Consider the following 72,089-nt stretch of genomic DNA (forward strand, 5'->3'; position numbering starts at 1 on the left):
ATTAAAGACAACGCATCCCAGCTACAACTGGGTTCTATTAACACAAATACGACTGTATATACGACGGACACTGCCCTCCAAAATAGTCTCTCTATTTTTGATGAAATAACATTAGAGGAATTATTACAGCGTGTAAGTGGGATAAAACAAACAACATGTTTACTTGACCCACTTCCTGGGAAACTTATCAAGGAACTGTTTGTATTATTAGGTCCATCAGTGTTAAATATTATAAACTTATCACTTTCCTCCGGCACTGTTCCCCTAGCATTCAAAAAAGCGGTTATTCATCCTCTACTCAAAAGACCTAACCTCGATCCTGACCTCATGGTAAACTACCGGCCGGTGTCACACCTTCCGTTTATCTCGAAAATTCTCGAAAAAATTGTTGCACAGCAGCTAAATGAACACTTAGTGACTAACAATCTCTGTGAACCTTTTCAATCCGGTTTCAGGGCAAATCACTCTACGGAGACAGCCCTCGCAAAAATGACTAATGATCTATTGCTAACGATGGATTCTGATGCGTCATCTATGTTGCTGCTTCTTCATCTTAGCGCCGCTTTCGATACCGTCGATCATAATATTTTATTAGAGCGTATCAAAACACGTATTGGTATGTCAGACTTAGCCTTGTCTTGGTTTAACTCTTTTCTTACTGACAGGATGCAGTGTGTCTCCCATAACAATGTGACCTCGGACTATGTCAAGGTAACGTGCGGAGTTCCCCAGGGTTCGGTTCTTGGCCCTGCACTCTTTAGTATTTACATGCTGCCGCTGGGTGACATCATACGCAAGTACGGTGTTAGCTTTCACTGTTATGCTGATGACACTCAACTCTACATGCCCCTAAAGCTGACCAACACGCCGGACTGTAGTCAGCTGGAGGCGTGTCTTAATGAAATTAAACAATGGATGTCCGCTAACTTTTTGCAACTCAACGCTAAGAAAACGGAAATGCTGATTATCGGTCCTGCTAGACACCAACATCTATTTAATAATACCACCTTAACATTTGACAACCAAACAATTACACAAGGAGACTCTGTAAAGAATCTGGGTATTATCTTCCACCCAACTCTCTCGTTTGAGTCACACATTAAGAGTGTTACTAAAACAACTCTCTCGTTTGAGTCACACATTAAGAGTGTTACTAAAACAACTCTCTCCTTTGAGTCACACATTAAGAGTGTTACTAAAACAACTCTCTCGTTTGAGTCACACATTAAGAGTGTTACTAAAACGGCCTTCTTTCATCTCCGTAATATCGCTAAAATTCGTTCCATCTTGTCCACTAGCGACGCTGAGATCATTATTCATGCGTTCGTTACGTCTCGTCTCGATTACTGTAACGTTTTATTTTCGGGCCTCCCTATGTCTAGCATTAAAAGATTACAGTTGGTACAAAATGCGGCTGCTAGACTTTTGACAAAAACAAGAAAGTTTGATCATATTACGCCTATACTGTATATACCTTTATATACATATATACATACATATATATACCTATACTGGCTCACCTGCACTGGCTTCCTGTGCACTTAAGATGCGACTTTAAGGTTTTACTACTTACGTATAAAATACTACACGTATAGCTCCAGCCTATCTCGCCGATTGTATTGTACCATATGTCCCGACAAGAAATCTGCGTTCAAAGAACTCCGGCTTATTAGTGATTCCCAGAGCCAAAAAAAAAGTCTGCGGGCTATAGAGCGTTTTCTATTGGGGCTCCAGTACTCTGGAATGCCCTCCCGGTAACAGTTAGAGATGCTACCTCAGTAGAAGCATTTAAGTCTCATCTTAAAACTCATTTGTATACTCTAGCCTTTAAATAGACCCCCCTTTTTTTAGACCAGTTGATCTGCCGTTTCTTTTCTTTTCTTTTCTACTCTGCTCCGGGGTGGACCGCTAGCCTGTCCATCAGATGGGGACATCTCTACGCTGCTGACCCGTCTCCGCTCGGGATGGTTCCTGCTGGCCCCACCATGGACTGGACTTTCGCTGATGTGTTGGACTTTCACAATATTATGTCAGACCCACTCCACACCGAGGATGTCGTTGTGGCTTGTACAGCCCTTTGAGACACTTGTGATTTAGGGCTATATAAATAAACATTGATTGATTGATTGATTGAATATAATCTAAATGGTCCTAGTGTGTGATTGTTGTCTGTGTTGGTCCTGTGATGAGGTGGTGACTTGTCCAGGGTGTACCCCACCTTCCTTGTCCAGGGTGTACACCGCCTTCCATCCGAATGCAGCTGAGGCTCCAGTGACCCCGAAAGGGACAAGCGGTAGAAAATGGATGGATGGACATATAGACATCACATGCGGCTCTTTAGCGCCACCCAAGTGGCACCATGGAACTTTTTCAAATATGTTTGAAAATGGAAAAATAGGGGAACAAAAATATTATTTTTTAGTTGTATTCTGGTTTGTGTAGAAGGACAAACATGACACAAACCTTCCTAATTAGTTAGTTGTGTATTCTGGTTTGTGTAGAAGGACAAACATGACACAAACCTTCCTAATTAGTTAGTTGTGTATTCTGGTTTGTGTAGAAGGACAAACATGACACAAACCTTCCTAATTAGTTAGTTGTGTATTCTGGTTTGTGTAGAAGGACAAACATGACACAAACCTTCCTAATTAGTTAGTTGTGTATTCTGGTTTGTGTAGAAGGACAAACATGACACAAACCTTCCTAATTAGTTAGTTGTGTATTCTGGTTTGTGTAGAAGGACAAACATGACATAAACCTTCCTAATTAGTTAGTTGTGTATTCTGGTTTGTGTAGAAGGACAAACATGACACAAACCTTCCTAATTAGTTAGTTGTGTATTCTGGTTTGTGTAGAAGGACAAACATGACACAAACCTTCCTAATTAGTTAGTTGTGTATTCTGGTTTGTGTAGAAGGACAAACATGACACAAACCTTCCTAATTAGTTAGTTGTGTATTCTGGTTTGTGTAGAAGGACAAACATGACACACACCTTCCTAATTAGTTAGTTGTATATTCTGGTTTGTGTAGAAGGACAAACATGACACAAACCTTCCTAATTAGTTAGTTGTGTATTCTGGTTTGTGTAGAAGGACAAACATGACACAAACCTTCCTAATTAGTTAGTTGTGTATTCTGGTTTGTGTAGAAGGACAAACATGACATAAACCTTCCTAATTAGTTAGTTGTGTATTCTGGTTTGTGTAGAAGGACAAACATGACATAAACCTTCCTAATTAGTTAGTTGTGTATTCTGGTTTGTGTAGAAGGACAAACATGACACAAACCTTCCTAATTAGTTAGTTGTGTATTCTGGTTTGTGTAGAAGGACAAACATGACACAAACCTTCCTAATTAGTTAGTTGTGTATTCTGGTTTGTGTAGAAGGACAAACATGACATAAACCTTCCTAATTAGTTAGTTGTGTATTCTGGTTTGTGTAGAAGGACAAACATGACATAAACCTTCCTAATTAGTTAGTTGTATTCTGGTTTGTGTAGAAGGACAAACATGACACACACCTTCCTAATTAGTTAGTTGTGTATTCTGGTTTGTGTAGAAGGACAAACATGACACAAACCTTCCTAATTAGTTAGTTGTGTATTCTGGTTTGTGTAGAAGGACAAACATGACATTAACCTTCCTAATTAGTTAGTTGTGTATTCTGGTTTGTGTAGAAGGACAAACATGACATAAACCTTCCTAATTAGTTAGTTGTGTATTCTGGTTTGTGTAGAAGGACAAACATGACACACACCTTCCTAATTAGTTAGTTGTGTATTCTGGTTTGTGTAGAAGGACAAACATGACACACACCTTCCTAATTAGTTAGTTGTATTCTGGTTTGTGTAGAAGGACAAACATGACACACACCTTCCTAAAATAGTTAGTTGTGTATTCTGGTTTGTGTAGAAGGACAAACATGACACAAACCTTCCTAATTAGTTAGTTGTGTATTCTGGTTTGTGTAGAAGGACAAACATGACACAAACCTTCCTAATTAGTTAGTTGTATTCTGGTTTGTGTAGAAGGACAAACATGACATAAACCTTCCTAATTAGTTAGTTGTGTATTCTGGTTTGTGTAGAAGGACAAACATGACATAAACCTTCCTAATTAGTTAGTTGTGTATTCTGGTTTGTGTAGAAGGACAAACATGACACAAACCTTCCTAATTAGTTAGTTGTGTATTCTGGTTTGTGTAGAAGGACAAACATGACATAAACCTTCCTAATTAGTTAGTTGTGTATTCTGGTTTGTGTAGAAGGACAAACATGACACAAACCTTCCTAATTAGTTAGTTGTGTATTCTGGTTTGTGTAGAAGGACAAACATGACACAAACCTTCCTAATTAGTTAGTTGTATTCTGGTTTGTGTAGAAGGACAAACATGACATAAACCTTCCTAATTAGTTAGTTGTGTATTCTGGTTTGTGTAGAAGGACAAACATGACATAAACCTTCCTAATTAGTTAGTTGTGTATTCTGGTTTGTGTAGAAGGACAAACATGACATAAACCTTCCTAATTAGTTAGTTGTGTATTCTGGTTTGTGTAGAAGGACAAACATGACACAAACCTTCCTAATTAGTTAGTTGTGTATCCTGGTTTGTGTAGAAGGACAAACATGACATAAACCTTCCTAATTAGTTAGTTGTGTATTCTGGTTTGTGTAGAAGGACAAACATGACACAAACCTTCCTAATTAGTTAGTTGTGTATTCTGGTTTGTGTAGAAGGACAAACATGACACAAACCTTCCTAATTAGTTAGTTGTATTCTGGTTTGTGTAGAAGGACAAACATGACATAAACCTTCCTAATTAGTTAGTTGTATTCTGGTTTGTGTAGAAGGACAAACATGACACAAACCTTCCTAATTAGTTAGTTGTATTCTGGTTTGTGTAGAAGGACAAACATGACATAAACCTTCCTAATTAGTTAGTTGTGTATTCTGGTTTGTGTAGAAGGACAAACATGACATAAACCTTCCTAATTAGTTAGTTGTGTATTCTGGTTTGTGTAGAAGGACAAACATGACACAAACCTTCCTAATTAGTTAGTTGTGTATTCTGGTTTGTGTAGAAGGACAAACATGACATAAACCTTCCTAATTAGTTAGTTGTGTATTCTGGTTTGTGTAGAAGGACAAACATGACACAAACCTTCCTAATTAGTTAGTTGTGTATTCTGGTTTGTGTAGAAGGACAAACATGACACAAACCTTCCTAATTAGTTAGTTGTATTCTGGTTTGTGTAGAAGGACAAACATGACATAAACCTTCCTAATTAGTTAGTTGTATTCTGGTTTGTGTAGAAGGACAAACATGACACACACCTTCCTAATTAGTTAGTTGTGTATTCTGGTTTGTGTAGAAGGACAAACATGACATAAACCTTCCTAATTAGTTAGTTGTGTATTCTGGTTTGTGTAGAAGGACAAACATGACACAAACCTTCCTAATTAGTTAGTTGTGTATTCAGGTTTGTGTAGAAGGACAAACATGACATAAAGCTTCCTAATTAGTTAGTTGTGTATTCTGGTTTGTGTAGAAGGACAAACATGACACACACCTTCCTAATTAGTTAGTTGTGTATTCTGGTTTGTGTAGAAGGACAAACATGACACAAACCTTCCTAATTAGTTAGTTGTGTATTCTGGTTTGTGTAGAAGGACAAACATGACACACACCTTCCTAATTAGTTAGTTGTGTATTCTGGTTTGTGTAGAAGGACAAACATGACACAAACCTTCCTAATTAGTTAGTTGTATTCTGGTTTGTGTAGAAGGACAAACATGACATAAACCTTCCTAATTAGTTAGTTGTGTATTCTGGTTTGTGTAGAAGGACAAACATGACATAAACCTTCCTAATTAGTTAGTTGTGTATTCTGGTTTGTGTAGAAGGACAAACATGACACAAACCTTCCTAATTAGTTAGTTGTGTATTCTGGTTTGTGTAGAAGGACAAACATGACATAAACCTTTCTAATTAGTTAGTTGTGTATTCTGGTTTGTGTAGAAGGACAAACATGACACAAACCTTCCTAATTAGTTAGTTGTATTCTGGTTTGTGTAGAAGGACAAACATGACATAAACCTTCCTAATTAGTTAGTTGTGTATTCTGGTTTGTGTAGAAGGACAAACATGACATAAACCTTCCTAATTAGTTAGTTGTGTATTCTGGTTTGTGTAGAAGGACAAACATGACACAAACCTTCCTAATTAGTTAGTTGTGTATTCTGGTTTGTGTAGAAGGACAAACATGACATAAACCTTCCTAATTAGTTAGTTGTGTATTCTGGTTTGTGTAGAAGGACAAACATGACACAAACCTTCCTAATTAGTTAGTTGTGTATTCTGGTTTGTGTAGAAGGACAAACATGACACAAACCTTCCTAATTAGTTAGTTGTATTCTGGTTTGTGTAGAAGGACAAACATGACATAAACCTTCCTAATTAGTTAGTTGTGTATTCTGGTTTGTGTAGAAGGACAAACATGACATAAACCTTCCTAATTAGTTAGTTGTGTATTCTGGTTTGTGTAGAAGGACAAACATGACATAAACCTTCCTAATTAGTTAGTTGTGTATTCTGGTTTGTGTAGAAGGACAAACATGACATAAACCTTCCTAATTAGTTAGTTGTGTATTCTGGTTTGTGTAGAAGGACAAACATGACACAAACCTTCCTAATTAGTTAGTTGTGTATCCTGGTTTGTGTAGAAGGACAAACATGACATAAACCTTCCTTATTAGTTAGTTGTGTATTCTGGTTTGTGTAGAAGGACAAACATGACACAAACCTTCCTAATTAGTTAGTTGTGTATTCTGGTTTGTGTAGAAGGACAAACATGACACAAACCTTCCTAATTAGTTAGTTGTATTCTGGTTTGTGTAGAAGGACAAACATGACATAAACCTTCCTAATTAGTTAGTTGTATTCTGGTTTGTGTAGAAGGACAAACATGACACAAACCTTCCTAATTAGTTAGTTGTATTCTGGTTTGTGTAGAAGGACAAACATGACATAAACCTTCCTAATTAGTTAGTTGTGTATTCTGGTTTGTGTAGAAGGACAAACATGACATAAACCTTCCTAATTAGTTAGTTGTGTATTCTGGTTTGTGTAGAAGGACAAACATGACACAAACCTTCCTAATTAGTTAGTTGTGTATTCTGGTTTGTGTAGAAGGACAAACATGACATAAACCTTCCTAATTAGTTAGTTGTGTATTCTGGTTTGTGTAGAAGGACAAACATGACACAAACCTTCCTAATTAGTTAGTTGTGTATTCTGGTTTGTGTAGAAGGACAAACATGACACAAACCTTCCTAATTAGTTAGTTGTATTCTGGTTTGTGTAGAAGGACAAACATGACATAAACCTTCCTAATTAGTTAGTTGTATTCTGGTTTGTGTAGAAGGACAAACATGACACACACCTTCCTAATTAGTTAGTTGTGTATTCTGGTTTGTGTAGAAGGACAAACATGACATAAACCTTCCTAATTAGTTAGTTGTGTATTCTGGTTTGTGTAGAAGGACAAACATGACACAAACCTTCCTAATTAGTTAGTTGTGTATTCAGGTTTGTGTAGAAGGACAAACATGACATAAAGCTTCCTAATTAGTTAGTTGTGTATTCTGGTTTGTGTAGAAGGACAAACATGACACACACCTTCCTAATTAGTTAGTTGTGTATTCTGGTTTGTGTAGAAGGACAAACATGACACAAACCTTCCTAATTAGTTAGTTGTGTATTCTGGTTTGTGTAGAAGGACAAACATGACACACACCTTCCTAATTAGTTAGTTGTGTATTCTGGTTTGTGTAGAAGGACAAACATGACACAAACCTTCCTAATTAGTTAGTTGTATTCTGGTTTGTGTAGAAGGACAAACATGACATAAACCTTCCTAATTAGTTAGTTGTGTATTCTGGTTTGTGTAGAAGGACAAACATGACATAAACCTTCCTAATTAGTTAGTTGTGTATTCTGGTTTGTGTAGAAGGACAAACATGACACAAACCTTCCTAATTAGTTAGTTGTGTATTCTGGTTTGTGTAGAAGGACAAACATGACATAAACCTTTCTAATTAGTTAGTTGTGTATTCTGGTTTGTGTAGAAGGACAAACATGACACAAACCTTCCTAATTAGTTAGTTGTGTATTCTGGTTTGTGTAGAAGGACAAACATGACACAAACCTTCCTAATTAGTTAGTTGTATTCTGGTTTGTGTAGAAGGACAAACATGACATAAACCTTCCTAATTAGTTAGTTGTATTCTGGTTTGTGTAGAAGGACAAACATGACACACACCTTCCTAATTAGTTAGTTGTGTATTCTGGTTTGTGTAGAAGGACAAACATGACATAAACCTTCCTAATTAGTTAGTTGTGTATTCTGGTTTGTGTAGAAGGACAAACATGACACAAACCTTCCTAATTAGTTAGTTGTGTATTCTGGTTTGTGTAGAAGGACAAACATGACACACACCTTCCTAATTAGTTAGTTGTGTATTCTGGTTTGTGTAGAAGGACAAACATGACATAAACCTTCCTAATTAGTTAGTTGTGTATTCTGGTTTGTGTAGAAGGACAAACATGACACACACCTTCCTAATTAGTTAGTTGTGTATTCTGGTTTGTGTAGAAGGACAAACATGACACAAACCTTCCTAATTAGTTAGTTGTATTCTGGTTTGTGTAGAAGGACAAACATGACACAAACCTTCCTAATTAGTTAGTTGTATATTCTGGTTTGTGTAGAAGGACAAACATGACACAAACCTTCCTAATTAGTTAGTTGTATTCTGGTTTGTGTAGAAGGACAAACATGACATAAACCTTCCTAATTAGTTAGTTGTGTATTCTGGTTTGTGTAGAAGGACAAACATGACACAAACCTTCCTAATTAGTTAGTTGTATATTCTGGTTTGTGTAGAAGGACAAACATGACACACACCTTCCTAATTAGTTAGTTGTGTATTCTGGTTTGTGTAGAAGGACAAACATGACACAAACCTTCCTAATTAGTTAGTTGTGTATTCTGGTTTGTGTAGAAGGACAAACATGACACAAACCTTCCTAATTAGTTAGTTGTGTATTCTGGTTTGTGTAGAAGGACAAACATGACATAAACCTTCCTAATTAGTTAGTTGTGTATTCTGGTTTGTGTAGAAGGACAAACATGACACAAACCTTCCTAATTAGTTAGTTGTGTATTCTGGTTTGTGTAGAAGGACAAACATGACATAAACCTTCCTAATTAGTTAGTTGTGTATTCTGGTTTGTGTAGAAGGACAAACATGACATAAACCTTCCTAATTAGTTAGTTGTGTATTCTGGTTTGTGTAGAAGGACAAACATGACACAAACCTTCCTAATTAGTTAGTTGTGTATTCTGGTTTGTGTAGAAGGACAAACATGACATAAACCTTCCTAATTAGTTAGTTGTGTATTCTGGTTTGTGTAGAAGGACAAACATGACACAAACCTTCCTAATTAGTTAGTTGTGTATTCTGGTTTGTGTAGAAGGACAAACATGACATAAACCTTCCTAATTAGTTAGTTGTGTATTCTGGTTTGTGTAGAAGGACAAACATGACATAAACCTTCCTAATTAGTTAGTTGTGTATTCTGGTTTGTGTAGAAGGACAAACATGACACAAACCTTCCTAATTAGTTAGTTGTGTATTCTGGTTTGTGTAGAAGGACAAACATGACACAAACCTTCCTAATTAGTTAGTTGTATTCTGGTTTGTGTAGAAGGACAAACATGACATAAACCTTCCTAATTAGTTAGTTGTATTCTGGTTTGTGTAGAAGGACAAACATGACACACACCTTCCTAATTAGTTAGTTGTGTATTCTGGTTTGTGTAGAAGGACAAACATGACATAAACCTTCCTAATTAGTTAGTTGTGTATTCTGGTTTGTGTAGAAGGACAAACATGACACAAACCTTCCTAATTAGTTAGTTGTGTATTCTGGTTTGTGTAGAAGGACAAACATGACATAAAGCTTCCTAATTAGTTAGTTGTGTATTCTGGTTTGTGTAGAAGGACAAACATGACACACACCTTCCTAATTAGTTAGTTGTGTATTCTGGTTTGTGTAGAAGGACAAACATGACACAAACCTTCCTAATTAGTTAGTTGTGTATTCTGGTTTGTGTAGAAGGACAAACATGACACACACCTTCCTAATTAGTTAGTTGTGTATTCTGGTTTGTGTAGAAGGACAAACATGACACAAACCTTCCTAATTAGTTAGTTGTATTCTGGTTTGTGTAGAAGGACAAACATGACATAAACCTTCCTAATTAGTTAGTTGTATTCTGGTTTGTGTAGAAGGACAAACATGACACAAACCTTCCTAATTAGTTAGTTGTATTCTGGTTTGTGTAGAAGGACAAACATGACATAAACCTTCCTAATTAGTTAGTTGTATTCTGGTTTGTGTAGAAGGACAAACATGACATAAACCTTCCTAATTAGTTAGTTGTGTATTCTGGTTTGTGTAGAAGGACAAACATGACATAAACCTTCCTAATTAGTTAGTTGTGTATTCTGGTTTGTGTAGAAGGACAAACATGACACAAACCTTCCTAATTAGTTAGTTGTGTATTCTGGTTTGTGTAGAAGGACAAACATGACACAAACCTTCCTAATTAGTTAGTTGTATTCTGGTTTGTGTAGAAGGACAAACATGACATAAACCTTCCTAATTAGTTAGTTGTATTCTGGTTTGTGTAGAAGGACAAACATGACACACACCTTCCTAATTAGTTAGTTGTGTATTCTGGTTTGTGTAGAAGGACAAACATGACATAAACCTTCCTAATTAGTTAGTTGTGTATTCTGGTTTGTGTAGAAGGACAAACATGACACAAACCTTCCTAATTAGTTAGTTGTGTATTCTGGTTTGTGTAGAAGGACAAACATGACATAAAGCTTCCTAATTAGTTAGTTGTGTATTCTGGTTTGTGTAGAAGGACAAACATGACACACACCTTCCTAATTAGTTAGTTGTGTATTCTGGTTTGTGTAGAAGGACAAACATGACACAAACCTTCCTAATTAGTTAGTTGTATTCTGGTTTGTGTAGAAGGACAAACATGACACAAACCTTCCTAATTAGTTAGTTGTGTATTCTGGTTTGTGTAGAAGGACAAACATGACACAAACCTTCCTAATTAGTTAGTTGTATTCTGGTTTGTGTAGAAGGACAAACATGACATAAACCTTCCTAATTAGTTAGTTGTGTATTCTGGTTTGTGTAGAAGGACAAACATGACATAAACCTTCCTAATTAGTTAGTTGTGTATTCTGGTTTGTGTAGAAGGACACACATGACACAAACCTTCCTAATTAGTTAGTTGTGTATTCTGGTTTGTGTAGAAGGACAAACATGACACAAACCTTCCTAATTAGTTAGTTGTATTCTGGTTTGTGTAGAAGGACAAACATGACATAAACCTTCCTAATTAGTTAGTTGTATTCTGGTTTGTGTAGAAGGACAAACATGACACACACCTTCCTAATTAGTTAGTTGTGTATTCTGGTTTGTGTAGAAGGACAAACATGACATAAACCTTCCTAATTAGTTAGTTGTGTATTCTGGTTTGTGTAGAAGGACAAACATGACACAAACCTTCCTAATTAGTTAGTTGTGTATTCTGGTTTGTGTAGAAGGACAAACATGACATAAAGCTTCCTAATTAGTTAGTTGTGTATTCTGGTTTGTGTAGAAGGACAAACATGACACACACCTTCCTAATTAGTTAGTTGTGTATTCTGGTTTGTGTAGAAGGACAAACATGACACAAACCTTCCTAATTAGTTAGTTGTATTCTGGTTTGTGTAGAAGGACAAACATGACACAAACCTTCCTAATTAGTTAGTTGTATATTCTGGTTTGTGTAGAAGGACAAACATGACACACACCTTCCTAATTAGTTAGTTGTGTATTCTGGTTTGTGTAGAAGGACAAACATGACACAAACCTTCCTAATTAGTTAGTTGTGTATTCTGGTTTGTGTAGAAGGACAAACATGACACAAACCTTCCTAATTAGTTAGTTGTATATTCTGGTTTGTGTAGAAGGACAAACATGACACACACCTTCCTAATTAGTTAGTTGTGTATTCTGGTTTGTGTAGAAGGACAAACATGACACAAACCTTCCTAATTAGTTAGTTGTATTCTGGTTTGTGTAGAAGGACAAACATGACATAAACCTTCCTAATTAGTTAGTTGTGTATTCTGGTTTGTGTAGAAGGACAAACATGACACAAACCTTCCTAATTAGTTAGTTGTGTATTCTGGTTTGTGTAGAAGGACAAACATGACACAAACCTTCCTAATTAGTTAGTTGTGTATTCTGGTTTGTGTAGAAGGACAAACATGACACAAACCTTCCTAATTAGTTAGTTGTGTATTCTGGTTTGTGTAGAAGGACAAACATGACACAAACCTTCCTAATTAGTTAGTTGTGTATTCTGGTTTGTGTAGAAGGACAAACATGACATAAACCTTCCTAATTAGTTAGTTGTGTATTCTGGTTTGTGTAGAAGGACAAACATGACACACACCTTCCTAATTAGTTAGTTGTGTATTCTGGTTTGTGTAGAAGGACAAACATGACACAAACCTTCCTAATTAGTTAGTTGTGTATTCTGGTTTGTGTAGAAGGACAAACATGACATAAACCTTCCTAATTAGTTAGTTGTGTATTCTGGTTTGTGTAGAAGGACAAACATGACACACACCTTCCTAATTAGTTAGTTGTGTATTCTGGTTTGTGTAGAAGGACAAACATGACACAAACCTTCCTAATTAGTTAGTTGTGTATTCTGGTTTGTGTAGAAGGACAAACATGACACAAACCTTCCTAACTGTTACAAATCCCACTTTTTATATTCAACATGCTTCACTGATTTGTATTTGGTGAGCACTGTTTTGTCCTACTAATTTAATCGGTCCTTAAACTCACCGTAGTTTCTTTACATGTATAACTTTCTCCGATGCTGCCACAGAAAGACGTGTTTTATGCCACTCCTTCTTTGTCTCATTTTGTCCACCAAACATTTTATGCTGTTGTGAATGCACAAAGGTGAGCTTTGTTGATGTTATTGACTTGTGTTGGAGTGCTAAACAGACATATTTGGCTGCAAGCTAATTGATGCTAACATGCTATTTAGGCTAGCAGTATGTACATGATGCATCATTATGCCTTTTGTAGCTATATTAGTCATTTAATTTCCTTTATTCATGTCCTCTGTGTATTTAATTTTATATGTGCATGTCTCGTGACACATTATCTGTATGTAATATTGGCTGCATCTACTACTACCACTACTACTACGACTACTCACACGTCACAGACTACGACTACTACTACGACTACTCACACGTCACAGACTACTACTACGACTACTCACACGTCACAGACTACTACTACGACTACTCACACGTCACAGACTACGACTACTACTAGGACTACTCACACGTCACAGACTACGACTACTACTACGACTACTCACACGTCACAGACTACCACTACTACTACGACTACTCACACGTCACAGACTACGACTACTACTACGACTACTCACACGTCACAGACTACGACTACTACTACGACTACTCACACGTCACAGACTACGACTACTACTACGACTACTCACACGTCACAGACTACGACTACTACTACGACTACTCACACGTCACAGACTACCACTACTACTACGACTACTCACACGTCACAGACTACGACTACTACTACGACTACTCACACGTCACAGACTACCACTACTACTACGACTACTCACACGTCACAGACTACCACTACTACTACGACTACTCACACGTCACAGACTACGACTACTACTACGACTACTCACACGTCACAGACTACCACTACTACTACGACTACTCACACGTCACAGACTACGACTACTACTACGACTACTCACACGTCACAGACTACGACTACTACTACGACTACTCACACGTCACATACTACGACTACTACTACGACTACTCACACGTCACAGACTACGACTACTACTACGACTACTACTACGACTACTCACACATCACAGACTACCACTACTACTACGACTACTCACACGTCACAGACTACGACTACTACTACGACTACTACTACGACTACTCACACGTCACAGACTACGACTACTACTACGACTACTCACACGTCACAGACTACCACTACTACTACGACTACTCACACGTCACAGACTACGACTACTACTACGACTACTCACACGTCACAGACTACGACTACTACTACGACTACTCACACGTCACATACTACGACTACTACTACGACTACTCACACGTCACAGACTACGACTACTACTACGACTACTCACACGTCACAGACTACGACTACTACTACGACTACTACTACGACTACTCACACGTCACAGACTATGACTACTACTACGACTACTCACACGTCACAGACTACCACTACTACTACGACTACTCACACGTCACAGACTACGACTACTACTACGACTACTCACACGTCACATACTACGACTATTACTACGACTACTCACACGTCACAGACTACGACTACTACTACGACTACTACTACGACTACTCACACGTCACCGACTACGACTACTACTACGACTACTCACACATCACAGACTACCACTACTACTACGACTACTCACACGTCACAGACTACGACTACTACTACGACTACTCACACATCACAGACTACGACTACTACTACGACTACTCACACGTCACAGACTACGACTACTACTACGACTACTCACACGTCACATACTACGACTACTACTACGACTACTCACACGTCACAGACTACGACTACTACTACGACTACTCACACGTCACAGACTACGACTACTACTACGACTACTACTACGACTACTCACACGTCACAGACTACGACTACTACTACGACTACTCACACGTCACAGACTACCACTACTACTACGACTACTCACACGTCACAGACTACGACTACTACTACGACTACTCACACGTCACATACTACGACTATTACTACGACTACTCACACGTCACAGACTACGACTACTACTACGACTACTACTACGACTACTCACACGTCACAGACTACGACTACTACTACGACTACTCACACGTCACAGACTACCACTACTACTACGACTACTCACACGTCACAGACTACGACTACTACTACGACTACTCACACATCACAGACTACGACTACTACTACGACTACTCACACGTCACATACTACGACTACTACTACGACTACTCACACGTCACAGACTACGACTACTACTACGACTACTACTACGACTACTCACACGTCACAGACTACGACTACTACTACTCACACGTCACAGACTACGACTACTACTACGACTACTCACACGTCACAGATTACGACTACTACTACGCCTACTCACACGTCACAGACTACGACTACTACTACGACTACTCACACGTCACAGACTACGACTACTACTAGAACTACTCCCACGTCACAGATTACGACTACTACTACGACTACTCACACGTCACAGATTACGACTACTACTACGACTACTCACACGTCACAGACTACGACTACTACTACGACTACTCACACGTCACATACTACGACTACTACTACGACTACTCACACGTCACAGACTACGACTACTACTACGACTACTACTACGACTACTCACACGTCACAGACTACGACTACTACTACTCACACGTCACAGACTACGACTACTACTACGACTACTCACACGTCACAGATTACGACTACTACTACCCCTACTCACACGTCACAGACTACGACTACTACTACGACTACTCACACGTCACAGACTACGACTACTACTAGAACTACTCCCACGTCACAGATTACGACTACTACTACGACTACTCACACGTCACAGATTACGACTACTACTACGACTACTCACACGTCACAGACTATGACTACTACTACGACTACTCACACGTCACAGACTACGACTACTACTATAACTACTCCCACGTCACAGATTACGACTACTACTACGACTACTCACACGTCACAGACTACGACTACTACTAGAACTACTCCCACGTCACAGACTACGACTACTACTAGGACTACTCACACGTCACAGATTACGACTACTACTAGGACTACTCCCACGTCACAGACTACGACTACTACTACGACTACTCACACGTCACAGATTACGACTACTACTAGGACTATTCACACGTCACAGACTACGACTACTACTACTCACACGTCACAGACTACGACTACTACTACGACTACTCACACGTCACAGATTACGACTACTACTACGACTACTCACACGTCACAGACTACGACTACTACTACGACTACTCACACGTCACAGACTACAACTACTACTACGACTACTCACACGTCACAGATTACGACTACTACTAGGACTACTCCCACGTCACAGACTACGACTACTACTACGACTACTCACACGTCACAGACTACAACTACTACTAAGACTACTCCCACGTCACAAACTACGACTACTACTACGACTACTCACACGTCACAGGTTACGACTACTACTAGGACTACTCACACGTCACAGACTACGACTACTACTACGACTACTCACACCTCACAGACTATGACTACTACTAAGACTACTCCCACGTCACAGACTACGACTACTACTACGACTACTCACACGTCACAGACTACGACTACTACTACGACTACTCACACGTCACAGATTACCACTACTACTACGACTACTCACACGTCACAGACTACGACTACTACTACGACTACTCACACGTCACAGACTACCACTACTACTACGACTACTCAAACGTCACAGACTACCACTACTACTACGACTACTCACACGTCACAGACTACGACTACTACTACGACTACTCACACGTCACAGACTACCACTACTACTACGACTACTCACACGTCACAGACTACGACTACTACTACGACTACTCACACGTCACAGACTACGACTACTACTACGACTACTCACACGTCACATACTACGACTACTACTACGACTACTCACACGTCACAGACTACGACTACTACTACGACTACTACTACGACTACTCACACGTCACAGACTACCACTACTACTACGACTACTCACACGTCACAGACTACGACTACTACTACGACTACTACTACGACTACTCACACGTCACAGACTACGACTACTACTACGACTACTCACACGTCACAGACTACCACTACTACTACGACTACTCACACGTCACAGACTACGACTACTACTACGACTACTCACACGTCACAGACTACGACTACTACTACGACTACTCACACGTCACATACTACGACTACTACTACGACTACTCACACGTCACAGACTACGACTACTACTACGACTACTCACACGTCACAGACTACGACTACTACTACGACTACTACTACGACTACTCACACGTCACAGACTACGACTACTACTACGACTACTCACACGTCACAGACTACCACTACTACTACGACTACTCACACGTCACAGACTACGACTACTACTACGACTACTCACACGTCACATACTACGACTATTACTACGACTACTCACACGTCACAGACTACGACTACTACTACGACTACTACTACGACTACTCACACGTCACAGACTACGACTACTACTACGACTACTCACACGTCACAGACTACCACTACTACTACGACTACTCACACGTCAAAGACTACGACTACTACTACGACTACTCACACATCACAGACTACGACTACTACTACGACTACTCACACGTCACATACTACGACTACTACTACGACTACTCACACGTCACAGACTACGACTACTACTACGACTACTACTACGACTACTCACACGTCACAGACTACGACTACTACTACTCACACGTCACAGACTACGACTACTACTACGACTACTCACACGTCACAGATTACGACTACTACTACGCCTACTCACACGTCACAGACTACGACTACTACTACGACTACTCACACGTCACAGACTACGACTACTACTAGAACTACTCCCACGTCACAGATTACGACTACTACTACGACTACTCACACGTCACAGATTACGACTACTACTACGACTACTCACACGTCACAGACTACGACTACTACTACGACTACTCACACGTCACATACTACGACTACTACTACGACTACTCACACGTCACAGACTACGACTACTACTACGACTACTACTACGACTACTCACACGTCACAGACTACGACTACTACTACTCACACGTCACAGACTACGACTACTACTACGACTACTCACACGTCACAGATTACGACTACTACTACGACTACTCACACCTCACAGACTACGACTACTACTACGACTACTCACACGTCACAGACTACGACTACTACTAGAACTACTCCCACGTCACAGATTACGACTACTACTACGACTACTCACACGTCACAGATTACGACTACTACTACGACTACTCACACGTCACAGACTATGACTACTACTACGACTACTCACACGTCACAGACTACGACTACTACTAGAACTACTCCCACGTCACAGATTACGACTACTACTACGACTACTCACACGTCACAGACTACGACTACTACTAGAACTACTCCCACGTCACAGATTACGACTACTACTACGACTACTCACACGTCACAGACTACGACTACTACTAGAACTACTCCCACGTCACAGACTACGACTACTACTACGACTACTCACACGTCACAGATTACGACTACTACTAGGACTATTCACACGTCACAGACTACGACTACTACTACTCACACGTCACAGACTACGACTACTACTACGACTACTCACACGTCACAGACTACGACTACTACTACGACTACTCACACGTCACAGACTACGACTACTACTACGACTACTCACACGTCACAGACTATGACTACTACTACGACTACTCACACGTCACAGACTACGACTACTACTACGACTACTCACACGTCACAGACTACGACTACTACTAGGACTACTCCCACGTCACAGACTACGACTACTACGAGGACTACTCACACGTCACGGACTACGACTACTACTAGGACTACTCACACGTCACAGACTACGACTACTACTACGACTACTCACACGTCACAGACTACGACTACTACTAGGACTACTCCCACGTCACGGACTACGACTACTACTAGGACTACTCACACGTCACGGACTACGACTACTACTACGACTACTACTACGACTACTCACACGTCAAATACTACGACTACTACTACGACTACTACTAGGACTACTCACACGTCACAGACTACGACTACTACTAGGACTACTCACACGTCACAGACTACGACTACTACTACGACTACTCACACGTCACAGACTACGACTACTACTACGACTACTCACACGTCACATACTACGACTACTACTACGACTACTCACACGTCACAGACTACGACTACTACTACGACTACTCACACGTCACAGACTACGACTACTACTAGGACTACTCACACGTCACAGACTACGACTACTACTACGACTACTCACACGTCACAGACTACGACTACTACTACGACTACTCACACGTCACAGACTACGACTACTACTAGGACTACTCCCACGTCACGGACTACGACTACTACTAGGACTACTCACACGTCACGGACTACGACTACTACTACGACTACTACTACGACTACTCACACGTCAAAGACTACGACTACTACTACGACTACTACTAGGACTACTCACACGTCACAGACTACGACTACTACTAGGACTACTCACACGTCACAGACTACGACTACTACTACGACTACTCACACGTCACAGACTACGACTACTACTAGGACTACTCCCACGTCACGGACTACGACTACTACTAGGACTACTCACACGTCACGGACTACGACTACTAGTAGGACTACTCACACGTCACGGACTACGACTACTACTAGGACTACTCACACGTCACAGAGGAACACCCCGGCTATTGACCCGGGTTCTGAAGAAAGGTGAGTCTTGATGTGGTTCTAGACCCCCCCCCCCCCCCCCCTCCCCACCTGCTTAGCTCCTCTCACACTGCAGCCTGCAAGTGTCCTAGAAGGGGACTATTTATTATTTAGTCTTGAGAGCTGGATCTCAATGGAGCTGCGTCTTGGACAGCTGCTTGTCTACTGCAGCACACTACGCTCCATTAAGTCTTCACCGCGGCTCACCAAGAACATAGGAAACATGTCCGCTTCCCCGCCTGCATGGTTCTATTGTAGGGCCCGCCTGCATGGTTCTACTTTAGGGCCCGCCTGCATGGTTCTATTGTAGGGCCCGCCTGCATGGTTCTACTTTAGGGCCCGCCTGCATGGTTCTATTGTAGGGCCCGCCTGCATGGTTCTACTTTAGGGCCCGCCTGCATGGTTCTATTGTAGGGCCCGCCTGCATGGTTCTATTGTAGGGCCCGCCTGCATGGTTCTACTTTAGGGCCCGCCTGCATGGTTCTATTGTAGGGCCCGCCTGCATGGTTCTATTGTAGGGCCCGCCTGCATGGTTCTATTGTAGGGCCCGCCTGCATGGTTCTATTGTAGGGCCCGCCTGCATGGTTCTATTGTAGGGCCCACCTGCATGGTTCTATTGTAGGGCCCGCCTGCATGGTTCTATTGTAGGGCCCGCCTGCAGTGGCCAAATTTAGCGTCTGATAGTGACGGACGTGTTTACGTCTCACTTGTGTCAGACCATTGGAGACAAACACTTCTCAGCCCCCGGGACTGGATTCCAATTCAATCAGCTAATGGAAAGGAAGCTCTTCATCCTCCTCAGCATCTTCCTGGACCCCCCCCCCCCCCTCCCCCAACCCCCCGCACACACACACACACACACACACACACACACACACACACACACACACACACACACACACACACACACACACACACACACACACACACACACACACACACACACACACCTTCCACTGCAGCAGAATGTCTTCCACATGTTATAATGGTGGAGCCATTAGGGCTGAAGCATTGGTAGCCAGCTGGAGGATCTACTTCTTCTATTCAGGGACACTTCAACACAAAACCAGAGAGGAGAACATTGAGGCTGACAGACGATGGCCTCAAGTTATTGAAGACTTCTCTGACAACACAGCTTGTGTGTCTGACCATACCAAATACATATTCATGTCCTCCTCTTTGAATACACACCACAGGAACTTTGAATACACACCACAGGAACTTTAAATACACACCACAGGAACTTTAAATACACACCACAGGAACTTTAAATACACACCACAGGAACTTTGAATACACACCACAGGAACTTTAAATACACACCACAGGAACTTTAAATACACACCATAGGAACTTTGAATACACACCACAGGAACTTTAAATACACACCACAGGAACTTTGAATACACACCACAGGAACTTTAAATACACACCACAGGAACTTTAAATACACACCACAGGAACTTTGAATACACACCACAGGAACTTTGAATACACACCACAGGAACTTTAAATACACACCACAGGAACTTTGAATACACACCACAGGAACTTTGAATACACACCACAGGAACTTTAAATACACACCACAGGAACTTTAAATACACACCACAGGAACTTTGAATACACACCACAGGAACTTTAAATACACACCACAGGAACTTTGAATACACACCACAGGAACTTTAAATACACACCACAGGAACTTTGAATACACACCACAGGAACTTTGAATACACACCACAGGAACTTTAAATACACACCACAGGAACTTTGAATACACACCACAGGAACTTTGAATACACACCACAGGAACTTTGAATACACACCACAGGAACTTTGAATACACACCACAGGAACTTTAAATACACACCATAGGAAATTTGAATACACACCACAAGAACTTTAAATACACACCACAGGAACTTTAAATACACACCACAGGAACTTTGAATACACACCACAGGAACTTTGAATACACACCACAGGAACTTTGAATACACACCACGGGAACTTTAAATACACACCACAAGAACTTTAAATACACACCACAGGAACTTTAAATACACACCACAGGAACTGTGAATACACACCACAGGAACTTTGAATACACACCACAGGAACTTTGAATACACACCACAGGAACTTTGAATACACACCACAGGAACTTTGAATACACACCACAGGAACTTTAAATACACACCACAGGAACTTTGAATACACACCACAGGAACTTTAAATACACACCACAGGAACTTTGAATACACACCACAGGAACTTTAAATACACACCACAGGAACTTTGAATACACACCACAGGAACTTTGAATACACACCACAGGAACTTTGAATACACACCACAGGAACTTTGAATACACACCACAGGAACTTTAAATATACACAACAGGAACTTTAAATACACACCACAGGAACTTTAAATACACACCACAGGAACTTTAAATACACACCACAGGAACTTTGAATACACACCACAGGAACTTTGAATAAACACCACAGGAACTTTAAATATACACAACAGGAACTTTAAATACACACCACAGGAACTTTGAATACACACCACAGGAACTTTGAATACACACCACAGGAACTTTAAATACACACCACAGGAACTTTAAATACACACCATAGGAACTTTAAATACACACCACAGGAACTTTGAATACACACCACAGGAACTTTGAAAACACACCACAGGAACTTTAAATACACACCACAGGAACTTTAAATACACACCACAGGAACTTTGAATACACACCACAGGAACTTTGAATACACACCACAGGAACTTTAAATACACACCACAGGAACTTTAAATACACACCATAGGAACTTTAAATACACACCACAGGAACTTTAAATACACACCACAGGAACTTTGATTACACAAACTTGGCTTTTGTTCTTTTAATTCCTAACTTACTTGGAACAATAAGTTCATGTCTCTGAGGTCAACTCAACAAAAACTGTTTTCATCACCTCAGAAATATTTCTAAAGTGAGAAATCTGCTGTCAAAATTGGTTCTGAAAATGATTATTCACACGTTTATTTCATCTCATGTTGACTATTGCAATTCTCTTTTCACTCTTGCAACAAGTCAACACTAACAAGACTTCAGACGCTACAAAATGCAGCTGCCAGACTTTAGACCAGACCAGTCCACATGACCTCCATTTGATCCAGTCAGAGCTGCTTGAGTGCTTGTTTGCCGGCTAAGTGTTTAAACCGGCCGAGTCTGCAACCAACAAAAGGTATCGAACTATGGCACCATTTGATTTGATTTGATTTGATTTGAATTGATCCTTACAAAAACAGTAGTGTGTGAATCTTTGGGCACCGCACGATTCGATTTGATTCCGATTCTTGGGGTAACGATTTGAATCAGAGTCGATTCTTAATTAAAACCGATTGTCAATTGTAAGTTAATGCCAGTTGTAGAACTAAACTCCTGTGAAAGATAGACAAAGAGCTTTGATACATTTTTATGTTGCTCAAAAGAAAAGTGGTTATTAAGAAAAAGCTGCTTTGCAAGTTTCAATCATGTGATCTAAAATTATACAAACACCAACTTTTGACAAAGTGATAACTTTTAATTTTGCTTACCTTGCAAAAATGTAAATGTACTTACTTTGGAAGTAAAGCAGTCAAATCATTTCTTACAAAGTCGAACATTTCAGTACTCAACCGTCTTGTTACGTTTCCTTGGTTTGTGTTTGTTTCCTGTCGACGCTCTTATTTTGGTTCCACTTCCTGCATGTCTCCCTGGTTGTGGTTGCCAATCAGGCTGTTAATTGTGCCTGCCTCGCCCTCCAGTCAGGGCTCGATGATTGTTTCCTGTTTCCAGTGTCAATGTTCCCTGCATGTGCATTTCCCAGTTGCACTATTTCCTTCTTGACATTAGTCATGTTTACCTGCCATCTCTGCATCTTGGGGTTCAAGACCCACAGAACCTCACACCAGTAACCCCAAAAAACATTTAAGATTTGAGAATGTCTCAGATTTGAATTTTTATTTTTTACAAGAAAAGATATATAGAAGTGAGCAAAATGATTTTTAACAATAACCACGTCTTTATGACCTGAGTGGCTCTCGCGCATCACTTGTTTGTAAAACAGGTGACTAGGCCTCGGGAAGGTAACCGCTACTTTTAGGCTTCATCTGTGAAAAAGGTACAGGACTGAATGACATACTTGGAATCCAACGTTTGCATCGCCAACTTGAAAGGCTCCATTCTCCACAACTCTGTACAGGCCAACACCTTTTAAAATTCTCCATCCATCTTCTTCCACTTATCCGAGGTGAGGTCGCGGGGGCAGCAGCCTAAGCAGAGAAGCCCAGACTTCCCTCTCCCCAGCCACTTGGTCCAGCTCCTCCCAGGGAATCTGGAGGCGTTCCCGTGGCCTCTTACCGGTCGAACGTGCCCGAAACACCTCCTCGGGTGGCATCCTGACCAGATGCTCAATCCACCTCATCTGGCTCCTCTCATGTGGAGGAGCAGCAGCTTTACTTTGAGCTCCTCCTGGATGACGGATAGGATAGGACTTTATTGTCATTGCACAAGTACAACGGAACTGTTTTCAGCACAAACCCGTTCAAGATTAGACAAACAAACAGTGTACAGGGTTACAGAACAGGAACACTGATGGGTCGCCAAAGGCGCCCCGTAAAAGAAAATAAAAAGGTAAAACGCTGGGGAAGAAGATGAGTAAAAAAATACAATCTAGACTGGGCTCCTAAGGGGACCTAGTCTGGAGTGGGGAAAAAACCTCCATGCAATGCACACATAAACATGTTACATTTAATCACTACAACTCGCAACAGAGGGGCGGGGAGTTGGGGCCCTGGGAGGCGACTGCTGCTATAAAGCGCTGCCAGCCGACCATCACCCCAAGGGGAAACAAGCGGTGGTGAAGGCGTGGGGTGGGGGAGGGTGTGTGTGTGTGTGTGTATGTGCCCATTGTCTTGGGTGTGATGATGTAATGTTCATAGACTGAGGCCGATCTGCATGCAAGCAAAAGTTCGACTCCAGGTGTCGTTGAGGAGGGAGGGAGGTCAAAAAACGTCCATCATTGTGGTGTCCTCGGGGGTGTTTTCAGAACAGCCTGTACCTGTTGTTCACAGCATCAAGGCCGTTCAAGGGAGTCAAATTGTAGATTAGGATGTTTGTTTTCCGCGAGCAGACAATACAATGACTTGTCTGTTCTATTCGTCCATGCTGGCTGCTCTCATATTCAATTTTCCTTTTCAGCAAGCTTCTCCATGATGTGATCCATCTTGCGATTCAGTTCAGAAATCGCCACAGTCTGTGATCCAACAGCCCGGCCCAAACCTTCCATTGCGACCAACAGCCTTAGGGCTCCTTGAGTGGCTGCCATCGTCTTACGAATTTGACGATACACCAGAGCAATGCCCAGCTCAATCAGCAGGTGCCCCGCGATCACGCTTCCAAATAGGTAGATGTCTTCCACGTCCTCGATGGACAGGACTGAGAGGCACATGATTCTCCATTTATCCCAGGAATCTCTCACGTTCCCTGCAGCAATGGTTCCATCAGGGCAGCCGGGCTCCCCGGAACCTCTTTTCCTCGTCGAAAAGATTTTGTCAGTTGCGTCGAGAGTCCAGCTGATCATTTCCATGTCTGATGTTTAGATTTGAGGACAGCGCAAAGAAAGAGGCTTCAAAAAAGTTCAGACAAGACAAAACAAAGAGAGCAATCTGGGAGAAGAAGGGAGCTGAAAAAAATGTGACCGCCCTCACCAGAAGCAAGACAGAAAGATCTTCTCACCCTATCTCTAAGGGAGAGCCCCGCCACCCGGCAGAGGAAACTCACTTCGACCGCTTGTACCCGTGATCGTGTCCTTTCGGCCATAACCCAAAGATCATGACCAACAGTGAGGATGGGAACGTAGACGCCCGGTAAATTGAGAGCTTTGCCTTCCAGCTCAGCTCCTTCTTCACCACAATGAATCCATACAGCTTCCGAATTACTGAAGATGCCACACCGATCCGCCTGTCGATCTCACCATCCACTCTTCCCTCACTCGGGAACAAGACCCTGAGATACTGGAACTCCTCCACTTGGAACAGGATCTCCTCCCCAACCCGGAGATGGCACTCCACCTTTTTCCAGGCGAGAACCATGGACTCGGACTCGGAATTGCTGATTCTCATCCCAGTCGCTTCACACTCTGCTGCGAACCGATCCAATGAGAGCTGAAGATCCTGGCCAGATGAAGCCATCAGGACCACATCATCTGCAAAATATTTTCTCTAAATTCTAAAGGCGATACAAATACTTTGGCCTGTTCTTCGTTGGCTGGAAGTTTGGTAAAGTATTGGAGCAGCAGCTCTTCATGCTTCTTTCAGTTCTGGACGATGGCGAAGGATGTCCTCTCCAATATTCCAAGTCAGTTCTCCCGACTTTGTTTTTGCCCATTTTGGACACATCATCATGTCAAGCTCCCTCTTAGCAGGGAAATTGTAGACCCCAAAGACGAGGCAAGGCAATTTTATTTGTAGAGAACATTCATGATTAATTCAAATCAATCTGATGCTAAGGTTCTCAGGGCTGGAGATGGTTGGTATGGTTCTCACATGTCAGCAGGAGACCACTCCCTAAGGTTCTCAGGGCTGGAAATGGTTGGTATGGTTCTCACATGTCAGAGGCGTACTTTGGCACTAGACAATAGAAATACTTGTACACAAGAAGACATGTTTTGAAGTCTGTTCTCTGAGAAACAAGAAGCCAGTGCAGTGACCCAAGCACTGGTGGTATTTCCTGCTTCTAGTCAGGACTGGAGCAGCAGCATGTTGCTCTACAGCTGGTTTAGAGAGCCCAGTGAGAAGGCCATCCAGACATTTGCCTTCAGCTGTATTTCTGAACATTGGCAACGAGTTCGCAAACAGGCCACACCCCTTTTGTGGGAAATACACTACGGAGGCCGTCACCACAGATGGATTAAAATATGAAAAACATCTATTTTAAAATCATTTTTTAAAATCGATGAAGATTCTTTACAAATAAGAATCCAATTGCAATTTAGAATCCTTTTTTTAGTAGACAGCGAGAGCCGTTTTGTTTTCGTATCCAAGTAGCAGCTGGTCAATTTCACTTCTTGGTCAGTTAGTGACAATGTTGTCCTCGACCTTTCTTTTCTTTCCTTGGTCCAACCTTCAATCTTGCCCGCGCATGAATGACCAATCCAACCAGAAAGTCATCTGCACCTTCTTCTCCTGCCTGTTGAACCTAAATGAGATACAACCTTTGTGTACTTGCTCGGGTAGAAATAGAAGTTCTTGAACATGGACAGTTAAATCTGTTAGAAGCCCAGAAAGTATTCTTCTAAGGTCCGCGTGGAGTTTGCATGCTGGCCCTTGCTTGTGTGGCTTTTCCCCAGACACACCTTCTTCTTACGACATCCTAAAAACATCTGTCAGGTTAGGGACTGTATTTGAGTGTGCTAAAACACTTACATGTCAGGTTAGGGCCTGTGTTTGAGTGTGCTAAAACACTTACATGTCAGGTTAGGGCCTGTGTTTGAGTGTGCTAAAACACTTACATGTCAGGTGAGGGCCTGTGTTTGAGTGTGCTAAAACACTTACAGGGTAGGTGAGGGCCTGTGTTTGAGTGTGCTAAAACACTTACATGTCAGGTTAGGGCCTGTGTTTGAGTGTGCTAAAACACTTACATGTCAGGTTAGGGACTGTATTTGAGTGTGCTAAAACACTTACATGTCAGGTTAGGGCCTGTGTTTGAGTGTGCTAAAACACTTACATGTCAGGTTAGGGCCTGTGTTTGAGTGTGCTAAAACACTTACAGGGTAGGTGAGGGCCTGTGTTTGAGTGTGCTAAAACACTTACATGTCAGGTTAGGGCCTGTGTTTGAGTGTGCTAAAACACTTACACACACAATACTGACCTACTAAACCAGGGGTGGGCAATTAATTTTTACCGGGGGCCTCATGAGCAACCCGAGCTCTGCTGGAGGGCCACATCGACAATAGTTCAATTAAATTTTGCTCAATATTATTTTTGATATATACCGTTAGCTAAATAATAATAATAATAATAATAATAATTAATAATAATAATAATACTTTCATTTAACCTAACTTAACTTTATACCAACAGCACTTCTTTGGAAATCATTTGTACCCCTTTCAGAGATCACATTTAGTTCCCCTTAAACATCCTCATGTTGCACAATGAAATGTAAGCATAGGATGAAGTGTGCATTCCTGTAACTTTCTCTAGTAACAGCATTCCATGATTAATATCAATAAATTAACATTAATAATAAATGACAGTAAAATAAGCACACGTATGACTGAGGAGTCATAGTGTAACTTTGTGTGGTGTTTGAGTTGTCCAACTTTTTGTGTGGCCATAAACGCACCAGTGGTTTAGTGCTATGCGTGTTGGTGACAGATGACAAGTTGGTTTTGGCCTGGTTTGTACGGCAGAAAATGACTAGTTTTTCCAGATAGAAGTGTTTTACTCATGTTTTTGGTGTGGTTATGGCCGAAAATAAACAGTTTTGCTCAATAAAGTGATGGATATAATTCCTGTCCTCGAGCATCTCGATAGACGTTACAATAATTGAACGGTGTTCAATTGAACGGTGTTGACGAACACCGTTAGGGCCGCTTGTTGTCACTGTCACTCAGAGTTGCATTTGAAAATCACACAGAATAAATGTGTTTATTTTGTTTAGAATTCAGATGGGTTTCATTTGGTGCGCGGCATATATTTGCTGTGCGCAGAGGACGCTCGAGCAGTGCGCAATTGCGCAGGCGCGCACCTTAGAGGGAACGTTGCTTGGCAGTCCATGTCTTGTTGGAAACACGCCATTCTTTATCAACTTTTCTCTTTTTAGCGTCTCGGGTGTAAACCGTGCATCACTTGTCGCTGCATGTGCACCTTCACTCGCAGGTTACACACGGACATACGCTCATAAATAACACTTTTCAAAATAAAAGCAGTACAGTTGTATTGTGCACACGACATAGATGTTTTTTCAACTTTATTTTGTAATTTGTGATTGCAGCTGTTCACATTCACTCACAATCACGCATACGTCCACACGGAAGTAATACAAATAACGCTTTTCAAAACAAAAGCAGCACCGTTGTATTGCACACTCGACATAGATACTTTTTAAAATGTATTTTGTAATTTATTATTGGCGTCACGCGGGCCGGACAGGGACGCACAAAGGGCCGGATGTGGCCCGCGGGCTGCAGAATGCCCAGGTCTGTACTAAACTCTTAAATGAGCGAAATCATCCATTTAGCAAGTCTGTAATTATGAATATGCAAAATATATGCTAGTTATCAGCATGGCCATGATGCAGATTTGACAATTTAGCACTTGCAATATGATTGATCAAAACTGCAACTGTTCTGCGGACGCTATTTTGTGTCTACATTTAGCACACACATGGCTGTGGTCACGCTGCAAAGACATCGATGGAGAGAGAGAATATTCTGTCAGTTTCTCAACATATTTGGATTGTCAAAAATAATATCATTAGACATATTTATTCAGCAATGACACTTAATACATTCGTAGGTGCAGGACGACTTAAAAAATTGCTGGTTAAAATAAAACTCTTGCGATTTGCATCGTCTTGCCCCCGGATCATTCCAGACACACCATCGCTACACAGCACCTTTTTCTAGGGCACACCGTCAGCATGCAAAAAGTAGGTTCTGTTGTCCAAATTGCACATTTTTATCAGTTAGACATTCAGTCTTAGTAGATCACCCGCAACACACCCGCTCATATAACCGTATTTTCCGGACTATAGAGCGCCCCGGTATATAAGCCACACCTGCCAAATTTTAGAAGAAAAAAACAATTTTTCCATATATTAGCCGCACTAAGCCGCATATACTGTATATATATATATATATATATATATATATATATATATATATATATATATATATATATATATATATATATATATATATATATATATATATATATATATATATGTTGTGAAATGAGTTATTTACACAAAAATATTCTGTAAATATTTATTTACATACCTTAATTATTTCCAAACAGTGTCTGTAACAGGGCAGTAAAACGGCTGATCAAACAAAACAGAAGTCATGGTCATGGACCCACTAGCTGCACAAGCTAGCTCTAAAATCAGCTAAACAGACTCAATAACTCCACGCTGACGTTTTAGTGAATTTACTGAGGAATTTGTGAAAGTGAAACAATACAAAAATAATGCTGTTGTAAGTTAATAATACCAACACCGACACTTTTAAACGTGTTAGCATATTATCTAATGCTAATTACGCTAGCTTGATTACGTTACGACGTACAAATATGTATGAAAACACTCCTACTGACATCACACATGAGATGCTTTAGTAAGTAAGAATTGTTTTAGTTATATTGTAAAACTTACAAATGTTGCTTGTAGTGATGAATGAAGAATCCATAGGAGTAGAAACGCTATGGACGACTAGAAGAGGGAACAACACTTCTACTTCCAGTTGAAAGCTCTAAACAGAGGGGCACTGCAGCACCAGACAGCATAAACCACAGCACCAGACAGCATAAACCACAGCACCAGACAACATAAAACACAGCACCAGACAACATAAACCACAGCACCAGACAACATAAACCACAGCACCAGACAGCATAAACCACAGCACCAGACAACATAAACCACAGCACCAGACAACATAAAACACAGCACCAGACAACATAAACCACAGCAAAAGACAGCATAAACCACAGCACCAGACAGCATAAACCACAGCACCAGCCAGCATAAACCACAGCACCAGCCAGCATAAACCACAGCACCAGACAGCATAAACCACAGCACCAGACAGCATAAACCACAGCACCAGACAACATAAACCACAGCACCAGACAGCATAAACCACAGCACCAGCCAGCATAAACCACAGCACCAGACAGCATAAACCACAGCACCAGACAACATAAACCACAGCACCAGCCAGCATAAACCACAGCACCAGACAGCATAAACCACAGCACCAGACAACATAAACCACAGCACCAGACAGCATAAACCACAGCACCAGACAACATAAACCACAGCACCAGCCAGCATAAACCACAGCACCAGACAGCATAAACCACAGCACCAGACAACATAAACCACAGCACCAGCCAGCATAAACCACAGCACCAGACAGCATAAACCACAGCACCAGACAACATAAACCACAGCACCAGACAGCATAAACCACAGCACCAGACAACATAAACCACAGCACCAGACAGCATAAACCACAGCACCAGACAACATAAACCACAGCACCAGACAGCATAAACCACAGCACCAGACAGCATAAACCACAGCACCAGACAACATAAACCACAGCACCAGACAACATAAACCACAGCACCAGACAACATAAACCACAGCACCAGACAACATAAACCACAGCACCAGACAGCATAAACCACAGCACCAGACAACATAAACCACAGCACCAGACAACATAAACCACAGCACCAGACAGCATAAACCACAGCACCAGCCAGCATAAACCACAGCACCAGCCAGCATAAACCACAGCACCAGACAGCATAAACCACAGCACCAGACAGCATAAACCACAGCACCAGACAGCATAAACCACAGCACCAGCCAGCATAAACCACAGCACCAGACAACATAAACCACAGCACCAGACAACATAAACCACAGCACCAGCCAGCATAAACCACAGCACCAGCCAGCATAAACCACAGCACCAGAAAGCATAAACCACGGCACCAGCCAGCATAAACCACAGCACCAGCCAGCATAAACCACAGCACCAGACAACATAAACCACAGCACCAGAAAGCATAAACCACGGCACCAGCCAGCATAAACCACAGCACCAGACAACATAAACCACAGCACCAGCCAGCATAAACCACAGCACCAGAAAGCATAAACCACGGCACCAGCCAGCATAAACCACAGCACCAGACAACATAAACCACAGCACCAGCCAGCATAAACCACAGCACCAGACAACATAAACCACAGCACCAGCCAGCATAAACCACAGCACCAGACAACATAAACCACAGCACCAGCCAGCATAAACCACAGCACCAGAAAGCATAAACCACGGCACCAGCCAGCATAAACCACAGCACCAGCCAGCATAAACCACAGCACCAGACAGCATAAACCACGGCACCAGCCAGCATAAACCACAGCACCAGACAGCATAAACCACAGCACAAACAATAAAACACATTTTCAGTGTCTTTGATTGTTTTGTTTTTACTATTTGCATTATGGCCGTCAGCGAAGAACAATCCATAAATTAACTGCACTGTTTTATAAGCCGCAGGGTCCAAAGCGTAGGAAACAAGTTGTGGCTTATATTCCAGAGTTGATGGTACTCACATGTCTTTACCTTGCACGCACTATTTAGCACTTGCTATTTGGATCTCAGTAGATCAGGCCCTACATTTAGGGTGTAGATGCCAGTGTGAATATTTTGGGTTTTGTCCTGTGATGAGCGGACAGGAAGTCGTCAGGAGAACAGGAAGTATATAAACAAACTAACGGCTGTGTTTCAAGATGAACCTTTCAATATTTGGTACTTTTGTTCACCTTCTTGGTGATTCCATCCTGCATTGTGAGGCCGCCACAGTAAGTCAAGTGGATATCAAAAGCCAGCTGCAGTATTATGAGACAGTATCACATTTATATCCATTCATAAATCCCAAAGACAAAATATCTTCTATGAGCGAGTAAAAACCCTCCAGGGACTAAAGAGCCTTTCATCCACTAATGTGAAAATGATGTCCTTTTTTATTGGAACAAAAACATGTTTATTGTTATCAAAGCAGTGCAATATTTATCTAACATGTCTCAGAATGGGAAACACTTTTGTATTGAAACTGATCCTATTTTCATTCAGTCTGGACTTCTACTCAGTCTGGCCTTCTACTCAGTCTGGCCTTCTACTCAGTCTGGCCTTCTACTCAGTCCGGACTTCTACTCAGTCTGGCCTTCTACTCAGTCTGGACTTCTACTCAGTCTGGCCTTCTACTCAGTCTGGACTTCTACTCAGTCTGGCCTTCTACTCAGTCCGGACTTCTACTCAGTCTGGCCTTCTACTCAGTCTGGCCTTCTACTCAGTCTGGACTTCTACTCAGTCCGGCCTTCTACTCAGTCTGGCCTTCTACTCAGTCCGGACTTCTACTCAGTCTGGACTTCTACTCAGTCTGGCCTTCTACTCAGTCTGGCCTTCTACTCAGTCTGGCCTTCTACTCAGTCTGGACTTCTACTCAGTCTGGCCTTCTACTCAGTCCGGACTTCTACTCAGTCTGGCCTTCTACTCAGTCTGGACTTCTACTCAGTCCGGCCTTCTACTCAGTCTGGCCTTCTACTCAGTCTGGCCTTCTACTCAGTCCGGACTTCTACTCAGTCCGGCCTTCTACTCAGTCTGGCCTTCTACTCAGTCTGGCCTTCTACTCAGTCCGGACTTCTACTCAGTCTGGACTTCTACTCAGTCTGGCCTTCTACTCAGTCTGGCCTTCTACTCAGTCTGGCCTTCTACTCAGTCTGGACTTCTACTCAGTCTGGACTTCTACTCAGTCCGGACTTCTACTCAGTCTGGCCTTCTACTCAGTCTGGACTTCTACTCAGTCCGGCCTTCTACTCAGTCTGGCCTTCTACTCAGTCTGGCCTTCTACTCAGTCCGGACTTCTACTCAGTCTGGACTTCTACTCAGTCTGGCCTTCTACTCAGTCTGGACTTCTACTCAGTCTGGCCTTCTACTCAGTCCGGCCTTCTACTCAGTCCGGACTTCTACTCAGTCCGGCCTTCTACTCAGTCTGGCCTTCTACTCAGTCTGGCCTTCTACTCAGTCCGGACTTCTACTCAGTCTGGACTTCTACTCAGTCTGGCCTTCTACTCAGTCTGGACTTCTACTCAGTCTGGCCTTCTACTCAGTCCGGCCTTCTACTCAGTCCGGACTTCTACTCAGTCCGGCCTTCTACTCAGTCTGGCCTTCTACTCAGTCTGGCCTTCTACTCAGTCTGGACTTCTACTCAGTCTGGACTTCTACTCAGTCCGGCCTTCTACTCAGTCTGGCCTTCTACTCAGTCTGGCCTTCTACTCAGTCTGGACTTCTACTCAGTCCGGCCTTCTACTCAGTCTGGCCTTCTACTCAGTCTGGCCTTCTACTCAGTCTGGCCTTCTACTCAGTCTGGACTTCTACTCAGTCTGGCCTTCTACTCAGTCTGGACTTCTACTCAGTCTGGCCTTCTACTCAGTAAATGTGCCTCATAATGATTTGACATAACGAGAATCCAAGTATCCACTGATTTCTTTTGGATCACAAAGCAGAGTCCTGCATGGCACCAATTTGGAAAGTTCCTCCTCATCCCTGCAAATGGTTTCCAGCAGAGGTGGCACAATAACGACCCCACTGCGCATATTTAGGTCACTGAATGTTGCCGTGTCTCATATTTGGGGAAGGCAACTCAAATGCTACATGAAAAGCAATTTTCCAGGATTATACTTTGCACAAAAAGATAAAATAGCACAGTAAGACATAAAAATCCAGTTTGTCACATAGAATATATAAATGGTAAATGGCTTATACTTGTTAGAGCTTTTCTACCTTCAATGTACTCAAAGCGCTTTCACACTATTTCCACATTCACCCATTCACACACACATTCACCCATTCACACACATTCACACACACATTCACCCATTCACACACATTCACACACGCATTCACCCATTCACACACATTCACACACACATTCACCCATTCGCACACATTCACACACACATTCACCCATTCACACACATTCACACACACATTCACCCATTCGCACACATTCACACACACATTCACCCATTCACACACACATTCACACACACATTCACCCATTCACACACATTCACACACACATTCACCCATTCGCACACATTCACACACACATTCACCCATTCACACACACATTCACACACACATTCACCCATTCACACACACATTCACACACACATTCACCCATTCACACACATTCACACACACATTCACCCATTCGCACACATTCACACACACATTCACCCATTCACACACACATTCACACACCCGTTCACACACCCGTTCACCAACACATTCACACACTGATGGCGGGAGCTGCCATGCAAGGGCCTAACCACCACCCATCAGGGTGAAGTGCCTTGCTCAAGGACACAACGAACATGACAAAGTTGGTAGAAGGTGGGGATCGAACCAGGAATCCTCAGGTTGCTGGCACGGTCACTCTGCCAACGCGCCACGCTGTCAAATGTATTAAGCACATTCTCTAGTGGGTGAACATTGTGGGGACCGGGTCCTGGTCGTAGATCTGGGTCTTGCTTTTGATTGATTGATTGATTGATTAAAACTTTTATTAGTAGATTGCACAGTAGAGTACATATTTATTAGTAGATTGCACAGTAGAGTACATATTCCCTACAATTGACCACTCAATGGTAACACCCCAGTAAGTTATTCAACTTGTTTAAGTCGGGGTCCACGTTAATCAATTCATGGTAATGCTTGTGTGGGCAACAAGGGGGGGGTGGCATCTTGCCCAGGACACATCAGCTGATATCATGCTATTTGTAATATCGCTGTTGGGACGATCCACCTTCCGATTTGGTTATTATCAATAACTATTAGGAGGTTTTGGATGATTTTGTTCTAAATGATGAGAGGTGACTAAAACTGAAGTGTAACAATTTATTCGAAAAAACAAGAGTAAGTACAAACAATTTAAAAAAAATACCAGCGCTGGTCGCCCGTCTCACATGCTTTTGTCCACCTAGGTTTCCACGCCTCGGCAGGAACCGAAACTGAAAGTTAACATGAGGTGACGCGTGTGCCGAGCACACACACCTCCTTCGTCACTTCCTCTCCAGGCAGGTACTTTTTTTAAAGGAGATGTGTGTATTTGCAAGGATAGAAAGAGAACATGTGAACACAAAGTATTAGTTACCTCCAACGTGATCAGCATTGGTGTTTGACCCACAAAGTACTTAGTTACCCCCAACGTGATCAGCATTGGTGTTTGACCCACAAAGTACTTAGTTACCTCCAACGTGATCAGCATTGGTGTTTGACCCACAAAGTACTTAGTTACCTCCAACGTGATCAGCATTGGTGTTTGACCCACAAAGTACTTAGTTACCTCCAACGTGATCAGCATTGGTGTTTGACCCACAAAGTACTTAGTTACCTCCAACGTGATCAGCATTGGTGTTTGACCCACAAAGTACTTAGTTACCTCCAACGTGATCAGCATTGGTGTTTGACCCACAAAGTACTTAGTTACCTCCAACGTGATCAGCATTGGTGTTTGACCCACAAAGTACTTAGTTACCTCCAACGTGATCAGTATTGGTGTTTGACCCACAAAGTACTTAGTTACCTCCAACGTGATCAGCATTGGTGTTTGACCCACAAAGTACTTAGTTACCTCCAACGTGATCAGCATTGGTGTTTGACCCACAAAGTACTTAGTTACCTCCAACGTGATCAGCATTGGTGTTTGACCCACTCATTGCTATTGTCAGCGTCCACTTTGACTCCTATTTACCACTTTGTGCTGAAACGCTTCATTATAAGTCCATGACTTGGTACTACTTGGTCCTGTCATGGTCTGCCTTTCATTGCTTTGGTATTTGCTTTCAACCCCTCAAATCCTTAGAGCCTCAACTTATATCCAAATAACACGTGCTGAATTGTTCACTAAGATCCAAATAACACATGCTAAATGATTCACTAAGATCCAAATAACACGTGCTAAATGATTCACTAAGATCCAAATAACACGTGCTAAATGATTCACTAAGATCCAAATAACACGTGCTAAATGATTCACTAAGATCCAAATAACACGTGCTAAATGATTCACTAAGATCCAAATAACACATCTTAAATTGTTCACTAAGATCCAAATAACAAGTGCTAAATGATTCAATAAGATCCAAAAAACACGTGCTAAATGATTCACTAAGATCCAAATAACACGTGCTAAATGATTCACTAAGATCCAAATAACACGTGCTAAATGATTCACTAAGATCCAAATAACACGTGCTAAATGATTCACTAAGATCCAAATAACACGTGCTAAATGATTCACTAAGATCCAAATAACACATCTTAAATTGTTCACTAAGATCCAAATAACACGTGCTAAATGATTCAATAAGATCCAAATAACACGTGCTAAATGATTCACTGAGATCCAAATAACACATCTTAAATTGTTCACTAAGATCCAAATAACACGTGCTAAATGATTCACTAAGATCCAAATATCACGTGCTAAATGATTCACTAAGATCTAAATAACACGTGCTAAATGATTCACTAAGATCCAAATAACACGTGCTAAATGATTCACTAAGATCCAAATAACACGTGCTAAATGATTCACTAAGATCCAAATAACACGTGCTAAATTATTCACTAAGATCCAAAAATCAATTGCTAAATGATTCACTAAGATCCAAATATCACGTGCTAAATGATTCACTAAGATCCAAATATCACGTGCTAAATGATTCACTAAGATCCAAATATGTGCTAAATGATTCACTAAGATCCAAATATGTGCTAAATTATTCACTAAGATCCAAATAACACATGCTAAATGATTCACTAAGATCCAAATATCACGTGCTAAATGATTCACTGAGATCCAAATAACACGTGCTAAATGATTCACTAAGATCCAAAAATCACTTGCTAAATGATTCACTAAGATCCAAATATCACGTGCTAAATGATTCACTAAGATCCAAATAACACGTGCTAAATGATTCAGTAAGATCCAAATAACACGTGCTAAATGATTCACTAAGATCCAAAAATCACTTGCTAAATGATTCACTAAGATCCAAATATCACGTGCTAAATGATTCACTAAGATCCAAATAACACATGCTAAATGATTCACTAAGATCCAAATATCACGTGCTAAATGATTCACTGAGATCCAAATAACACGTGCTAAATGATTCACTAAGATCCAAAAATCACTTGCTAAATGATTCACTAAGATCCAAATATCACGTGCTAAATGATTCACTAAGATCCAAATATCACGTGCTAAATGATTCAGTAAGATCCAAATAACACGTGCTAAATGATTCACTAAGATCCAAAAATCACTTGCTAAATGATTCACTAAGATCCAAATATCACGTGCTAAATGATTCACTAAGATCCAAATAACACATGCTAAATGATTCACTAAGATCCAAATATCACGTGCTAAATGATTCAGTAAGATCCAAATAACACGGGCTAAATGATTCACTAAGATCCAAAAATCACTTGCTAAATGATTCACTAAGATCCAAATATCACGTGCTAAATGATTCACTAAGATCTAAATATCACGTGCTAAATGATTCAGTAAGATCCAAGTAACAGGTGCTAAATGTATGAAATTGCAGGTACTATCAGTGGGCATTGTGCAGGTCATCTACTACGTGTGCTTTGTTTTGTTTCCTTGTCAGTGCTCTTATTTTCAGTTCCACTTCCTGTTTGTCTCCTTTTGTCACCTGTCCCTAGTCTGAGCTTCCTCACCTGTCCCTGATTGGCAATCAGGAAACACCGAGTCCTGGTTGCCAGTCATGATGCTTTATACAGACACTTCCTGATTCTAAATGTTTTTTACCTGCACGTCGCCTGCCGTCTCTGTATTCTAACATCAAGCCTAATGGAACGTAAGTGCGATTGTTAGCATGTGTGAGAGCCGTGCTTTATTTCAAAATGATGTTTGCTTGTATTGTGTTACCACGGCAACACTCCACATTTATGTATTGTGTTACCACGGCGACACTCCACATTTATGTATTGTGTTACCACGGCGACACTCCACATTTATGTATTGTGTTACCACGGCGACACTCCACATTTATATATTGTGTTACCACGGCGACACTCCACATTTATGTATTGTGTTACCACAGCGACACTCCACATTTATGTATTGTATTACCACGGCGACACTCCACATTTATGTATTGTGTTACCACGGCGACACTCCACATTTATGTATTGTGTTACCACGGCGACACTCCACATTAATGTTTTGTGTTACCACGGCGACACTCCACATTTATGTATTGTGTTACCACGGCGACACTCTACATTAATGTTTTGTGTTACCACGGCGACACTCCACATTTATGTATTGTGTTACCAAGGCGACACTCCACATTTATGTATTGTGTTACCACGGCGACACTCCACATTTATGTATTGTGTTACCACGGCGACACTCCACATTTATGTATTGTGTTACCACGGCGACACTCTACATTAATGTTTTGTGTTACCACGGCGACACTCCACATTTATGTATTGTGTTACCACGGCGACACTCCACATTTATGTATTGTGTTACCACGGCGACACTCCACATTTATGTATTGTGTTACCACGGCGACACTCCACATTTATGTATTGTGTTACCACGGCGACACTCCACATTTATGTATTGTGTTACCACGGCGACACTCCACATTAATGTTTTGTGTTACCACGGCGACACTCCACATTTATGTATTGTGTTACCACGGCGACACTCTACATTAATGTTTTGTGTTACCACGGCGACACTCCACATTTATGTATTGTGTTACCACGGCGACACTCCACATTTATGTATTGTGTTACCATGGCGACACTCCACATTTATGTATTGTGTTACCACGGCGACACTCCACATTAATGTTTTGTGTTACCACGGCGACACTCCACATTTATGTATTGTGTTACCACGGCGACACTCTACATTAATGTTTTGTGTTACCACGGCGACACTCCACATTTATGTATTGTGTTACCACGGCGACACTCCACATTTATGTATTGTGTTACCACGGCGACACTCCACATTAATGTTTTGTGTTACCACGGCGACACTCCACATTAATGTTTTGTGTTACCACGGCGACACTCCACATTTATGTATTGTGTTACCACGGCGACACTCCACATTAATGTTTCGTGTTACCACGGCGACACTCCACATTTATGTATTGTGTTACCACGGCGACACTCCACATTAATGTTTTGTGTTACCACGGCGACACTCCACATTAATGTTTTGTGTTACCACGGCGACACTCCACATTTATGTATTGTGTTACCACGGCGACACTCCACATTTATGTATTGTGTTACCATGGCGACACTCCACATTTATGTATTGTGTTACCACGGCGACACTCCACATTAATGTTTTGTGTTACCACGGCGACACTCCACATTTATGTATTGTGTTACCACGGCGACACTCTACATTAATGTATTGTGTTACCACGGCGACACTCCACATTTATGTATTGTGTTACCACGGCGACACTCCACATTAATGTTTTGTGTTACCACGGCGACACTCCACATTAATGTTTTGTGTTACCACGGCGACACTCCACATTTATGTATTGTGTTACCACGGCGACACTCCACATTAATGTTTCGTGTTACCACGGCGACACTCCACATTTATGTATTGTGTTACCACGGCGACACTCCACATTAATGTTTTGTGTTACCACGGCGACACTCCACATTAATGTTTTGTGTTACCACGGCGACACTCCACATTTATGTATTGTGTTACCACGGCGACACTCCACATTTATGTATTGTGTTACCACGGCGACACTCCACATTAATGTTTTGTGTTACCACGGCGACACTCCACATTTATGTATTGTGTTACCACGGCGACACTCCACATTTATGTATTGTGTTACCACGGCGACACTCCACATTAATGTTTTGTGTTACCACGGCGACACTCCACATTTATGTATTGTGTTACCACGGCGACACTCCACATTAATGTTTTGTGTTACCACGGCGACACTCCACATTTATGTATTGTGTTACCACGGCGACACTCCACATTTATGTATTGTGTTACCACGGCGACACTCCACATTTATATATTGTGTTACCACGGCGACACTCCACATTTATGTATTGTGTTACCACAGCGACACTCCACATTTATGTATTGTATTACCACGGCGACACTCCACATTTATGTATTGTGTTACCACGGCGACACTCCACATTTATGTATTGTGTTACCACGGCGACACTCCACATTAATGTTTTGTGTTACCACGGCGACACTCCACATTTATGTATTGTGTTACCACGGCGACACTCTACATTAATGTTTTGTGTTACCACGGCGACACTCCACATTTATGTATTGTGTTACCAAGGCGACACTCCACATTTATGTATTGTGTTACCACGGCGACACTCCACATTTATGTATTGTGTTACCACGGCGACACTCCACATTTATGTATTGTGTTACCACGGCGACACTCTACATTAATGTTTTGTGTTACCACGGCGACACTCCACATTTATGTATTGTGTTACCACGGCGACACTCCACATTTATGTATTGTGTTACCACGGCGACACTCCACATTTATGTATTGTGTTACCACGGCGACACTCCACATTTATGTATTGTGTTACCACGGCGACACTCCACATTTATGTATTGTGTTACCACGGCGACACTCCACATTTATGTATTGTGTTACCACGGCGACACTCCACATTTATGTATTGTGTTACCACGGCGACACTCCACATTTATGTATTGTGTTACCACGGCGACACTCCACATTAATGTTTTGTGTTACCACGGCGACACTCCACATTTATGTATTGTGTTACCACGGCGACACTCTACATTAATGTTTTGTGTTACCACGGCGACACTCCACATTTATGTATTGTGTTACCACGGCGACACTCCACATTTATGTATTGTGTTACCATGGCGACACTCCACATTTATGTATTGTGTTACCACGGCGACACTCCACATTAATGTTTTGTGTTACCACGGCGACACTCCACATTTATGTATTGTGTTACCACGGCGACACTCTACATTAATGTTTTGTGTTACCACGGCGACACTCCACATTTATGTATTGTGTTACCACGGCGACACTCCACATTTATGTATTGTGTTACCACGGCGACACTCCACATTAATGTTTTGTGTTACCACGGCGACACTCCACATTAATGTTTTGTGTTACCACGGCGACACTCCACATTTATGTATTGTGTTACCACGGCGACACTCCACATTAATGTTTTGTGTTACCACGGCGACACTCCACATTTATGTATTGTGTTACCACGGCGACACTCCACATTAATGTTTCGTGTTACCACGGCGACACTCCACATTTATGTATTGTGTTACCACGGCGACACTCCACATTAATGTTTTGTGTTACCACGGCGACACTCCACATTAATGTTTTGTGTTACCACGGCGACACTCCACATTTATGTATTGTGTTACCACGGCGACACTCCACATTTATGTATTGTGTTACCATGGCGACACTCCACATTTATGTATTGTGTTACCACGGCGACACTCCACATTAATTTTTTGTGTTACCACGGCGACACTCCACATTTATGTATTGTGTTACCACGGCGACACTCTACATTAATGTATTGTGTTACCACGGCGACACTCCACATTTATGTATTGTGTTACCACGGCGACACTCCACATTAATGTTTTGTGTTACCACGGCGACACTCCACATTAATGTTTTGTGTTACCACGGCGACACTCCACATTTATGTATTGTGTTACCACGGCGACACTCCACATTAATGTTTCGTGTTACCACGGCGACACTCCACATTTATGTATTGTGTTACCACGGCGACACTCCACATTAATGTTTTGTGTTACCACGGCGACACTCCACATTAATGTTTTGTGTTACCACGGCGACACTCCACATTAATGTTTTGTGTTACCACGGCGACACTCCACATTTATGTATTGTGTTACCACGGCGACACTCCACATTTATGTATTGTGTTACCACGGCGACACTCCACATTAATGTTTTGTGTTACCACGGCGACACTCCACATTAATGTTTTGTGTTACCACGGCGACACTCCACATTTATGTATTGTGTTACCACGGCGACACTCCACATTAATGTTTTGTGTTACCACGGCGACACTCCACATTTATGTATTGTGTTACCACGGCGACACTCCACATTAATGTTTTGTGTTACCACGGCGACACTCCACATTTATGTATTGTGTTACCACGGCGACACTCCACATTTATGTATTGTGTTACCACGGCGACACTCCACATTTATATATTGTGTTACCACGGCGACACTCCACATTTATGTATTGTGTTACCACAGCGACACTCCACATTTATGTATTGTATTACCACGGCGACACTCCACATTTATGTATTGTGTTACCACGGCGACACTCCACATTTATGTATTGTGTTACCACGGCGACACTCCACATTAATGTTTTGTGTTACCACGGCGACACTCCACATTTATGTATTGTGTTACCACGGCGACACTCTACATTAATGTTTTGTGTTACCACGGCGACACTCCACATTTATGTATTGTGTTACCAAGGCGACACTCCACATTTATGTATTGTGTTACCACGGCGACACTCCACATTTATGTATTGTGTTACCACGGCGACACTCCACATTTATGTATTGTGTTACCACGGCGACACTCTACATTAATGTTTTGTGTTACCACGGCGACACTCCACATTTATGTATTGTGTTACCACGGCGACACTCCACATTTATGTATTGTGTTACCACGGCGACACTCCACATTTATGTATTGTGTTACCACGGCGACACTCCACATTTATGTATTGTGTTACCACGGCGACACTCCACATTTATGTATTGTGTTACCACGGCGACACTCCACATTAATGTTTTGTGTTACCACGGCGACACTCCACATTTATGTATTGTGTTACCACGGCGACACTCTACATTAATGTTTTGTGTTACCACGGCGACACTCCACATTTATGTATTGTGTTACCACGGCGACACTCCACATTTATGTATTGTGTTACCATGGCGACACTCCACATTTATGTATTGTGTTACCACGGCGACACTCCACATTAATGTTTTGTGTTACCACGGCGACACTCCACATTTATGTATTGTGTTACCACGGCGACACTCTACATTAATGTTTTGTGTTACCACGGCGACACTCCACATTTATGTATTGTGTTACCACGGCGACACTCCACATTTATGTATTGTGTTACCACGGCGACACTCCACATTAATGTTTTGTGTTACCACGGCGACACTCCACATTAATGTTTTGTGTTACCACGGCGACACTCCACATTTATGTATTGTGTTACCACGGCGACACTCCACATTAATGTTTCGTGTTACCACGGCGACACTCCACATTTATGTATTGTGTTACCACGGCGACACTCCACATTAATGTTTTGTGTTACCACGGCGACACTCCACATTAATGTTTTGTGTTACCACGGCGACACTCCACATTTATGTATTGTGTTACCACGGCGACACTCCACATTTATGTATTGTGTTACCATGGCGACACTCCACATTTATGTATTGTGTTACCACGGCGACACTCCACATTAATGTTTTGTGTTACCACGGCGACACTCCACATTTATGTATTGTGTTACCACGGCGACACTCTACATTAATGTATTGTGTTACCACGGCGACACTCCACATTTATGTATTGTGTTACCACGGCGACACTCCACATTAATGTTTTGTGTTACCACGGCGACACTCCACATTAATGTTTTGTGTTACCACGGCGACACTCCACATTTATGTATTGTGTTACCACGGCGACACTCCACATTAATGTTTCGTGTTACCACGGCGACACTCCACATTTATGTATTGTGTTACCACGGCGACACTCCACATTAATGTTTTGTGTTACCACGGCGACACTCCACATTAATGTTTTGTGTTACCACGGCGACACTCCACATTTATGTATTGTGTTACCACGGCGACACTCCACATTTATGTATTGTGTTACCACGGCGACACTCCACATTAATGTTTTGTGTTACCACGGCGACACTCCACATTTATGTATTGTGTTACCACGGCGACACTCCACATTTATGTATTGTGTTACCACGGCGACACTCCACATTAATGTTTTGTGTTACCACGGCGACACTCCACATTTATGTATTGTGTTACCACGGCGACACTCCACATTAATGTTTTGTGTTACCACGGCGACACTCCACATTTATGTATTGTGTTACCACGGCGACACTCCACATTTATGTATTGTGTTACCACGGCGACACTCCACATTTATATATTGTGTTACCACGGCGACACTCCACATTTATGTATTGTGTTACCACAGCGACACTCCACATTTATGTATTGTATTACCACGGCGACACTCCACATTTATGTATTGTGTTACCACGGCGACACTCCACATTTATGTATTGTGTTACCACGGCGACACTCCACATTAATGTTTTGTGTTACCACGGCGACACTCCACATTTATGTATTGTGTTACCACGGCGACACTCTACATTAATGTTTTGTGTTACCACGGCGACACTCCACATTTATGTATTGTGTTACCAAGGCGACACTCCACATTTATGTATTGTGTTACCACGGCGACACTCCACATTTATGTATTGTGTTACCACGGCGACACTCCACATTTATGTATTGTGTTACCACGGCGACACTCTACATTAATGTTTTGTGTTACCACGGCGACACTCCACATTTATGTATTGTGTTACCACGGCGACACTCCACATTTATGTATTGTGTTACCACGGCGACACTCCACATTTATGTATTGTGTTACCACGGCGACACTCCACATTTATGTATTGTGTTACCACGGCGACACTCCACATTTATGTATTGTGTTACCACGGCGACACTCCACATTAATGTTTTGTGTTACCACGGCGACACTCCACATTTATGTATTGTGTTACCACGGCGACACTCTACATTAATGTTTTGTGTTACCACGGCGACACTCCACATTTATGTATTGTGTTACCACGGCGACACTCCACATTTATGTATTGTGTTACCATGGCGACACTCCACATTTATGTATTGTGTTACCACGGCGACACTCCACATTAATGTTTTGTGTTACCACGGCGACACTCCACATTTATGTATTGTGTTACCACGGCGACACTCTACATTAATGTTTTGTGTTACCACGGCGACACTCCACATTTATGTATTGTGTTACCACGGCGACACTCCACATTTATGTATTGTGTTACCACGGCGACACTCCACATTAATGTTTTGTGTTACCACGGCGACACTCCACATTAATGTTTTGTGTTACCACGGCGACACTCCACATTTATGTATTGTGTTACCACGGCGACACTCCACATTAATGTTTTGTGTTACCACGGCGACACTCCACATTTATGTATTGTGTTACCACGGCGACACTCCACATTAATGTTTCGTGTTACCACGGCGACACTCCACATTTATGTATTGTGTTACCACGGCGACACTCCACATTAATGTTTTGTGTTACCACGGCGACACTCCACATTAATGTTTTGTGTTACCACGGCGACACTCCACATTTATGTATTGTGTTACCACGGCGACACTCCACATTTATGTATTGTGTTACCATGGCGACACTCCACATTTATGTATTGTGTTACCACGGCGACACTCCACATTAATGTTTTGTGTTACCACGGCGACACTCCACATTTATGTATTGTGTTACCACGGCGACACTCTACATTAATGTATTGTGTTACCACGGCGACACTCCACATTTATGTATTGTGTTACCACGGCGACACTCCACATTAATGTTTTGTGTTACCACGGCGACACTCCACATTAATGTTTTGTGTTACCACGGCGACACTCCACATTTATGTATTGTGTTACCACGGCGACACTCCACATTAATGTATTGTGTTACCACGGCGACACTCCACATTTATGTATTGTGTTACCACGGCGACACTCCACATTAATGTTTTGTGTTACCACGGCGACACTCCACATTAATGTTTTCTGTTACCACGGCGACACTCCACATTTATGTATTGTGTTACCACGGCGACACTCCACATTAATGTTTCGTGTTACCACGGCGACACTCCACATTTATGTATTGTGTTACCACGGCGACACTCCACATTAATGTTTTGTGTTACCACGGCGACACTCCACATTAATGTTTTGTGTTACCACGGCGACACTCCACATTAATGTTTTGTGTTACCACGGCGACACTCCACATTTATGTATTGTGTTACCACGGCGACACTCCACATTTATGTATTGTGTTACCACGGCGACACTCCACATTAATGTTTTGTGTTACCACGGCGACACTCCACATTAATGTTTTGTGTTACCACGGCGACACTCCACATTTATGTATTGTGTTACCACGGCGACACTCCACATTAATGTTTTGTGTTACCACGGCGACACTCCACATTTATGTATTGTGTTACCACGGCGACACTCTACATTAATGTTTTGTGTTACCACGGCGACACTCCACATTTATGTATTGTGTTACCACGGCGACACTCCACATTTATGTATTGTGTTACCACGGCGACACTCCACATTAATGTTTTGTGTTACCACGGCGACACTCCACATTAATGTTTTGTGTTACCACGGCGACACTCCACATTTATGTATTGTGTTACCACGGCGACACTCCACATTAATGTTTCGTGTTACCACGGCGACACTCCACATTTATGTATTGTGTTACCACGGCGACACTCCACATTAATGTTTTGTGTTACCACGGCGACACTCCACATTAATGTTTTGTGTTACCACGGCGACACTCCACATTTATGTATTGTGTTACCACGGCGACACTCCACATTTATGTATTGTGTTACCATGGCGACACTCCACATTTATGTATTGTGTTACCACGGCGACACTCCACATTAATGTTTTGTGTTACCACGGCGACACTCCACATTTATGTATTGTGTTACCACGGCGACACTCTACATTAATGTTTTGTGTTACCACGGCGACACTCCACATTTATGTATTGTGTTACCACGGCGACACTCCACATTAATGTTTTGTGTTACCACGGCGACACTCCACATTAATGTTTTGTGTTACCACGGCGACACTCCACATTTATGTATTGTGTTACCACGGCGACACTCCACATTAATGTTTCGTGTTACCACGGCGACACTCCACATTTATGTATTGTGTTACCACGGCGACACTCCACATTAATGTTTTGTGTTACCACGGCGACACTCCACATTAATGTTTTGTGTTACCACGGCGACACTCCACATTAATGTTTTGTGTTACCACGGCGACACTCCACATTTATGTATTGTGTTACCACGGCGACACTCCACATTTATGTATTGTGTTACCACGGCGACACTCCACATTAATGTTTTGTGTTACCACGGCGACACTCCACATTAATGTTTTGTGTTACCACGGCGACACTCCACATTTATGTATTGTGTTACCACGGCGACACTCCACATTAATGTTTTGTGTTACCACGGCGACACTCCACATTTATGTATTGTGTTACCACGGCGACACTCTACATTAATGTATTGTGTTACCACGGCGACACTCCACATTTATGTATTGTGTTACCACGGCGACACTCCACATTAATGTTTTGTGTTACCACGGCGACACTCCACATTTATGTATTGTGTTACCACGGCGACACTCCACATTTATGTATTGTGTTACCACGGCGACACTCCACATTAATGTTTTGTGTTACCACGGCGACACTCCACATTTATGTATTGTGTTACCACGGCGACACTCCACATTTATGTATTGTGTTACCACGGCGACACTCCACATTAATGTTTTGTGTTACCACGGCGACACTCCACATTTATGGCATCATATGGTCCAACATGTGGCTTCATCATGCTGTTGACACAAATATAACATGCACCACCTTTTTGAAGCTACACTGAAACACCATCTAGACAACAGAACCTACGTTTTCCCTGACTGAGGTTGCCAGATGTGCAGCCTCCCCTTTACCCTGACTGAGGTTGCCAGATGTGCAGCCTCCCCTTTTCCCTGACTTGAGGTTGCCAGATGTGCAGCCTCCCCTTTTCCCTGACTGAGGTTGCCAGATATGCAGCCTCCCCTTTTCCCTGACTGAGGTTGCCAGATGTGCAGCCTCCCCTTTTCCCTGACTTGAGGTTGCCAGATGTGCATCCTCCCCTTTTCCCTGACTTGAGGTTGCCAGTTGTGCAGCCTCCCCTTTTCCCTGACTGAGGTTGCCAGATATGCAGCCTCCCCTTTTCCCTGACTTGAGGTTGCCAGATGTGCAGCCTCCCCTTTTCCCCGACTGAGGTTGCCAGATGTGCAGCCTCCCCTTTTCCCTGACTGAGGTTGCCAGATATGCAGCCTCCCCTTTTCCCTGACTTGAGGTTGCCAGATATGCAGCCTCCCCTTTTCCCTGACTGAGGTTGCCAGATATGCAGCCTCCCCTTTTCCCTGACTTGAGGTTGCCAGATATGCAGCCTCCCCTTTTCCCTCACTGAGGTTGCCAGATGTGCAGCCTTCCCTTTTCCCTGACTTGAGGTTGCCAGATATGCAGTCTCCCCTTTTCCCTGACTGAGGTTGCCAGAGTGCAGCCTCCCCTTTTCCCCGACTGAGGTTGCCAGATGTGCAGCCTCCCCTTTTCCCTGACTGAGGTTGCCAGATGTGCAGCCTCCCCTTTACCCTGACTGAGGTTGCCAGATGTGCAGCCTCCCCTTTTCCCTGACTGAGGTTGCCAGATGTGCAGCCTCCCCTTTTCCCTGACTGAGGTTGCCAGATATGCAGCCTCCCCTTTACCCTGACTTGAGGTTGCCAGATGTGCAGCCTTCCCTTTTCCCTGACTGAGGTTGCCAGATGTGCAGCCCAATCCAGCTGGATGGACTGAGCCACTCCAAGGAACTTCAAACTTCCACTGCCTCTTACTAGGGGTTGAGGTCTGGGACCATAACAGCTGAATAGACAAGTCGTTTGTCAATAACAAATCTCTAACCAACACATTTGACACATAAATGAGGCTATTTTCAGGAAGAAGTAAGTACAATGTGACAACAATCATATGGTTATTGTCAGTACTATCAGAAAACAAAGACTAAAACCAACAACAAGCAACGCTTGCAATGGTTATACTGGTGAAAATATGCTTAGCAGACTAATGTACGCCCACAACTAAAGAGGAGACATTTTACCAAGGTATGCCTATAGGCTACTGTTTCAAACCTTTCACATTGCCATATAACTTGGTACATGTAGTCCACAATATGCAAACACCAATGAGGAATTCTTTGATCATGTGATTTGTCTCCATACCTTTCACATTGCCATATAACTTGGTACATGTAGTCCACAATATGCAAACACCAATGAGGAATTCTTTGATCATGTGATTTGTCTCCATACCTTTCACATTGTCATGATGACTAATGCTGGAACCATTTCCTCAGCGTACTGAGAAGGTAATAGGCACTGACACTACCCATATCCACATAGCCTTTATTTGTACTAAATATATGTTGTCCTGTCAGTTGGATGACACATGAACATACATGCTAACTAGCATATGTTAGCCTGTATGTCCATGTGTCATTGACCGGGCGAGCATGCTAACATTGGTTGCAGGAACATACTATCTTTGTTAGACAAGATCATAGACTGTATTGGATGGACTAAGGTCTGACATGTTTAGTAACTTTACCAGTGGCAGTAACTAGACCAAGATGGCAACCAGGATGTGACACACTGCCGGACTTTTGTGGTGGAGGGCGGGGCATCGAAATGAAAACAATAACAACATTTCGGGGCTGTAAATGTAATTTTGAAATGAGCATATGAACTACTGTTATCAGTTTTAGAGGTATTGGAAAATAACAATATTTATTAATGCCTTTTGACATATCATTTAATGATGACTTGATATGAAATGATTACATATGGCTCCTTTAAGTCATCCAGCAGCTATAAAAGCATGTTGCTGAATAAACAATATATATTTTATTAATGAAAGTTTATATGTTGACACACACACACAGGCGGAATATTCTCTCTCTCTTAATTGTCTGTCGATCGCCTCTTTTCTCACAGACTTTTGTGCACAACTGTGACATTTTGCATGGACACGCCAGACCTGCTATCAAATCACGGTCTTGATGAATCACATTGCGAGTGCCAAATGATTAAGTGTGCATGTCCTCGTCTCAGTCTTGTGGGCGTTGTAATAATCAGTTGTATGTTGTGTGTATACGTGATGGATTTCATGCTTTATTTGGCTCATTTCAAAGAAAATCTTAGTAGTGAGATTGATGTGTTTTAGTACAGCCGACCTTTCCTAGATCCGGCCCATAGTTTCTGTTCACGTGATCTTGACGCCAAATGAGGACCTTTTTTACATGGACTTGTTATACGCTGACAGAGTTAAAAGTGGTGTATGACGGTGGTACCGCATGCACAATTATTTGTTTCCCAGTCTCAGACCCTTGATTGAATTCTAAAGCCTTGGAGAGCATTGCCACTTCCTGACGTCCTGGAGGAAATCTGTCTCCAAGAAAGAAGCCACACCAGATGGTGGGATGGGCACGGCTCCCGTTTTGGGGGGTTTTTCACTTTGTAATTATCATCCGTTTCAAAAATAAACCAACTAATTTTTGGCACAAACATTCAATTACGTCTTTCAGAAAGCAGATGATAAAAAGGCAACATCCCATAGCATTCATGCAAATCAGCCAAAGAAAGTATTCAGTAGCCTGCAAGTAGCATTTGACAAATACTCAGCTCAAAAATGGCTTGTCCAATAGGAAGTCTGACATGCTGAAACCAGCACCGCATAAATGACTGCAGAAACACAAATAATAAGACACGCTTGAATTGATATACTTATAACTATCACTCATCTAACATACTTATAACTATCACTCATCTAACATACATATAACTATCACTCATCTAACATACTTATAACTATCACTCATCTAACATACTTATAACTATCACTCATCTAACATACTTATAACTATCACTCATCTAACATACTTATAACTATCACTCATCTAACATACTTATAACTATCACTCATCTAACATACTTATAACTATCACTCATCTAACATACAAACCCTGTTTCCATATGAGTTGTGAAATGGTGTTATATGTAAATATAAACGGAATACAATGATTTGCAAATCCTTTTCAAGCCATATTCAGTTGAATATGCTACAAAGACAACATATTTCATGTTCAAACTCATAAACTTTATTTTTTTTTTGCAAATAATATTTAAGTTAGAATTTCATGGCTGCAACACGTGACAAAGTAGTTGTGAAAGGGCATGTTCACCACTGTGTTACATGGCCTTTCCTTTGAACAACACTCAGTTTTGGTTTGGGAAGTGAGGAGACACATTTTTGAAGTGGAATTCTTTGCCATTCTTGCTTGATGTACAGCTTAAGTTGTTCAACAGTCCGGGGGTCTCCCTTCTCACATTGCAGGTGCCACACATTTTCAATGTCTGGACTACAGGCAGGCCAGTCTAGTACCCGCACTCTTTTACTATGAAGCCACGTTGATGTAACACCTGGCTTGGCATTGTCTTGCTGAAATAAGCAGGGGCGTCCATGGTAACGTTGCTTGGATGGCAACATATGTTGCTCCAAAAGCTGTATGTACCTTTCAGCATTAATGGTGCCTTCACAGATGTGTAAGTTACCCATGTCTTGGGCACTAATACACCCACATACCATCACACATGCTGACTTTTACACTTTCACCCTAGAACAATCCGGATGGTTCTTTTCCTCTTTGGTCCGGAGGACACCACGTCCACAGTTTCCAAAAACAATTTGAAATGTGGACTCGTCAGACCACAGAACACTTTTCCACTTTGTATCAGTCCATCTTAGATGAGCTCAGGCCCAGCGAAGCCGACGGCGTTTCTGGGTGTTGTTGATAAACAGTTTTGGCCTTGCATAGGAGAGTTTTAACTTGCACTTACAGATGTAGCGACCAACTGTAGTTACTGACAGTGGGTTTCTGAAGTGTTCCTGAGCCCATGTGGTGATATCCTTTACACACTGATGTGGCTTGTTGATGCAGTACAGCCTGAGGGATGGAAAGTCACGGGCTTAGCTGCTTACCTGCAGTGATTTCTCCACATTCTCTTTGATGATATTACGGAGCGTAGATGGTGAAATCCCTCAATTCCTTGCAATAGCTGCTTGAGAAAGGTTGTTCTTAAACTGTTCAACAATTTGCTCAGGCATTTGTTGACAAAGTGGTGACCCTCGCCCCATCCTTGTTTGTGAATGACTGAGCATTTCATGGAATCTACTTTTATACCCAATCATGGCACCCACCTGTTCCCAATTAGCTTGTTCACCTGTGGGATGTTCCAAATAAGTGTTTGATGAGCATTCCTCAACTTTATCAGTATTTATTGCCACCTTTCACAACTTCTTTGTCACGTGTTGCTGACATCAAATTATAAAGTTAATGATTATTTAAATGACATATTCCACACATAAATGACATCTTCCACACATAAATGACATCTTCCACACATAAATAATATATAATAAGAGTAAATAATATAATAATAAGAATAATGTTGTCTCACTGGTGGAGCTGGCGATTAGGATAATAATGAATAATAATAATAATAATAATAATAATAATAATAATAATAATAATAATAATAATAAGAATAATGTTGTCTCACTGGTGGAGCTGGCGATTAGGATAATAATGAATAATAATAATAATAATAATAATAATAATAATAATAATAATAATAATAATAATAAGAATAATGTTGTCTCACTGGTGGAGCTGGCGATTAGGATAATAATGAATAATAATAATAATAATAATAATAATAATAATAATAATAAGAAGAAGAAGAAGAAGAAGAAGAAGAAGAAGAAGAAGAATGTTGTCTCAGTGGTGGAGCTGGCGATTAGGATAATAATGAATAATAATAATAATAATAATAATAATGTTGTCTCACTGGTGGAGCTGGCGATTAGGATAATAATGAATAATAATAATAATAATAATAATAATAATGTTGTCTCACTGGTGGAGCTGGCGATTAGGATAATAATGAATAATAATAATAATAATAATAATGTTGTCTCACTGGTGGAGCTGGCGATTAGGATAATAATGAATAATAATAATAATAATAATAATAATGTTGTCTCACTGGTGGAGCTGGCGATTAGGATAATAATGAATAATAATAATAATAATAATAATGTTGTCTCACTGGTGGAGCTGGCGATTAGGAAATGAATTCATTCTGATCCCACGTTGATTGGATTTCTGTCAAGAAAATGAAAATAATGAAAGGCTTTTCTTGGCAAACACTGTAATGCAGTGTTTGCCAAGAAGAATGTGTGTGTTGATTGCAAAACAAGTGGATGACACAGATGGATCTTGTTCTCACAGTCCTGTTTTTCATCTCTTGTCATTCTCACACATACTGGACAAGCGGTAGAAAATGGATGGATGGATGGAAACTGGACTCTTCGGTGCCTTTTATAGTGCAGAAGAACCTCCATGCACAAACACAATTTGTTCCTGAACAAGGAAACGTTTGTATATTGAAGCTAATTTATCCATAACAACAATATAAACACAAATAATGGCTTACAGCAGGGGTGGCCATTTAAATATATATTACACAAAAAAATCTAGGGGTAGTTAAACAATTAAAATATTTATTGACAATTGTTATGGGAGACAAAAACACGTCTTTTTTTTGTTTTGCTTTGGGGAGGGGGGAGGGTTAAAGTAACACACACAATAGGTGTGGTGAAATTTGTCCTCTGCATTTGACCCATCCCCTTGTTCACCCCCTGGGAGGTGAGGGGAGCAGTGAGCAGCAGCGGTGGTCGCGCCCGGGAATCATTTTTGGTGATTTAACCCCCAATTCCAAGCCTTGATGCTGAGTGCCAAGCAGGGAAGAATGCTGGTATGAGCTTTTAAACATAATCCGTTAACTGCTGCCAATCAAATGGTGAATAAGATACTCTTTAGGGTTCATATGTTTGTAAATCTGACTGTGATGAAGTCAGTGCCTCACCAGCCATGAACCTCACCGCACGTCACTGAGATATATATATATATATATATATATATATATATATATATATATATATATATATATATATATATATATATATATATATATATATATATATATATATAAATACAAACCCTGTTTCCATATGAGTTGGGAAATGGTGTTAGATGTAAATATAAACGGAATACAATGATTTGCAAATCATTTTCAATCCATATTCAGTTGAATATGCTACAAAGACAACATATTTCATGTTCAAACTGATAAAAAAAATTTTTGTTGCAAATAATCTTTAACTTTATAATTTGATGTCAGCAACACGTGACAAAGAAGTTGGGAAAGGTGGCAATAAATACTGATAAAGTTGAGGAATGCTCATCAAACACTTATTTGGAACATCCCACAGGTGAACAGGCTAATTGGGAACAGGTGGGTGCCATGATTGGGTATAAAAGTAGATTCCATGAAATGCTCAGTCATTCACAAACAAGGATGGGGCGAGGGTCACCACTTTGTCAACAAATGCCTGAGCAAATTGTTGAACAGTTTAAGAACAACCTTTCTCAAGCAGCTATTGCAAGGAATTGAGGGATTTCACCATCTACGCTCCGTATTATCATCAAAGGGTTCAGAGAATGTGGAGAAATCACTGCAGGTAAGCAGCTAAGCCCGTGACCTTCCACCCCTCAGGCTGTACTGCATCAACAAGCCACATCAGTGTGTAAAGGATATCACCACATGGGCTCAGGAACACTCCAGAAACCCACTGTCAGTAACTACAGTTGGTCGCTACATCTGTAAGTGCAAGTTAAAACTCTCCTATGCAAGGCGAAATCTGTTCATCAACCAAACCCAGAAACGCCGTTGGCTTCGCTGGGTCTGAGCTCATCTAAGATGGACTGATACAAAGTGGAAAAGTTGTTCTGTGGTCTGACGAGTTCACATTTCAAATTGTTTTTGGAAACTGTGGACGTCGTGTCCTCCGGACCAAAGAGGAAAAGAACCATCCGGATTGTTCTAGGCGCAAAGTGTAAAAGGCAGCATGTGTGATGGTATGGGGGTGTATTAGTGGCCAAGACATGGGTAACTTACACATCTGTGAAGGCACCATTAATGCTGAAAGGTACATACAGCTTTTGGAGCAACCTATGTTGCCATCCAAGCAACGTTACCATGGACGCCCCTGCTTATTTCAGCAAGACAATGCCAAGCCACGTGTTACATCAACGTGGCTTCATAGTAAAAGAGTGCGGGTACTAGACTGGCCTGCCTGTAGTCCAGACCTGTCTCCCATTAAAAATGTGTGGCGCATTATGAAGCCTAAAATACCAAAACGGAGACCCCCGGACTGTTGAACAACTTAAGCTGGGTAGACCTGTGACAAAGTCCAGAGCAATGTGCGACCATGGACGAGAAGGGATGGGAAGGGGCTGCAGCAACCCCGCAGGAGCCTGATGGGAAGCCTTGCTTCTGGCGCAAACAGGGCATGCAGCCACACATCTCTTCGTATCAGTGTGGATGGTTGGTCACCAGAACCACTGAGTGAGTAGGAACTCAGTGCGTCTGGCACCTGGGTGGCAGGCAATCTTTGAGGTGTGAGCCCAAGACAAGACTTCTGGACGGAGGGTTCTCGGCACAAAAAGGCGACCAGGGGGGCAGCCAACAGGAGATGGGGAGTCCTTCATAGCCTCTGACACACGCCTCTCAACCTCCCACTGTAATCCGCCAAGGATCCGGTACTGGGGAAGGATGGTCTCTGGGGCAGTGTCTTCTGTTGGGGGAGAGAACATCCTCGACAAGGCGTCAGGTTTATTGAGTGACCCTGGGCGAAAGGTGATACAGAAGTCAAACCTTGTGAGGAATAGAGCCCACCGAGCCTGGCGGGGATTGAGGCGTTGAGCAGAGCGGAGGTAGGCTAGGTTACGATGATCCGTATAAATGATGATTGGATGTTTGGCACCCTCCAGCCAGTGCCTCCATTCTTGAAGGGCCAGGACCACTGCCATAAGCTATCGGTTCCCAATATCATAGTTCCTCTCTGCAGGTGAAAGGCGTTTGGAGAAGAAGGCGCAGGGGTGCAGCCTCCGATCAGCACTGGAATGCTGGGACAGCACAGCCCCTACACCGGTGTCAGATGCGTCCACCTCAACAAAAAATGGGAGATCATGATTACAGTGGACTAATACAGGAGCAGAGGTAAAAAAAGATTTAAGGCGTATAAAAGCCTCTGAGGACCACACAAAAGGAACTTTAGAGGACGTTAATCTATTTAAAGGCTGCACTACTTTACTGAAGTCTCTAGTAAAACGTCGGTAAAAGTTTGCGAACCCTAGAAACCGTTTCAACAGCTTCCTGGATGACGGCGTAGGCCAGTCTACCACAGCTTGGACCTTAGCTGGGTCTGGCTTAACCTGCCCCCTCTCTACATTCAGCCCCAGAAATGACACTGTGGGAGAATGAAACATGCATTTTTGGGGTTTAACAAATAATCGGTTCTCTAAAAGTCTCTGCAAGACCAGATGGACATGCTGATGGTGTACTTCAATGGAGCGTGAAAAGATAAGTATGTCGTCCAAGTACACTACTACGAAACGGCCTATCATGTCGCGGAGAACATCATTGATCAAACACTGAAAATCACTGGGAGCATTTGTGAGGCCGAACGGCATGACGCAATACTCAAAGTGGCCTAGAGGAGTGTTGAAAGCAGTCTTCTATTCATCGCCCTGACAAATACGCACAAGGTGATACGCGTTACCTAGATCTAATTTGGTAAATACTACCGCCCCATGCAGAAGCGCAAACAAAGACTCCAGTAGTGGAAGAGGGTATTTATTCTTAACCGTGATCTTGTTTAGGGCTCGGTAGTCTATACAGTATCGCAACCCTCCATCCTTCTTAACGAAAAAAAACCCAGCCGCCACGGGTACGGAAGAGGGACGAATGTGTCCGGCGGCGAGAGAAGAGGAGATGTATTCCTCCATAGCATGCTGTTCGGGACGCAAAATATTGTATAGCCGTGAAGAAGGTAGCGGAGACCCTGGAAAGAGGTCAATGGCACAGTCATATGGGCGGTGGGGGGGTACTCTGTTCATGATGGCTTATTTGCTGGCCATGAGCCCTAAGAGCCCGTCGAACAGGATCTTCGTCTGCGGGTTCCATAATGACTCAGTGATTCTGTCACAGCTCTGTATAACACAGTTTGAGGGGAACCCAAGGATGTAGACAAAAGGTGAGTCGAACAGTTCTTTACTAGAGTTGCATACTCACAAAAAGGCGCTCCTCACAGGAGGGAACAGAATGCGACGGTGCAAAAAGGAGTACTCAAAATGGGCACAGTGGAGAAAACAACAACTAATATATAAAAATAAAACAAACTTGGGTCGGAGTTGCAAGACGTGCTACCGCCGACGTAAACACCAAGCTGGATGGCACCGGGAGTGGCCAGGAACACAAGCAGCAAGAAACACGAAGCATGGAAGTCATCAGAAGTGGAGAGCCGAGGAGTGGAATCACCCAAGTGCCATCCAGCTGCCAAAGTGCTGCTTAAATAGCATCAGGGTAAATTGGGAACAGCTGTGCACGTCTCCGCCCACAATGGGAACACAGGAACTCTAAGAGGAAGGAGAAATAAAGTGAACACACAAGGTCAACTGCACCAACAAAAGAAAACTGAATACAAACCACAAGGTGGCAGCAGGTGGTGACAGTGACAGACACCTTCATAACAATTCGTACTATGTTCAATGTTGACCGTATTTTTGCCATTTCAATCATTGTCGTAAGTAATTCCTCTGTGCTTTTATTGCGTTTTCTATAGCAACACACTTCCGACCTCCGGCAACAAATGTGTTCCTGCTTCCAGAAACAAACACGAGTGTTTTCTAATCATGGCAACAGACAAAATAGACGACTATTTTTGGAGAAATGAGGATTCACAACCTTGTCTTTTTGAAGATGAATATACGGAGGATGAATTACTGCTTCTAGAAGCGAGCACAAAGGAAGAGTGAGACGATGGAGCGGACCGAGAGTGAGATGAAAGTGACTTTGAGCCAAGCTATTTGGAAATAAATAGAGTGCTTACCCAAATAAACTGCAAAAAACTTCCCCGGCTAGCTGGACCAAACACACAAGTGTCCATATATTGATCATGATACACATCATGTGTGTTATTACAACTACACTACACACACTAGTTGTGTACAAACACACACATGTCCATGGAGTGAGTCACATGTTATATTGATCATCATACACATCATGTGTGTTATTACAACTACACTACATACACTAGTTGTGTACAAACACAGTTTGTAACACCAGGACTGAATGAGCACAGTTTGTAACACCAGGACTGAATGAGCACAGTTTGTAACACCAGGACTGAATGAGCACAGTTTGTAACACCAGGACTGAATGAGCACAGTTTGTAACACCAGGACTGAATGAGCATAGTTTGTAACACCAGGACTGAATGAGCAGTTTGTAACACCAGGACTGAATGAGCAGTTTGTAACACCAGGACTGAATGAGCATAGTTTGTAACACCAGGACTGAATGACCACAGTTTGTAACACCAGGACTGAATGAGCACAGTTTGTAACACCAGGACTGAATGAGCATAGTTTGTAACACCAGGACTGAATGAGCATAGTTTGTAACACCAGGACTGAATGAGCACAGTTTGTAACACCAGGACTGAATGAGCACAGTTTGTAACACCAGGACTGAATGAGCACAGTTTGTAACACCAGGACTGAATGAGCATAGTTTGTAACACCAGGACTGAATGAGCACAGTTTGTAACACCAGGACTGAATGAGCACAGTTTGTAACACCAGGACTGAATGAGCATAGTTTGTAACACCAGGACTGAATGAGCATAGTTTGTAACACCAGGACTGAATGAGCACAGTTTGTAACACCAGGACTGAATGAGCACAGTTTGTAACACCAGGACTGAATGAGCAGTTTGTAACACCAGGACTGAATGAGCACAGTTTGTAACACCAGGACTGAATGAGCACAGTTTGTAACACCAGGACTGAATGAGCACAGTTTGTAACACCAGGACTGAATGAGCAGTTTGTAACACCAGGACTGAATGAGCACAGTTTGTAACACCAGGACTGAATGAGCATAGTTTGTAACACCAGGACTGAATGAGCAGTTTGTAACACCAGGACTGAATGAGCACAGTTTGTAACACCAGGACTGAATGAGCATAGTTTGTAACACCAGGACTGAATGAGCACAGTTTGTAACACCAGGACTGAATGAGCAGTTTGTAACACCAGGACTGAATGAGCACAGTTTGTAACACCAGGACTGAATGACCACAGTTTGTAACACCAGGACTGAATGAGCACAGTTTGTAACACCAGGACTGAATGAGCAGTTTGTAACAGAGGTGGGACCAAGTCATTGCTTTGCAAGTCACAAGTAGGTCTCAAGTCTTTGCCCTCAAGTCTCGAGTCAAGTCCCGAGTCAAGACAGGCAAGTCTCGAGTCAAGTCCAAAGTCAAGACTGGAAAGTCTCAAGTCAAGTCCCAAGTCCTGCATTTTGAATTTCGAGTCCTTTCAAGTCTTTTTAACCACAGACTAATATATTTACACAGATTGTGTATGCTTTTAAAACGCTGTATTTATTTATTAAAAGAAGTGCATTTGAAATTGCAGGGGAAAAAAAGTGCTGACATTGCACTTCATAATAGCACTATTAACCAGTCATTTTAAACATTTAACTCATTCTTTTACAGAATAAACACATTTGAAAAAACAAGTGCAACTGTACTTATTTGCACAAAAGTGTTAACATTGTATTTCTATGGCATATTGCATTGTAACTAGTTCCACAGCACTTTCTATCCTGTTCTTACCTTATCTCATTGATCTCATCTCATACTGTATGTGTGTGTATGTGTGCGTACATATGAAAAACATAACAAAAACATGAACAAAACAATGAACAGAGTTGTACTTTTTAGATGTCAGGGCCCTATGCAATATGTACACATATTCTTAATATAGTATACATTTTAACGTTACGTTACTGTGTGTGATACATTGACTAACGTAACGTTTTGTCTAGGTACCTCATGCAACCCTGCTTAAAAAAATCACTTGGCAAAAAGTATGAATAAGGTAGCGAACTGCAGTGGACGCAACAGATTGCCGTGTTTGCAATGACGTTATAACCATAGACATCTTATAAGTAGAAGCAGCATTGGTTGCTGTGACGCGAGCAATTTGGCCGCCATCTTGAAGTAGTGACAGTTGACAGGTAGAAAATAAAGATGGTGTTCAGCGTTTTCCTACTCAAATGAGCGGACTGTTGAAAATAGGAATCGGGGGAATACTTTTCACAAGTAAGATTTAACATTAATGTACTATTGGTTGTATTTTATGAAAATAATATTACCACAGAGTTGAGAAGGAGCAAAGATCTTCAATATTTGTATGTGAAAATCACAAAGAAATCTTCTGGGGGAGGATGACGCCCCTACAGGGGTTTGCTTTACAAACTTTCAGCCCCACCTAAAACAAAATTCACCAGCCGCCACTGATTATGATGCATTCTCATTTTAGGCAAAATATAAGACAATACTTTCTTAACAGTATAATTGTAACCAGGAATAAGTCTTCAAGTAACAATATTCAAATACTAACATTGTTGGGTAAGACAGAATTTGGTTTTATTCTGAATCCAGTGAAACAGATTGGTGGTTTTAGCTGATAAAGACTTTCAGGTGTTTATATATGTTTATGTTGAAGTATTTGGCAGACGCTTTTATCCAAAGCGACATACATAAAAAATACATATAAAACAATGACTGTAAACATGATCATTTAAGGGAAGAATGTAATACAAAATATCAATACAAAGTGCCAAGACAGACCCTCTGCTGCTGCAGCAACAGAGATACAGTCTATAATATATATATATATATATATATATATATATATATATATATATATATATATATATATATATATATATATATATATATACATATAATGTATTCATACATTGTTTATGTAGGATATACGCATGTATACATAACCTAATCATATTGTTTCTTCAATTTAAAAATAGCTGACCGTTTTTTCCCCTTTCTCTGGGATTATATTCCCAGTTTTGATCTCGGACGTCTGGTCACTTATAGCGTATAAGAATATTATATTACTGTTAAGCAAACTATGAATAATAAAACACGCCAAAACATGTTTCCTTTATCATAGCTACACGTATGACAAAAAGCGCGTGAAAATGAGTGGTATTCAGTGAGGTAAGATGAATTAAATGCGCTGACAGTTCATTGCTCCTGACAAATGAATTGCGCTGAGTGGAGCAGATCACCACTCCAAGATGGCGGCCCCGCGTCTCGTCTGTGCCTGTAGGCAGTAGCGCTCGATGCTGCGTCTACTTATAAGATGTCTATGGTTATAACGTTAGCAGTGAGTTTACAGCCTCACTGATTTAACTACACACTACAATCTTGTTAATTATCTACAGGCCACCTAAATATTCTGCAAATTTTTTTGATGATTTTACTGAACTATTGTCTAGCATCTCCACTGACTTTGACTGCCTGGTTATAACTGGTGATTTTAATTTTCATATTGACGATTTAAATGACAAGGGCGCAAAATAACTTTTTACTATTTTAGACACATTTGAACTGTCTCAACATGTGAAAGAGGCTACACATTATAAGGGACACACCCTGGACCTGATTATCACAAAAGGTCTCAATGTTTCTGATGTTCTTGTGATTGATCCTTCATTGTCTGATCATTTCTGTGTTTTCTTTAATATTTCTGTAATTCCGGACACACAAACAGAATCAAAGAATGTCAAAAAGCGGTACATAAATGAACATGCTAATGTCCTCTTTAAAAACGCCATCTCCTCACTACCACCTCTAAACCCATGTCATGCTGATGATCTTGTAAGCAACTTTAATTCCAAAATTGTGAATATCATAGATATCATTGCACCTGTTACAGTTAAAACGATTTCTGGCAAGCAAAAGGCACCCTGGAGAAAATCTGCTGCTGTAACAGCCCAGAGAAGAGAGTGCAGGAAGGCTGAACGAATCTGGCGGAATACAAAACTTCATATTCACCATGACATCTATAAAGAGAGCCTCCAGGCCTACAATTTAGTCTTAAAAAGTGCTAGAGAAACATTCTTCTCCAATATCATAAACAGCAACACAAATAAGGCCAAAACCCTATTCACAATCGTTGACAGACTGACTAAACCCCCAACACAAATACCAGCCGAACTCCATTCCACGCAGAAATGCAATGACTTTGCATTCTTTTATACTGATCACATTGAAGGCATCAGACGCACCATCAATATCTCAAGTAAAAAAGTTGGGTCACCACCCCATTTAGGCAAAAGTAACACAGCAATGATGGCAAGCTTTAATGCCATAGACTCTAAAACTCTAGTGGAAACGGTGACAGCTCTAAAGTCATCCACCTGCTGCCTTGATGTTTTACCTACCAACTTCTTTAAGAATGTTTTTGACTGCCTATCAACAGACATCTTGCAAATAGTTAATAATTCTATTAAATCGGGCAATTTCCCGAAGGCTTTCAAAACTGCAGTCATTAAACCTCTTCTAAAAAAGCAGAGCCTAGATGCCTCTGTTATCAACAACTACAGACCAATTTCAAATCTACCATTCATAAGTAAAATAATTGAGAAAGTTGTCCTCCAACAACTAAATCACTTCTTGGCTTCTACTGGCTGCCACAACAACTTCCAGTCAGGATTTCGACCTCTTCATAGCACAGAGACGGCCCTTCTTAAAGTTATAAATGACATCCGTCTAAACACAGACTCTGGCAAAACTTCAGTATTAATGCTTTTGGACCTCAGTGCTGCATTTGACACTGTCCACCACTCAATACTTTTGGACAGGTTGGAAAACTGGGTGGGGATCTCAGGCACAGTTTTAAGCTGGTTCAAGTCATATCTACAAGATAGGAACTATTTTGTTTCCATTGGTGACTTTGTATCAGAACCAACCAACGTAATGTGTGGAGTCCCCCAAGGTTCAATCTTGGGGCCGACTTTATTTAACATCTATATGCTCCCACTAGGACAAATCATGCAAAATAATAACATTGACCATCATTGCTATGCCGATGACACCCAAATCTATGTAGCGCTATCACCAAATGACTATCGCCCCATAGATCTTCTGTGCCAGTGCATTGAGCAAGTCAAACACTGGATGTGCCAAAATTTCCTACAACTAAATGAAGATAAAACTGAGATAATTGTTTTTGGTGCTAAAAAAGAAAGCTTTAAAGTCATCCAACACCTTCAATCACTGTCCCTGAAAACCTCAAATAAAGCCAGAAATCTTGGGGTTATTTTAGATTCTGATTTACATTTCGACAGTCACATCAAATCAGTAACAAAATCGGCCTACTATCACCTCAAAAATGTAAAAAGACTTAGAGGGCTCATGTCAGCTCAAGACTTAGAACAACTTGTACATGCCTTTATTACCAGTAGGCTAGACTATTGTAATGGTCTCCTTGCAGGTCTTCCCAAAAAAACTGTCAGGCAGCTACAGCTTGTTCAGAACGCTGCTGCTAGAGTTCTAACAAAGACCAAAAAATGTGAGCACATTACACCAATTCTTAAATCCTTACATTGGCTCCCTGTACATCAGAGAATAGATTTCAAAATCCTCCTGCTCACATATAAATCACTACATGGTCTAGTATATCACTGATATGCTCCCACTATATACGCCCTCTAGATCACTAAGATCTTCTGAGAGCAATCTGTTAGCGGTTCCAAGAGTAAACTCAAATCAAGGGAGATCATCATTCAGTCACTATGCAACACATAGCTGGAATAAACTTCCTGAAGATGTCAGACTTTCCCCAACTCTCACTACTTTTAAAACTAGACTGAAGACTTTTATGTTCACCTTAGCTTTCAGCTAAATCTTTTCATCTTTTAACTTTTAACGTCTGCACTGTTTTTATTTTTATTGTCTGCATTTTAATTTTGCTTTTATTTTCTTTCATTTCACTTTGTTGTCTGTGAAGCACTTTGAGTCTGCCTTGTGTATGAAAAGCGCTCTACAAATAAAGTTGCCTTGCCTTGCCTTGCCTACACAGCAAATAAAAGTTACGTTACTTAGCCAATAAACGTTATCTTACATTCAAAACTTACCCTTCTTTGTGCAACTTCAAATGTCGAACGAAGTTGGAAGTTGTTGCGTCTCCGTCTGTAATATTCGAACTGCGTGACTTGCATACGGCAATTCGTTTTTTGTTGACCAAGTCGTAGTTTTTATACCCGAACGAAATTAACTTTGGCATAATTGTTTCTCTCTGCCGCATTGTTTGACAACTCTTGTTTGGTGGTTGTCCTGCAATTTGATTGGATGAGAGCTGTGTGATGAAAACAATGTAGATCTAATTTGATTGGCTGTTGTACTGAGAGCACACACGCTGACACGCAGCACACACGCTGATAGACACAGACGAAGAAAATGAAAAATACGGAGCGCTCCCAAATAACTTTTTAATCTTTGGGTTTTGGGGAAAGTAGCAAGTTATGTCAAGTCAAAAGGCTCAAGTCCAAGTGAAGTCACAAGTCATTGATGTTAAAGTCTAAGTCGAGTTGCAAGTCTCTTTACATTTTGTCAAGTCCAGTCCAAAGTCATCAAATTCATGACTCGAGTCTGACTCGAGTCCAAGTCATGTGACTCGAGTCCACACCTCTGGTTTGTAACACCAGGACTGAATGAGCAGTTTGTAACACCAGGACTGAATGAGCATAGTTTGTAACACCAGGACTGAATGAGCATAGTTTGTAACACCAGGACTGAATGAGCACAGTTTGTAACACCAGGACTGAATGACCACAGTTTGTAACACCAGGACTGAATGACCACAGTTTGTAACACCAGGACTGAATGAGCACAGTTTGTAACACCAGGACTGAATGAGCATAGTTTGTAACACCAGGACTGAATGAGCATAGTTTGTAACACCAGGACTGAATGACCACAGTTTGTAACACCAGGACTGAATGACCACAGTTTGTAACACCAGGACTGAATGAGCACAGTTTGTAACACCAGGACTGAATGAGCATAGTTTGTAACACCAGGACTGAATGAGCATAGTTTGTAACACCAGGACTGAATGAGCATAGTTTGTAACACCAGGACTGAATGACCACAGTTTGTAACACCAGGACTGAATGAGCACAGTTTGTAACACCAGGACTGAATGACCACAGTTTGTAACACCAGGACTGAATGAGCATAGTTTGTAACACCAGGACTGAATGAGCACAGTTTGTAACACCAGGACTGAATGAGCACAGTTTGTAACACCAGGACTGAATGAGCACAGTTTGTAACACCAGGACTGAATGAGCATAGTTTGTAACACCAGGACTGAATGAGCACAGTTTGTAACACCAGGACTGAATGAGCACAGTTTGTAACACCAGGACTGAATGAGCATAGTTTTTAACACCAGGACTGAATGAGCACAGTTTGTAACACCAGGACTGAATGACCACAGTTTGTAACACCAGGACTGAATGAGCACAGTTTGTAACACCAGGACTGAATGAGCATAGTTTGTAACACCAGGACTGAATGAGCACAGTTTGTAACACCAGGACTGAATGAGCATAGTTTGTAACACCAGGACTGAATGAGCACAGTTTGTAACACCAGGACTGAATGAGCATAGTTTGTAACACCAGGACTGAATGAGCACAGTTTGTAACACCAGGACTGAATGACCACAGTTTGTAACACCAGGACTGAATGAGCACAGTTTGTAACACCAGGACTGAATGAGCATAGTTTGTAACACCAGGACTGAATGAGCACAGTTTGTAACACCAGGACTGAATGAGCATAGTTTGTAACACCAGGACTGAATGAGCACAGTTTGTAACACCAGGACTGAATGAGCACAGTTTGTAACACCAGGACTGAATGACCACAGTCTGTAACACCAGGACTGAATGACCACAGTTTGTAACACCAGGACTGAATGAGCATAGTTTGTAACACCAGGACTGAATGACCACAGTTTGTAACACCAGGACTGAATGAGCACAGTTTGTAACACCAGGACTGAATGAGCACAGTTTGTAACACCAGGACTGAATGAGCATAGTTTGTAACACCAGGACTGAATGAGCATAGTTTGTAACACCAGGACTGAATGAGCACAGTTTGTAACACCAGGACTGAATGAGCACAGTTTGTAACACCAGGACTGAATGAGCATAGTTTTTAACACCAGGACTGAATGAGCACAGTTTGTAACACCAGGACTGAATGAGCATAGTTTGTAACACCAGGACTGAATGAGCACAGTTTGTAACACCAGGACTGAATGAGCATAGTTTGTAACACCAGGACTGAATGAGCATAGTTTGTAACACCAGGACTGAATGACCACAGTTTGTAACACCAGGACTGAATGAGCACAGTTTGTAACACCAGGACTGAATGACCACAGTTTGTAACACCAGGACTGAATGAGCACAGTTTGTAACACCAGGACTGAATGAGCATAGTTTGTAACACCAGGACTGAATGAGCACAGTTTGTAACACCAGGACTGAATGAGCATAGTTTGTAACACCAGGACTGAATGAGCACAGTTTGTAACACCAGGACTGAATGAGCACAGTTTGTAACACCAGGACTGAATGACCACAGTCTGTAACACCAGGACTGAATGACCACAGTTTGTAACACCAGGACTGAATGAGCATAGTTTGTAACACCAGGACTGAATGACCACAGTTTGTAACACCAGGACTGAATGAGCACAGTTTGTAACACCAGGACTGAATGAGCACAGTTTGTAACACCAGGACTGAATGAGCATAGTTTGTAACACCAGGACTGAATGAGCATAGTTTGTAACACCAGGACTGAATGAGCATAGTTTGTAACACCAGGACTGAATGAGCATAGTTTGTAACACCAGGACTGAATGAGCATAGTTTGTAACACCAGGACTGAATGAGCACAGTTTGTAACACCAGGACTGAATGAGCACAGTTTGTAACACCAGGACTGAATGAGCATAGTTTGTAACACCAGGACTGAATGAGCATAGTTTGTAACACCAGGACTGAATGAGCACAGTTTGTAACACCAGGACTGAATGAGCACAGTTTGTAACACCAGGACTGAATGAGCATAGTTTTTAACACCAGGACTGAATGAGCACAGTTTGTAACACCGGGACTGAATGAGCATAGTTTGTAACACCAGGACTGAATGAGCACAGTTTGTAACACCAGGACTGAATGAGCATAGTTTGTAACACCAGGACTGAATGAGCACAGTTTGTAACACCAGGACTGAATGACCACAGTTTGTAACACCAGGACTGAATGAGCACAGTTTGTAACACCAGGACTGAATGAGCACAGTTTGTAACACCAGGACTGAATGAGCATAGTTTGTAACACCAGGACTGAATGAGCACAGTTTGTAACACCAGGACTGAATGAGCATAGTTTGTAACACCAGGACTGAATGAGCACAGTTTGTAACACCAGGACTGAATGAGCACAGTTTGTAACACCAGGACTGAATGACCACAGTCTGTAACACCAGGACTGAATGACCACAGTTTGTAACACCAGGACTGAATGAGCATAGTTTGTAACACCAGGACTGAATGACCACAGTTTGTAACACCAGGACTGAATGAGCACAGTTTGTAACACCAGGACTGAATGAGCACAGTTTGTAACACCAGGACTGAATGAGCATAGTTTGTAACACCAGGACTGAATGAGCATAGTTTGTAACACCAGGACTGAATGAGCATAGTTTGTAACACCAGGACTGAATGAGCATAGTTTGTAACACCAGGACTGAATGAGCATAGTTTGTAACACCAGGACTGAATGAGCACAGTTTGTAACACCAGGACTGAATGAGCACAGTTTGTAACACCAGGACTGAATGAGCATAGTTTGTAACACCAGGACTGAATGAGCATAGTTTGTAACACCAGGACTGAATGAGCATAGTTTGTAACACCAGGACTGAATGAGCATAGTTTGTAACACCAGGACTGAATGAGCATAGTTTGTAACACCAGGACTGAATGAGCATAGTTTGTAACACCAGGACTGAATGAGCATAGTTTGTAACACCAGGACTGAATGAGCACAGTTTGTAACACCAGGACTGAATGAGCACAGTTTGTAACACCAGGACTGAATGAGCATAGTTTGTAACACCAGGACTGAATGAGCATAGTTTGTAACACCAGGACTGAATGAGCATAGTTTGTAACACCAGGACTGAATGAGCATAGTTTGTAACACCAGGACTGAATGAGCATAGTTTGTAACACCAGGACTGAATGAGCACAGTTTGTAACACCAGGACTGAATGAGCATAGTTTGTAACACCAGGACTGAATGAGCATAGTTTGTAACACCAGGACTGAATGAGCACAGTTTGTAACACCAGGACTGAATGACCACAGTTTGTAACACCAGGACTGAATGAGCACAGTTTGTAACACCAGGACTGAATGAGCATAGTTTGTAACACCAGGACTGAATGAGCACAGTTTGTAACACCAGGACTGAATGAGCATAGTTTGTAACACCAGGACTGAATGAGCACCAGATATTGATCAGCTCACCATTGATGGATGTGCTGCTGGGCACAAAATGGCCGCCCAGTGAGATGTGCTTCTAGAAGTATCTTAAGAGCCACTTTTATTCTTTGGCTTTTAACACTACGTGAGTTGTGTGGTCTTCTGTCCTCTGTTGTCCTGTGTGGTTAGGGTTAGGGTTATACATTTTGATGTCTATATTACTGTTTTAATTGGTTTTACCCTTTAAAATCGTTTTTAATCATATTTATTTTTTATATTGTCTCTGTATTGGTTTTCTATTCATTTATTCTTTGTTTTTATTCAGTCATTGGTGTAGCATAATATTGTTTTTAATATTATTTTTAATATCGTTTTTAATATTGTTTTTAACATGGCTGTGCAGCACTTTGGAAACATTCTTGTTGTGTAAATGTGCTATATAAATAAAGTGGATTGGATTGGATATCTATTCATAAATTATAAATGGAAGCTAATTAATCAAATCTGAGGTAATATTTAGTTTCAGTGACTATCACTCCATTGTACTGAAAGTAAGTTAGTACATTTAATGTTGACGTCTACTTTAATTCATTTATTCTAATTGTTGACATTTGTCCTGACAGGAAGTGAAGATTTGAAAAATGTCCCCCCGTAAAGAAAATGATATCTTCTGAATAATTGATGAACAATTTCTGTCTTCTGTCGGGCTGCGGAGAGATTGATGATTAAGTTGAATATTAATGTACATTTATGAGGGAAAATAGTTATTTTACTCTTGGTATCAGCCATATAAGTGGTCAAAGCAGATGATTATATTAACTTTAATATTAATGTACATTTATGAGGGAAAATAGTTATTTTACTCACAGTATCAGCCATCTAAGTCATTGAAGCAGACAATTATTTTGTACATTTCCCAGTATAATCCTGCGTCTCCACTTTTAAATCAAAGGGTAGATAGTGGAATATATTCCACCTTAATTTAAAGTTGGATACCTCCTACTTTTGCAAAAAGTCAGACTGTTAAAAACGTGTAACAATAACATTTTAGTAAAGCCTTCTGGGTAATATTACTTGTGTCACTTTTTCTGGTCATTTGTTATGATAATGCAGAGGACACATTTCACCACACCTCGTGTGTGTGTGTGACAATCATTGCTACTTTAACTTCAACTTCAATGAGAATGGTAAATGGGTTATACTTGTATAGCACTTTTATACCTTCAAGGTACTCAAAGCGCTTTGACACTATTTCCACATTCACACACACATTCACACACACATTCACACACACATTCACACACACATTCACACACACATTCACACACACACATTCACACACACATTCACACACACATTCACACACACATTCACACACACATTCACACACACACATTCACACACACATTCACACACACATTCACACACACATTCACACACACATTCACACACTGATGGCGGGAGCTGCCATGCAAGGCGCTAACCAGCAGCCATCAGCAGCAAGGGTGAAGTGTCTTGCTCAAGGACACAACGGACGTGACTAGGATGGTAGAAGGTGGGGATTGAACCAAGAACCCTCAGGTTGCTGGCACGGCCACTCTCCCAACCGCGCCACTCCGTCCCTTTTCTCTGTTCCCTTTTATGTCGATACGGTGCAACAAGCTGCAGAAAATTAGAAAATATTTCACAGACACATTATGACGTTTGCTATTTCCTTTAACAACAAGAAGACTACTAATCATGGCAGACTTGATGAGAGACAACAAAGACTATTTTGATGATGCAGAAACTTCTATTTTTGAGGCTGAATATAAGGAGGATGATGTACAAGTTTTAGAAGCTAAATAGATGCAGCTTTAGTCAAACACTCCTATGTTCATCCTTCGTTTTGGAAGATGACCAGGTGACTTGACGTTGATTTTTGTGTGCAAAGATGGCTGAACAGGCCAATCCTTGCGAGGAATGACCGGCTGCAGTGAGGGCAGGTTATGGCTGGGGGGTGGCTGGCTGAGAGGGAGGAACTGTCTCTGCTCTTGCGGAGCTGTCGCTTCTGTTCGGCTTCATGGATGCGTTTTTCCTCGAAGTCTGCTACACCATGCCAGACTGCAGAGCGCCAGTTTGAACGGTGTTGGGCATCGGCTTCCCAGGTCTCTGGGTCCAGACCACAGCCCTTGAGACTGGCCTTTAGGGTGTCCTTAAAGCGTTTCCGCTGTCCGCCGCTTGAGCGCTTTCCATGGTGCAGTTCACTGTACAGGAGCATTTTTGGT

This window comes from Entelurus aequoreus, linkage group LG14, assembly GCF_033978785.1.
Source record: "Entelurus aequoreus isolate RoL-2023_Sb linkage group LG14, RoL_Eaeq_v1.1, whole genome shotgun sequence".
NCBI classification, from domain to species: Eukaryota; Metazoa; Chordata; class Actinopteri; order Syngnathiformes; family Syngnathidae; genus Entelurus; species Entelurus aequoreus.